Here is a 71,744-nt window from a genome sequence, read left to right on the forward strand (position 1 = left end):
TGTAGCCTATATAAGGCATTGTTGAAGACCTTGAGGGGGTTTTTTCCGTTCTGTTTTTTTTTTCAGCCGCCATTGAATGAAAACCAGAGAACTTTGTTCTGTTTTCTGAATATCAGCGTTCCTGTTTTATGCTCTGTTTTGAGTCAGCAAACAGCGATTGATTGGGATTCAAAGCTTCTTCCTCGATTGGAAGTCCTATTCTTCAGATCCAGCGCTTGTGAATCTCAAACCCACACTTCCAACCGCATCAAATTATAAATCTAGATTGTAGTAAACTTGTACTTATGTGTGAAATGTTGATCAATATCATGCCCTAGGCTGTTGCTTCTCTCTATCAAAAGAAAGAAAAACAAAAAGACGACAAAAGAGGAAATTGTTAGAAAGAAAGAAAACTTGTACTTATAGATTCAGGTTTCTCATCCCTTGGCCAGGCAAGAGTCGAGACATGGTGCAACCTGCATCACTCCTGGGGTGTGGATAGGGTGGACGATGGTGCTCATTTAGATTGTAACCATGAGTCTGGGCAATTGCTGAAAAAATTTGAGGGGCCAAACATAGCTCATTGCGCCATCATGTGGGTGAAATGGTGCAACTAATTTGAGCCGGACGTGAATGATTTGGCCAATGGGGTAGCAGCCCCATGGTAGCATCACTTCTCACATGATATATATACTTCATGGAACCTGGCCCAATTGGTTTCTTATAGGATTTTGTGGGTAATGTGATGGAATGGATTACTTTGGGTGGTTTAGCATGGTTAGGATCTACGCTTAGATAGACCAAGTGTAACAACTTAGGATTTCACGCAAAAAGACTAGTCGAATTATTTGGGCTCCTTAGTCCTGTATAAGTATCCAAGATCTTCTCTACAAATAACCGATGTGAGACTAAACACATGCCCACACAGATCCCCGCACCAAAAAAAACCATTAGTCTTATCACGAGACATATTTGCTCCTTTGTTTATTAAAAAGAAAACAAAAATCCAACTGTGGTTTGCATGGTGTAAATGAGGTATAGCTATCTTGTATAATTGGGGGAAAAAAGCAAAAAATATTAATAGAGATATTTATAGTTTATTTTACCGAACTATCCCTTAGTTAAAGAATACTTTTTCATGCTCTCTCAAGAAAAAAAAAGAGAATACTTTTATTTTCAAGACAATATTTATGGGAACAATATTTTCATCAAGGCAATTTGCAAATCATGACTGAATAAAGAAATAATTCAATTCATTAAAATATACAGATCACAAAACTTTTTTCTGATATGGCATTCTTTTACCTAAAAGGCAGATATAATAATACAACTGCAAAAACAATCTGAATCTCGAAAAGTATCCAAGCTAAAGCTCTATAAAGTAGGCCCTAATAGTCTAAAGGTCCTCTTGTCCTACCTCTTTCTTGAATTCTTCCACTCACCTTCTCTCTAAAGCCCAAGACATTCTTCAGATCAAGTGCCACGGCGATCTTAATAAGATCCTTAGAAGTAAGAATATAAGTAGAAGGGAGAATCAAAAAAGAGAGAGAGAATTTTATCTTTCCAGCCACCAGCATCCCTTGTGATCACACCGGCCCATTCTCACTCCTTAGCTAAAGCTATGACATTCAAATTTGTGCCAGCCTTCCACTTGACTCTCAAAAGTTAAAAAACAAAAAAAATGAAAAAGGGTTCATATGAACCAATAAAAATTGTAAAAAAAGAGGAGCCAAGTTTATTAAGAAACTATAGAAAGATCAGAAGTGCAAAAAAGAGTATCTTTCTATTCTTCATTTTTTAAATCCTGTAAATCCTTCATATACGGGTGCTAATGAAACAGAATTCTCCAATGTTGCTATCCCTTTTCTTGAACTCTAGAACTTGGGATGACTTATGCCTCTTTTCGGTATTTTAAAGGGTGATTAGTCCAATTCATACACATTTTAGGCCTTTGTACCAACAACTTTAACGAGAGTTTACAAGATACCATCCACTCTAAGGAAGATCCTGCAGGATCTAAGAAGAAATTCATGACATGAGGAGACAAAATCTCATAGAAGCTTAGCTTGACTTCAATGTCTATCCAAAGAGGTTGGCCAAAGAGGGATGCTAGGCTGATTATGGCGAAAGAAAGGAGGGAAGGCACGGCAAGAGATTAGGAGTTGACAATATGGCTTGGGGTTGAGTGATGGGTTAGGATTCTTTCATGGGATGAAAGAGAGACAAGGGGAAGGAAATAGTTGCCATGAAGAAAATACTGGCATGGAGTGAATACTGGCAGCGTTTCTCTCTAGTTATCCGCTACTGAGAAAAAGTGGCTAGAACCAAGAGTCGGTGTTGGAAGTCTCCTTCCTTTAATAGTTTATAATGTTGAGAGGGGTTTTAGTCCCACATTGCTTGGGTAGAGTTTTTTAGATAGCTTAATAAGCATTCATATCCTACACATGCTAAAATAACTTTTTGGTGGGAAGTTGTGGAGGGAAAGCCAATATTATATTATCAAAGATTGGCACTTGGCACTTGGCACGTGTAAAATGAAATTTATATTGGCAATTTATATCTTTTTTTGCACAAAATAACTGCACTAGCAGTTATGTTTTGAACAGGCACTATTTCAAAGGGTGTGTCACTTCAGAGTTTATTTCAGAGTTATAAATTGCCAATATCCTTCACAGATTGAAATAACTTCTTCTACATAAATTTTTCATTTTCGTTGTTCTGGGGAATCCTAGTTTTGCTGGCTAGAATTCTATTTTGGTTTTGTTGTATCCTGGAGCGAATTTGCTGGATCACCAACAGCAACATAGTGGGGCAAAATTCGCTTAAGGGCAGTGTTAATTCACGCTTCAAGACCTGTTTCATATACTAGAGTTTCTTCTGTTTCAACAGTCGGATCCCCCTTCCCCCCCCCCCCCCCCCCCCCTCCTCTTTTTTTTTTGTCAAAGCAGCATTTCATTTCCAATAAATCGGATCCTTCTCTTTAGTCATCTGCTAGTGGTAACACTTCTCTTTAGTTATCGTGCACACTACCGTTTGCGGTCCACTCCTCCCCGACTCATCACCAACGACCACCATCTCTTCTTCTCGACCACGAAGCTGGGAACGAGCATTAAGTGAGGGAAGAGAGAGTGGGGATGGGGCGAACAGAGGTGGAAGGGAGACGAGCTAGAGAGAGACGAAGCGAGTGCATGGCCCAAGAGTTTATCTATGTACCCGGTAATTTGAGACCTATATATCAGATTTTATAATTTAGAAATGGAAGCAAGAAATCAAGTATTTAGAGAGAAATATGTTTATGTGCATTTGTTTAGTTTAATTTAAGATATTATAGAAAATTATATAGAGATATTTTATTTAATTACACTAAAAGCAACCGCACTCTCGCATTATTTGTTTTTTTTTTTTTTAAGATACAGTGGCTATTCACATTACTCTAGCGTAGGTGCAACCAGCAGAATCAAAAATAAAAAGATAACTCAACATCGGAGGAACGACCCCTGATCCATTCAAAGGACCTCTTCTGTGAGTTGGGCAGCATAAGTGGCAACCTAGTCGATAACTCTATTTGCTTTTCAATAATGGTCCTACAACCTCCACCACAATGGCTATTCATATTACTCTAGGTGTAACCAACAGGACCAAAAACAAAAAGATAGCTCAACAACAGAAGAACGACCCCTAATCCGTTCAGAGGACCTTTTCTATGAGTTGGGCAGCATAAGCGACAACCTAGTCGATAACTCTGTTTGCTTTTAAGCTGCAGTCCTCCACCCTCCACGATCCGACGTGGAGCAGGGCTGCCATCCCGGAACTATTTGTTTTCAAGAGTACTGTACATCTGGCGTTGGCTATGGGATGGAAGATCCGGCGACCAATGCCCGCGACTCTTCGAAGAAGAACCCTTCCTCCTCTTTCTATCTCAGTCTCTCCTTCTCGCCTTCGAACTCTCTCCTTCCACCTCCTCTCCCACTCCTCCTCCTCCTCCTCCTCCTCCACCGTCACCGCTGAGCTAACCTCCGGACCCCCCTCCACCGCAGCTGCCCTCAACCCCGTCCTCTCCGCCCTTTCGAAAGCCCGCCGGTTCGAAGCTGCCCTCTCCCTCTACCACTCCTCGCTGCACTCGGGCCTGAAGCCCGACTTCACCACCCTTCACATCGTCCTCGACTGCTACTGTGCGACCCGCCGCACCGGCCTTGCGTTCAAGGTGTTCGACCAAATTATCTCCCTCGGTTACAATCCAAACTGTGTCACCTTCACTTCACTCATCAAGGGATTCTGCCGTGAAAGAAAGATTTCTGAAGCTTTAAGGGTTTTTCATGACATGAAGGAGAGGGGGCCGAGCCCGAATTGCTTCACCTACGCTATTCTCATTGGTTCCGTGTGCGGCGAATCGAATCCCGAACTGGGCTTGAGTTTGATTCGTGACATGTTGGTGTCAAGATTGGAACCGAATCCTTTCACTTATAATTTAGTTTTTGGAAGTCTGTGTAAGATAGGGAAAATTGAAGGAGCGAAGAATCTTTACGGCAGGATGACAAAGTTGGGAGTAGTGGGTAATGTGGTCTCGTATACTAGTTTTATAGTTGCATTGTGCCGGGAGAGGAATTTGGTGGAAGCGAAGATGGCTTTTTCTGAGATGCTGGAGAAGGACGTATCTCCGGATGTTGTGACATACAATACTCTAATTCATGGCTTCTGTGAGAACGGGCAGTTCGAAGATGCCTTAAAAATGGTAACTGAGATGATAGGGCATGGGATCGGCCCGGACATGGTCACCTACACAACGGTCATTAAAGGGCTCTGCAAGGAGAGGAGAGTGAAAGAGGCATTGGAACTTATAGATGTGATGAATCATCAAGGGCTCCATCCTGACAAGTTCACGTATGGTATTCTATTCGATGGGTTGTGTAAAGATGGGAGATTGGATGATGCGGTCCGGCTCTTCAATCATATGAAAGGGAGTGAATTTGGAGATGATGTTGTTTGTTACAATACTTTGATTGATGGGTTCTGCAAAATGGGGGATATGGAAGGAGCTTATAGGCTTTTTGAGGAGATATCTGAGAAAGGGCTAAAGCATGGAGTGGTCACATACAACACCTTGATGGATGGGTACTGTAAAATTGGAAAAAGTGAGGTTGCACGGGAGCTATTATGTGACATGGAAAGATCTGGTCTTGGACCGGATGTAGTCACTTACACTACATTGATGTGTGGTTATTGCAAGGAAGGGAATCTTGAGCAGGCTGGGCATTTGCTCGATGAGATGATCTGTAGAGGACTCGAACCTGATGCTATCACATATAGAGTACTTGCAGATGGAATTCGTAGGAAGGGGGTCTTCCAAGAGGCAGAGAGTTTGATGTGCCGTTCAAAATGAGATGAGGAAGAATTCTATAGTGCAACATACTAAATTCTTATTGGATATTTGTTGCTAATGTCCGACCACAAGAAGCCAAAGGTATCATCAAAAGGAGGATGAAATGGGGATCGTCGGAATGTACCAATCTTCCCCATGCTGGATTAATGGGGTTTTGCATCAAAGGTGGGATTAAGGACGACATCCATGTACTACATGGAACTCTTGCAAATAGCAAAGTTATATTATGCTTATGGCTTCACTTTCTCTAAATCTTTTTTCTTGGTTTGACCAGAATGACAAGAACAATGAATAACATTTGGAAGACACAGGAAAAGATGGATAATGACTTTGTCATGAGCACATGGGTGTTATGCAGTAGCATTCCCATGTATCAGCTAGTTGACTGGGATAATAATCATTTGATGCAAGAAATTTGATTGCTCATATTAATATGTTCAGGTAAATTATCTTCTTGTGGATATGCAATTCTTTTGGTATCCTATGCTTGTTTTAGAATCTTAGAATGAAGGCACCAATACTAATGAAGGATTGCATCTACTTGAGAAGAATCTATATCATAGAGCATCGTTTTTTATATAGTTTGACATAGTTATCACATGCTTTTCCAGCAACTTCTCTTCTTCGAACTGTTTGTTGGACAACGATTCCTGCTTTGGGGTTATCACTGCTGAAATCTCCAGAAGAGCAGTCTGACACTTTCAATAATCTTTTCATCTGATGAAGTGTTTATGATGCGGGTGTTTTATCAAAGCTATTAGGATTTAAGACTGCTTAAGTTACATGATCTTGAAATCAGACAGGTCATATTTTTATTATCTCAATTATGTTATGTTTTTCTGTAGTACCATCAAGATGATGTTTTCTTATGGTGCTGGAATTCTGATGTTATGATACCATCACAATTTCATTTGAATATGGAATTGCTGAGGATTAACAAGAATCATGATGTTCTGGACATAGTTCGGACAAGTTCATTTTGTCTTAGAGGTATTTGATGCAAGACAAAATATCTGAATTTTATGTATTGAATGCCATATCCTCTTAGTCATTTCTTTTCGTCCAACCTATATTGCATATGTTAATACCGCCGCATGATGTGCCAATCTTTTTCTTTTTTGAGATTGACTGTTTATTCCTCGTGTTGGATATCCGAATGAAGCTGATGGAAAAGCACTGCTTTAGTGCAGATATAAAAAACTAATCCACGTGGTTTGTTTCATTGATATTAAATGAAAACTTTACAGTACTAACACTTTATCTATGTGATCTCTAGACTGATGGACAATTACTACTAGTTGGCAACAATAACTTGCTGCCAAACTGATGTATCATTTATTGTTGTCATTCTTCGGACTCTTTTTAGCTCCCAAAAACTTGGTTATTAAGGTTTGTATTGTTGCATGCAGGATTATATGGTTCGATTCCAACGGTAGCGGAGTGTACAGGATGTAGGGCTTAATCAAGGGTCGCAGATCCATTGTTTCTAACGTCTGGGTGATAGAATATGAACTGCTGCAACTGAACCTCATGGATTCATCATGTCTAGAGTCTTCACTTTCAGATCACGATGAAGTTGTCTGAAAGCATCTCCAGTGTAACCTTTGAATATGATAAAATCAGATACTCTCAACAAGTTTTAATCGCTGTCCCGGGCACTGTTTTTATTGTAGTGAGAAATCTTGGTTTCAATGTGGCATTTTGGGATGATTTTTTTTTTTTTTTTGAATACCAAGATGCATATCTTTAAGGACAATATTTTCTATATGTTGCTATGGTCAGAAGCCACATAAAATCATTAGGTCAGTGAACAAAGCAGCCTAACCAAAGTACAGATTATACTAACAGGGAATACCCTGGCTGTTTCAAGTGGATAGAGGCCCTCAACCTAAACAGTTTCAAATGTTTCAAACTCTCTAATTGTCCAACCACAAGACAGGCAACACCCAAAAGCAATATGAGAGAAATGATCAGCACAAAACAAACGGATCCTTCAATGAACGGCCACCTGTCAGACTCCACCCTCCCATTTTTTAGCCCCTCTGTTTTGATTAAATATGGGATCATTAGGCAGACTAGCCCTGGATTTCTAACTTGCTTTCGAAGGCAGTAGATGTTTAAGAGAATTATACCCAAGGGTCAATCAATCTTATGAAGAGAACATGCAAATATGATCAATAGTTGGTGACTTAGTAATGACGATAATGAGGTGAATTTGAGCAGCAACTTTCAAAACGGGTCTAAAGTGGGGCAGGACACAGCTTGAGAAAGTTGGATTTCTATTTCATGGCGGATGTCCTCAGTTTGTGATGTTCCTTGGTTTGCATCTTCCACATGAAAGAATGATTGGTCTTCTTTCACTACCTTTCTCCTTCTTCATCCACTGCATAGATCTCCAAGCAACTATCGTGCGATCCAACGACAGGTTCATGCGAAGGAAGGTGAGTCCTTCTTTCGCACGAAAGATACAACCCCATCCCATATAGAATAGATGGATCGATTGTTGTCACAGAAGTGGAAATGTTGCTTCCAAGAGAGGGGAATTTTCTTGGGAGTTCTTTTCCTAGCTTGAGGGCAAAGAAAGAAACTAGTGCGACATTCTCCTCATCAGAGCATAAATGCTCACAGAACTTTCGTAGCTTCAGAAAGCTGCAACTAGATGGGCCGAATATTGCTGATAAATTAGCGTGAGATTTAGAAAGCTGGCAACTTCTATCTGAAAAGAGAGTAGAAAACTTTTAGTATATGAAAGTCAGCGTTATGTCCAAATTGGTAAGGACGGGCTAAGCCAAATATATTTTGCCCAACCCAATTTATACCTCTAGGCCTCAATGGGTCCCGACTTCACCAGAATTGTATAATTCCAGGAACAATAATTGCTAACTTGGGTTATCCAAGGTCACAAGGTGGCTCGTGCTTTGAAGTTCTGCATGCCAAATCTCAAGCTGACACTTTTCCATTTAAGTTTTTTTTTTTTTTTTTGCTAAAATTCCATTTAAGTTTTTAGAGAGAAAAAATTTTGAACTAATGTTCAGAAAAGAGTCTATTTTATACCATCCGGGCCTTAACTCAGCATTTGGTACCTTGCTTCGTACTCTTTGGAAGAGGTCGTGAGTTCAAGGTGTGGTATATAATACTTTTTTACTTTTTTTTTTGAGGAATAAAATTATTTGTGGTATATAAATTCAAGGTCGAGTTCAAGGTGTTCCAAGTGTATTGTGTTCGAGTCCAACACTTCAAAGCTTACTATTAGGCTAAAAGGAGAAATCCGGGCCAAACTCCAGCGCCAGTTGAACCCAACCAAGTCTAGCCCGGTGAAACTCTGGGTGCACAGTTTGTTGTATGACGCCATAACCTTAATTTACAAGACATGAATATTCTGAAGGCTGGAAGCAAAGAATCACTTCAAGGAAGCTATGCCACAGAAAAGTAGACGCAAAAGTGCTAGAACTATGGCCCTCAACAGATAAGCCCATATACTTTTCTCCAGGTGCTAAGATATCCGAACAAAGAGTTAAAGGTCAGACTTGGGGTTGCAAGGAGGGCCTATAAATACCTCGACATTACCACCTACCTTTCAGAGCTCAACCTGAAACTTAGTTGATCATAATCTCATTTTCCCATTACGTTCCCCTCGGTTTCTCCCTCATGGCAAGCTTCCACTGCTTGGTCCTTCTGTGCTTCGTTCTCCTTGCATCAATGGCTGCTGCAACACAGTTCAAGGTTGGAGGCTCAAAGGGATGGGCCGTGCCAGAGCCCAATGCTATGTCATTCAACCAATGGGCAGAAAAAAATCGGTTCCAAATTGGTGACTCACTACGTAAGTTAATAAACCAATCAGTCTCAGTTCCTTCTCAAATAGAAGAGAAGACAGTTAAAATCTTTAGCTAATGTATTTTATAGAAAAATTTTAAGCTGATGTTAACACAATATTTGCTGATGTTGCAGTTTTTGTCTACCTACCCGACCAGGACTCGGTACTTGTAGTGGATGCGAATGCATACAATAGTTGCGACACATCATCATTCATTGATCGGTTCGATGATGGAAACACGGTGTTTACGTTCGCCCGATCAGGTTCCTTCTACTTCATCAGTGGAAGCAAAGAGAACTGCCAAAAGAATGAGAAGTTAGTGGTTGTGGTCATGGCAAGCCGTAGCAACGGAACAAGCCTAGCACCTTCTCCTTCACCGGTTTCTTCATCATCTCCTCCTGCACCACCACCTTCAGGGGTGGTAGGAATTGTACCATCATCAGCTCCCGCCGGTCAGGAGTCCACTACTCCCCCTCGACCAAACAGGGCTTCTGTAAAGGCTGTGGGCTTTGTAGGCACGCTCGGTGCTCTCCTCGTGACATTATATCATGTTTTATAAGTGCCGTTTGTTGGGGGTGAAGGTTTGTGAAATTTATTTATTTGGGTTGAGTGAGAGATTGTTTTGTTGAGAGTTAAGGTGTGTGAAATTTATTTACTTTGCTTGAGTGAGAGATTGTGGAAGTCAAAAATAAGCATAGTTGGATCATCAGAGATTATTCTATTATTTTGTAAATTTTAATTGCTTGGCTTATGCTAGTCTTCACAGTTGTACTAAATAAGATGAAAGTATCGTCCTGCAGGCAGGTCACTTTAGTTTCAGCCGACGATTAAGGTCCATTGCTGCTTTTGTTCTGTTTTTGTGTCGACAAATCCAAGGAAATTCGACTAGACTTAACTAAGATGTATTATGAAACCCTTCTATTTTTAAATTTTATCTGCAAAACCTCAAGAGCAAAGATTTATTGAAGATAAAAGAAAGAAAGAAAATACTATCTCCAACACCAATCTCCCTTCGATATTTCACTAATTTAGAGTAACAAAAATCAAAAAACAACAGTATCAAAGAGGCCTAATTGGAACAAACACTTATTTCCAAACCTTCTATCTCACTTGGTTTCACTTTTTCTTGTTTTCTATTTTGAATGTCATCTCAAGCGGCATTAACTAACATAATAAGTGGTAAGAATGTATAGATCCCGAGTCTCATGGTCCCTCCATCGCAGCAGAAAGAAAATGACAGTTAACTGAAGAAAAATGTTCCAATCAGGAATCCCATTTACTTTCATTTCTACAAGGGCTGCGCCTTCAATGCAAACCTTTCAGTTCTCAACCCTTCTCTACAACATGCACGTACCTGTGCATGGGCATACACTGCATGCACGCACGCACGCACACACGGTACGCCTGCCTGCCCATCGGGGAAGCATCGCTCTTGATGCAAATAATGAACTTGTATCTGTCACCTCTGAGGAGAATTCCAGGAGCGATTCTGGGAAAGAATATTTTCTATTTATGCATTTGCTAGGTTTCGATTACAGTGGCCAATGCTTCTGTTTTTGTGACAAAAAGATTCATCTGCTGAGTAAAAACAATAAAATAGAATTGCTAGCAAGGGGAATGGGCAACATTTTGGCCCCCTCCGCAATCAAAATTGAACCTTTCCCCATCACAAATGTTTTCCTAATTCAACCTTTCTCATAAGCCGGATTGTATTGTGCAGGATAGCATCCAGTATTCCAGCAACCTGAAAGCCAAAAGATCAATTTTTCATGTGTATTCAACCGTAGAAAACCCAAGAAATCATCTAGAGAGATCTAGTGCGAACCGTAAAAACGCCTCCAATGATAGCACAAACATTTGTAATGAAGTGTGAGAAGGACTTTGGAACTTCAGTTACCAAGACCTGAAATTCAAAATAAAAAATAAGCGCACAGGTTTTGAATTTGGTAAATGGGAATGCAAGCGTCAGATACCAACCTGCATAGGAGAGGGCTCAAAATGGAATTTGGCAACAGGAATATGCAAACTGTGCACCAAACTACTGTGGGCCGTATACTCGTACTCCTCTAGCAATTTAAATTCCTGAGAAGATTTTCTTGATACTATCTCAGTCTTTACTATTTGAAGGTAATGCTCAATCTGCAAATCCAAACAGAGGGTACATTTAGATCTCCCTGCCCAGCCTTTATTCCATAATAGGTGTGCTACATTTAGATCACTCCCGTTCGTTGCTATCTGACAGGCGATCATCATCGGAAATATCAACCAGTGTAAACATATGGTAAATATTCACTTCCTGTCCAATCCCTCCTAAAATAATCTATAGCTTGGAGTTCATGCTGCTAACGCTAAACAATGTATTGACTTCTGATATCTGATGAAGCATCAAAATGTATAAAGGTAGCTGATCAACAAGAAAAATTTAAGTACTTAGAAATGGTTGGGAGACTTACAGTAACATTTGCAGTAACATCGGCATGATTAGTTATGTATGATCGACCTGTTAACCGATCATGGCTTCCACCAAGATATGGTGTTAGCCTCTTCAGTTCAGACACCATCCTTGGGGAGAGCTTCTTACCAAATGAAAATTGCGAAATGACATGCGACACGTTTATTTGGGATGGATCAAAGGAGTGTGCTCCTGAGTGAGCTGAGATGACAAGGTTGCCCGGAACCTGCATAATCAGATGGTAGAAAAAAATTATACACTACATCAAAACCAACAAGTAAATCCATGGTCTATCAACTTCATTGCTGACATGTTCAGGCCAACACCAAATGCACTAAATCTGTAATGAAACAGATGGTGATACCAAGATAAACATAAACCAACAAACTTCAGCAAAGTACTTTGAGCTGGATTTAGTCATCTCATTTCATCGCTTGGTCATTCATCCAGGTCCTATTTTGGTATTTGTCCTCTTCCAATATCCAGTGACCATAATCCAATTCCCTCTTCGGACAGGATCTGTTCGAGGGCATTTTACTCTAGGTTTGGAAATGCTAAAAGAATTGACAAATCATTTGGGCTACAGAGAACATTTATTAGTGCTTGGAAAGCATTGAAGACCAAAATCAAGATTTCCGTTACATGGAAAGGAGACACTGGTTTGGAACAAGAGGATAGCAAAACATGATGGGACAGGACGTCAAAAATTTGGGAAGATGTATATAATACAAGTGCCAGCTTATAATATGGTGAGGAGCTGACAAGAAGGAAGAAGCACATTTGCTAGAAAACAAATGCTACCAATTATGTCAATATAATGCAGCAAATATCATGAAGAGACAGATGGCTAACATCATTCTAGCTTTTTATCTCATTAAATAAAACACATAACTTCCTTGACTTGAATGAAATCTGGAGTTGTGTCGTATAAGTGAACATTAGTTTCCTTATCATTCAATGAGCATCTTGTATTTCATAGAAATTTGGGGTAGTCATCATTTTGCTCTATCCACCAGACCTAACGCCCTTCTTCCCTGTTGTGGCATCTTTAATTCTAATAACACAATAAACAGAGACTGTTTATATTAGGTACTCCACCAATCTCATTCTTTATGCATTTAACATAATCCGATATCCTGCATTCCTGCTCTTGTTCTCCCTAATTTTGTTGGTGTGTTTATATCTTTCATGTTCTCTTTAAGCTTGAGATGGCAAAAAAAAATAATAATATAATGCACCAGCTTAAGTACACCTAAGTCAAATGTACTTGGAAGAAAATAATTAATTTAACCAGGAAGAATTTCTATAATTGCCAAATCATCACACCTAGTCTTCCAGATAACAAATTAATTGTTATTCTTATCATTCCGAGAACAATTTTATTACAAAAATCAACAGTTGCATGACACCTGATGTCAATACATGACATTTTTGCACAGCACCTGTGCTGAGTTGCTGTTAATTTCAACAAAGAAAACAACATCCTACCTAGATGAGAAAAGGTTTGATGGTTCTAGTCATATTTATTATAAACAACTAAGTTAAGAAGTATCACATTACGTCATTTACAGGTCACTCTGGCACACATTATATAATTATCATTTCTGAAATTATTTCCTGAACAGCCCATGGAACAAACTTAAAATGGCAAATGAATTTAGTGCAGAAACTTATTTTACCTTTTTGACACGCACAAAACCTTCTATTCTACATCCACTAGTCAATGGTGCAGGCCGTTTTGCTGTATCAGTGGTTTGATTGGATTTATCCTCCAATGCCAGTTTATGGGACTCTCTTGGAACAGGTGCAACCAGAGATTCCATTGCCTAAAGTTGAGAACTCCAAACAAGCAGTTAAACAAGTATCAGGACTAGCCAATAAAGTGAAAATGTATATACCTAACTGTGATGATAGACTTGTACACTGTAAAACATTGATATGCAATAACAGTAATGATGGATTACTGCACATCTAATTTAAATTCAAAAAATAAGCATACCGCAACTAAACTTTCCGTGTCTCGTTCTCCATAATAAGATTCATGGTCATGGTGTCCATGATTTTCCCTGTGGTAGATGGTACAGTAATGACAATTATTGAACTAAACAGCAACTAAGATATAACCAAGTGACTCTCAATATTATAAAAGTCTATTTTTGATAGCCCAGGAAACTGGAGAACAGCAGAAATTAATAGAAAGCATTGACAAAAGCTAATTCAGCCTTGTAAAAATGCAGTGCTTGAAATTTTATAAACATGAATGACAAAGATTTAGAAATAACTGAGGCAATTTTAAGCATATCAAAACTACTAAAGATAAAAACGAGTTTGCAGGCATTTTTACTTGCAAGCTCACAGGACAAGTTGTGCATAATGTTATGTGCTTACTCATTGCTTACTTGTTTCTCCCTCCATAAATGTATAACAGGATTTTTTTAATAATTATGCTGCACTAAATGAAGGCTTAAATAGAAGAGTACTAGCACAATTGCTTCTAAAACCATAGATCTGGAAGCAGAGGTGAGGATGTTTAAGAAAGAAAAATATCATAGGCCAAAATTCCTCCATCTAAGGGATTAAAGTAGATGGTTGTTCTAAAGAAGGGTATTTGGACATGCTTAACACTGATAATTCAATGCATGAAGAAAACTAAATAATCTTCTCTTCCTGATACTTCTTTCATTGAACCCTTATTTTTTGGGAGAACTATGATGTGACTACTAACCAAACAGCAATAGGTTGGCATCTTCATTCTTTCTGAAGTCTGAACTTAAGGTAACATTAAAAGTTATCCAAAGAGTACTTCTTACATTAAACCATTATTTATTTTTGGGAGAACTATGATGTGAATAATAACAAAACAGTAATAGGATATATTGGCATCTTCATTGTTTCCGAAGTCTGACTTATAATAGGTGACATTAAAGAGTTACAGAAGTGTTACTTGGAGAGCATGATGAGACTCACATACATAATGAACTGCAATTCCTATTTAAAGGAGAATGCACGAGTAAAAAACATGTTATTAGATTAATAATCATCAAAAGAAATGGCCAGTTTTGCTTAATGTCCTGCTTACTTAATATCACTCCCTCTGCGGAAAATGCGAATAGATGGGTAGCCCTGGACATGATGCCTGCACAGATTTCAAATGGCCAAATAATGCTCAATCTTCAACAAGCAAAATTACACAAACACAAAATTTATAAAGCAACTTTGAAAGAAACTGCAATAATAACTTGCCATTGCATGATCATGTTAAATGCTTGTGTACTTGCAACTACACGACTTTATTCATACAAGATATAGAACAACTTCATTAATTAAAAAAATTCTCTTAATTCAGGAGATCAAATCAGTAATTCCAGAGTTCCATCTACAATGGGATGAAAGTAGAAGATTTTTTAAAGAATCCTTTTCCGTAATTCTTATGATACTATTTCACAGTTTCTTTTTGAACTATTGTCCTCTCTTGCTATTTGTGTTATTTCTTTTATTCTCTGCTCTTCTCCTCTTCTGTCTTCTAAAAATTTTCCTTTCCTCTTCCTCTGAATGTTCTAATTCACTTTTTTAAGGAAAAGAGCAGGGTAGTTAAACAACAATGAATAGATTAAATTTGTATTGAATATTTGCATTGGTATTGAATCGGATCTCAATAACTTCTTCAAAATGGGGTGGGCTTTCTTGTTTGCATGTCCGTGTGTGGGTGGGTGCATACGAGAAACAGATCTCTATATGGAGATGGGTACATAAAAGAAACAGACCTCTATATGAAGATTTGATTAAGAGAAGATGTTTCTAGACAATCACACTATGCAACATGAAGGACAATAAAATCAGATTATTCAAAATTGGTATGTCTCCCTTTTTTTAAAATTTTGTCCTGAATGTTTCAGCTTTTGTTCGAACAGCCTGATAATTGTTACTTCAATGTATGGTTAAACTTGTAAGCATATTTTTCTTAAGCACACTTTATGATGGTTGTCAGTCTTTTATTGGCATAAAGTGCTATGTTTCCTATCCAAACATCGAAAAAAAGTGTCACTAGATCCAAGGGTTGGCCCAATTGTATGTCATACAATGGATACCCCCTTCACGAGGATAGCAGCATGGGTCTATATCCTGTATCGGTCCTTGTCCATGACAATCAGCTTGTGTTAGCCTATACTTGTTCATATCACCTTGATGCACAAGTCAGCATGGCATGGTACCCCATTGGACAAACATTGATAAAATTTATGCATCCACTAAATACAATGGAAATCAAACATAAAACATTTCTAAAAATTATTAACTATGAAACAGTAAAAATGGGGAAACAAACTGTAAGTTCATACAAAAACATGAGTTCCTTGTCATGGTTAAGAATTTTGCCAGCCAATCATGCTAGTTTGTGGATTATATTGCATTCATTAGCAGTAGCATGTTTACATTGTATTTATCAGCAATAACGTGCGCATAATGGGAGAGCAAAAATATGTTGTTCTCAAAAATGTATGCTTCCTATTAGAAAAGCTATAAGGATTGGTCTAATTACCTAAATGCCAAGGAATAGCTTTCCTAGCATTCTTATGGTGTACCTCTTGCTATGTCGCATATAATTCTTGCTGGTGCACATGAAGTATCAGTATGGTATCATCATGCTATAATATGGAAATTGTAGACTGCCAATCCCTTATTAGCATGAGTATGGTATGTGATACTCTAACCTCTGTCAAGTGTTTAAACAACATATCAGCTCTATATCCAGGTGGAAAGGAGTTTCTAAGCCTTTTAGTACATGAAAAAAAAAAGCCTTGTTCCATGAGGTAAATGCAAGCAATGGAATATAAGGCCTGCAGAAATTCTTTTCATGCAGGATCCCTTAAGGCATCCCACAGAACATACGTTTCATCACTTCAAAAATATAGGAGAGGCATGACAGTATACCAGCAGATAAGCACAGTCACCAATGATGGTAAATCAACCATCTATGTGAACATAAGCTCTGCCAAACACCTTAGCTAGATGCAAACTTAAATCGTCAGCAACTCAAAAGCCTAGAGATCTCAAGAAAAATATTCTAAATAGGCTAGTTTATCAAAAGTAGAAGTGAAATGGATTTGACATAGCAAGGGCTTCAAATCAAAGATTGATCACCTTTCACTAGCTGCATTGCCGTGTGATTCTTTCGGATCTTTCCTTGGTCATATCCTAGACTGAATGCGACATCCAGCTGTACAACATTTATTCTCTCTAGATTTACAAGCCTCTCTTTGCTGTGGTATGAGGCCAGTAAGTAGCCTCAACAATATTGTACCTTTTCACCAGTAATCTCCAATTTATGCACATTGTAAGAGCAACAAAATCATTTTGTTTGTATTAACCACAGTGATATGGGGAAGAAGACCTCTAGTTAGGCATTAAGCATATCTGGTTTCTTGAGCAGGGTTAATGTTTCCAACAAAGCAAACCTGTTAAAAGGAGTCCTGCTCATATGCCATTTAATTACCTTCTGTTCTCAGCTTTGCTAAATCTGAATTCCCTTACATTTTTCGCTATTAAAAGTGTGCTGACAACTTTTTAGGTAACTCAAGAACATGGAGAGAAAGTAAATGAGCATCATGAGTGGATATAGTCACCTGCCGCCATGACTTTGAAGCAGCTCGATGATTGTTTTTTGGCAGAGCAAGAAATGAGGTACCGCATGCAGGCAGCATGCCAGCCTTGCAGTCGCACCAGATATACCATACTATGTGCTATTATGCCAGTGCTCATGCAAAAGCACCGCATCATGCCAAGCACAGGCATGAAGCTGCTTTTGTCCCAGTGCCGCATGCCTGAAAAGCATTGGCAATCTAGCATTGCATGTATTATCCCACACCAACCATGCTGACCAGCACTTCAATCTACAGGTCAGAATTGCATATTAAATCCTTATTTTAGGTGATTTCATTCCTCCTAATTTTATCTCCTACAATTCTAATCTCTCTCCTGCAAAGCATTTTCATTACATGGTGATCGCTAATGAGTGGCATGCCATTCGCAGTGTAAAATTTGTCAAGTTTTCAGCACTTAATGCTCCACACTGCTTGCGACATCAATTTTCAGACTAGAAACATAACATTAGCTTTAATTTTCCTGCATCTTGCATGAAGAGTTCCATTATTCCATATTCAAATCCAGATTAAATAACAAGCTATTTGTGCAGAAGGGGAATGCTCTATATCTACTGAAATAGGCAGTTATCATTCAGACATGATCATATCCACAAGATGAGAGTTCAGGAACAATCTGGCAGAGGGAAAAAGATCTATAGAGAAATTGCTAAGAATACGGAAAGAAGTTCAATAACTAAAAATTAGGGAAAGAATTACCGCAAGTAAAGAATATAAGATTGTTTGACAAGGTCTCAAATACTGTCGCAACGGTACCACCAGTACCACGCTATTTTGACGGAACAGCAGCATAGGTACCACCCTCAAGATGCCAAAATCAGTTGGAACAGTACATTCCGAAAGTACCAGTCTGTACTGGCCAATACAGATGGTACTGTACCAACCATACCAGTCAATACTGGTTGCTTTTCGATTCTCTATATCTTGGTATGCACCAACCATACTTATACCATACTGTACCAATGGAAAACCACTACAGGGGTCGGTAATAGAGTTTAAACCCATGATTCTTGAAATATTTATATATTGATTCATTTGAAGGCAAGCCAATAGAGCTTGAGTCCAATAACTAGCGCACCTCCCAGCACATAAATAAGGAGAAGTTTCAAGTTCAAACTTGAAAGGTAGTATACCAATTTATTTCTCAAAAAAAGAGAGAAAACATGAAAAAACAAGTGAGAAAGAAGCAAGAATAATAAGCAACAGCCCGGGGGAATACAATAATAATGCCAGAATAACATTTTTATATTTGTAATGCATGAACTGTTTCTGAAATTAGTCATCAAAAATTCACAAATGAAACATGAAATTCATCACTAATTGATGATTCTAGATCATGAATAACAGAATAAGAATTTTAAAGAACCATTCAAACAAGAAATAACATCATGAATAATCCCAAATTTTTCCAATGTTTTAACAATATGGGTGAAGTGGAAAACATAAGGACTGTGCAAGCAGAGTTTCCAATGTAAGAATGAATGTGTAACAATTAAACGTACTCATCTCACATTATGGGCATTAAATGTCAATAAGCACCTGTCTTGTCAGCTGGAGACTGATGACATTCAGTCAAGGACAAGGATATGCATCTAATATCACATTCCAACATGTGACACATCCTCCAAAATATACGACAGGATACAGTAAAAACTATCCAATGCAGCACATCGAGACCCTACCATACGATATGGAAAGACTGAGTAAAATGCTTTAAATTTAAATTATATATATGGAGGCAATAATGGTTTGTTGAAATATGTTTGACTTCTCAAATGCATGGACCTCATAAGAAGAGACATCTAAAGGGCGCACACACGGAGCCTTAACATCTGTATCCAGACATTAAGGTGTGTGACACATTCACATCAAGCAAGTTGAAGTTTCTAGGACAATTTCTTGACCTTTATCCAAACATATGCACCCTTACAATTTAGAGCGGGATTGTCATACTCCTCGATCACATCTTTCAATGTATCCCAAGTTGTGATTGCACTCTTCTTTAGGAATCCAAAGGTCCATCACTATCTTATTTATAACTTTTACATTATGAAACAAAACAAAAAATTTTGATGCATTGCAACATGCTGGTACAAGGATTATGTCCGTTACAAGCAGCAGGGTCATCTAGACTTGATTTCAGACAAGAATACCCAGTGTAATTTGTCTAGCTAATCCAAACACAATGAAAACCTTAAGATTATCTCCAACTAAAATCTCTCCTAGGCGAAGAATCATATTTTGATCTTCATTATCAATTTAACAAAGGTTAAACATCAAGCAGGCTTCAAGTTTCGAGTTTAATTTCACTGCTCCTGTTAATTATGATAAGTACAATACAGCATTCCAGGTTGTCTTATTGCGGATCCATCGGTTTCATATTTAAACAAAAAAAATGTAATGCTGATAAGCTTTATGGATGCATGACTAGGTATATCCGTTGCAGGTAACAGCAGAAATAGCTCCTCCCAATCAGTATGAGTTTCTAGGCACTCAAAGCCCATGGCATACTTAAAAAAGTATAACACCCTAAGCTACAGATGTAAAATATAACCTACAGACCTACTTATGCAAGGTAAATGGTAAAGAAGCTGCTGATCTCTCAATTTCTAATAAGAGAAATAATATAAGATATACCTAAGGAATGGAGGATAAAGAACTGTATGCCAATGTAAACTGATATAAGAAAGAACTACAACATGCCAACTTTGCATTCGATGCACATGGATCTAGCATCACAATGAATAAATACTGATATGGAAAATACCTCCTGCACAGTCCACCTTCTTCAGTACAATCAACCTTTCCCAAGAGAATTCGCCCATCCATTTCAAGATCATATCTGGAGATAAATAAAAACAGAAGCTAAAGACAACTTTCTTCCCCAAGAACAGGTAAAGAATATTCAATTTAAACAAGTGGGGAACAGAAGAGGAGATTGCAGAATACCTTTCTCTCATTGTTTTAGCAGTCCTCTCCCATGATGGTTTCTAGAGCAAATTGTCAAATTTTAAAAACACAAAATTGAAAGTGAATACAACTCAAAATATTTATTCACAATGATGTTTTTCTTTGATAACTATCTTGCAGTAAATGTTGGTACTTCTGAGATTGTATAACGTAAGTATGAGCAATTAATCAGGAGTCTACTATTATAAGTGATTAACATATGAGCAACAATATAGGAACTCGTCAAGGACATTAACTCCTATTTACTTATCCTATCGGAAATAGAATGAACAAGCTGCATAGAAACCCACGCATAGGAAAAGATAAGAGAAACAACTTCAAAAATGCAAATTAGCGCCAGCTTCTGGCTTTTTATGGGGGATGAATAACTACCATAATTTCATTAACCACTATTGGAGGGCTTTAACTCAACTGGATGGTGCTTGTTCCCTGAATGTACCCAAGAGGATGGAAGAAGTTCGTGAAGAAAGTGCATCCCAACTTGTAAATATATATTTGCTTCTGACTTTGTAGAAGTAAAATCTTCCCATCTCCACACAGGATAGTGATACAGATGGAAGTGTTCCATGCTTATAATACAAATATTGAGCCAGAATCTTCTACCTATAGTGCGACACCAGCTTCAAAAACTCTTTGCAATCATGAACATGTACCCCTTTCAAGGTTGTTACTCCCCCCCCCCCCCCCCCCCCCCTCTCTTCCTCTTTGAGAGCTTGTTCCTGGCTCCATCTCCCCTTCCCAATTCAGGTAACTAAGCAGTAGAGAGATGAGGTAAACAGCCGGCCTTGTCTCATAGCACAACACCTAATTTTTGTACCATATGTAGGCCATAAAGTGCTACTAAACAATTGCAGGCAGCATTGTTAGGAACCAAATGAAATGATAAGCGCAGGCATCTTTTCAAGCAATTGCATGGACAGCCTAGCTATGGGATCAAAACAGATACTTTATTTTGAAGAGATGTTTCGTGTTCTATTTCTTTATATGAGTTGCAAATCTGGCAAGTTACAAGAATTTTGAAGCTGATACCAGAACCAAGCGACCTATACAGATCATCGAGTTGCTAGTGTTACCATTGTAGCCTGATGAAGGAAGAGATCAGAAAAAATGGCTCATACATGACATTCAGAAGATGCTAGTGTCTATATATCTGCCTCACTACTAATTTATGATAAATAGCAGGATTTCACTACTGACAATAGGTAAGTAGCAAGCATGCCTTTCTCAATGTTAAAACACGTAACAACCCAAGACCTCACATAAAAAGGCTAGTTGAAAGATACTATTTGGGTTCCTTGGTCCTGTATAAGTATCCAAGATCTATCTAGTGTATAATCGATATGGAACTAAACGCACGCCCACACGGATCCTCACATACGCCCGCATTTAAGCTCTAGCATCCTCACCATGCTAAGGGTCCAAATCCATTCATATGCATAATCACCACATCCAATCACAAACAAATGGATCTGTGCTGCAATATTCCTTTAGTCCACATAGGCTATGGACCGGATCTGCTTTGATACCACTTGTGACACCACAAGAACTCACTCAAAAAGGCTAGTTAGAAGGTGTTATTTGGGTTTTGTTGTCTTGTATAAGTATCCAAAATCTACCCAATGTATAGCTAATGTGGAACTAAACACATGCCCGCATGGGTCCTAACAAAACAATTTAATTTGCATTTGTTATCTACTTTTTAGTTTGAAACAAAGTAAAGAACTCATGATTCATACATAGATAGTCAAGTTGTAAGTATTATAAAAAATTTTGGCGGTTTATGAACTATATGATCAAGGATTGGAGAGGTTAATTTGACTGCTCAGTAAGGTCAAGATAAAGATAGTTTATTTGTGACAAAACTATCATGCACATGGGTCACCCCATGGGCCACATTTTACCATGTTGAAGTTGGGTCATCAGGCCAGTCCAAATGAAAATTTGGGATATCCTTGGACCAGACTTAGATGTTTAAATAACTAGCCCAATATCTTCCAACTAGTAGATCATAAAGTGATTCAAAAAACACTAAAATGTTATTCGACCAAGATATATCAAACTATGCATTATATTAACTTAAGGAAAATGATGAGTTTTTGCAATTTTTTTTGAAGATCAAGGAATAAACCACATAAAAACTGCACAGGGACTCACTTATTCATACATATGAATCTCCTCAAAAACTTGCTCTCACCATCATTCATGATCTCACAAAGTTGGCCAAATCAATTGTTAGTAACAATTAAACCCCGTAAAAGACAGCATGGTCAGCTTGCCATTATGGATATAATACCAACGTTCGAGTCAGCTGAATCAGAAGTGAACAGGGTTTTAACAGACATGCTTGAGAATTCCAAATATTTATGGTCCAGGCTTGGTCACATCTACCATCTTGCACGCTACTTGGGTAGTAACTATTGGGATGGTCCTAGATAAGCTCTGGTCCAGCTTAAATCCAAAGCATTGTCAGGCCACTGAAGAATTTGTTCCTTGTTAAAAATGAAGCTACCATCACAATGCTGTCATTTACATTCCCCATGATAGTGTAGCATAAAGGTATATCCTGACATTTAAACCTAACATATGTACTGCAACACTAAAAATGCAAAAATTACCAGGCGATTGCTCCAATAACACCAAGGTGCATAAAAATTGACAACCAAAACGGGATACCTGTAAAAGAGATGCTTAAAGTCAGCTATAAGGAGATCACTCATGAAATACAGTAATCAATTGTAAAATGGCTATGCTCCTGTGATGCTTACTAGATGAAATGTTGTACTGCACAAATATTTTTCATATTGTAGGCTCAATAAAGTATCAAAATAGAACATAGAGAAAAACAATTTAGATGGTGCGCTAATGCAGTTTACAAATTCAGTATATCGCTCAAAAAGCAGAAGTTTCAAGATTTATGAAATGCATTAACCTAATAGCAAAGACAGAATTCTTTATATAAGGTACGCCGTACCGGCCCAAACCGGATGGTATGAAGCATACTATATTGTACCGGTTCAGTACCGGTACCCGATACAGGTAGCGTACCGATACTCCGTACGCCAAAAAAACTCTGTACCAATATTGCGCTGGTGTGGCACCGGTATAGAGTCCGATATTGAGACAACGAACCTTGTCTTTATATAATATATATATATATATATATATATATATATATATATATATATATATATAAGAGTACATGTATTATCTATTCATGTACTTATATATTCATATACGAATGTAAGAGAGGAAAATAGTTAAACTAGAACCATGCTACTGCAATTAGAGCTTGAATACTCATAATGCAAAGCAACATTTTTCTAATTAATTGAACATCTTACACTATTAATAATAATTGGCAACATCCAGAATGCCACAAAGCAAAAGGGCAATAAAGTTTAAGGTTTCTTACCTATGAAATTAGTGGGCACGAAATGGACAGTTCGCCATACAAATTAACAATCCATATCATGGATCTTGACATAGGCATCTCAGAAGAAAAGCCATAAAAACTAAAACAAAGTAGGCTTGGATGTTTTTTAGCCATAAATCAAATCAAATTAGTGTATCTCATCTCCAAATGACAACCTGATGCATTAGTTAGAATTCTCCAAAATATTTGGCTTTTATAGTTAAGCACAAGAACTTTGTGATTATCTTTTGATATGGATTTTCAAATTGAATGGATCGTCAATGATTTAATCAAATTTTATCAATCTCTCCGCACATATAGATATAAATAGAATGTGTTGGCATACGCTCATGCATGTTTTTTGAGTGTATGTTTATTCTGAGGTGAAGTTTCAAACATCAAAATATAGAGGCATATTGTCAAGATGTCAGCATGGTAAGTGTCATACTGCATATCATATCAGCACATTGTACCAGCCGACGCAGCTTGAATCGGCCCACCAACTGCTGGTATGGCCCAGGTTATGCACAAATATGGTAAATGTATTAATTTAAATGCACTAATGATCCTCTTCAGTGTGTGTTGAAGCTTTTCTATCGCTATTCTTTTCTCTTTTTTTGTTAGGTGACCTCACATGACTCATTACAAAGAATACGTTGAACAACTATATTTGTGCATTCACAATTTAAGTATACGAAGTTCACATCGAATCAGTGAACTAATTTATAATACTGAAGATTGTGAAGACGGAATTATACTACTAGCACTGCTTTGACAAACGAACAAAGAATACATGGAACATATTATTGAACAAGGACCATGTTTTTGACCATCTTCTAGCCTCTGACAATTTTCAAGCAATCCCAGCTCCAAAGGCACAAATCATCATTGCAAGGATCTCTCCACTGCCTCCCTGCAATTCCCACCTTTAAGTCATGGAAAAAGTTTTAAAAAAAAAAAAAAAGCTTTAGAGGGAATCTTGTTCGATATTAAACAAGACTGAGCAGTCCGGGCTTGATATGGCACAAACCAGGCTGTTTGGGCTTCTTTCGCCAAAATAGAGGCATGCACAGCCCCTGTGTATCAGCACCCAGCCAGCAAGGAGCTGGTATTGCCAGTATTCTAAACCATGATTTGAAGGTAAAATATCATATGACTTTTTAACCAAGATTTGAATCAATAAGGCTTAGTTGTGGTTGCATGCTGATTTAATGCATCACATAATCATTAGTCTAGGAACATTTAAAATATGGATAACAAGAACTCATGACTAGAAAGATTTGGTAATCAACTCGTAAGGTGAAAGGGCATGCTATTCTTTATTAAGCCAACATCATGATTTTGAGACAAATTCACCCAACCTTCTCGTGCACTACTTGTCAACATGTCAATGTTTAAGGCTTCTTGAAAAGTTTATTCTAGAAAGAATAATGAGGGACTCTATATGTCCTACTAAGGTTTTCTATAGCAACCTGTACTGCTCAATATCAGGTGCACCATGCTGACTTTTTTTCACCAGTATGGAATGAGGTCTTGAGACGATACTCCATTCACACATGATAAAACTGCAGTCTTGCCTCCAGCATGGGCCAACGTAGAAGTGTACCTTACCAACCCACTTACCAGACAAGGTCCATTACCGAGACTGAATACCTGTATAACTGAGCTCAAACCTTACCTTTAACTACCACAAATAGAACATCTCCACAAACACTTTCACAAAAGAATAACTAGCTTTTTCAGTCAGCAATTCAGACATTCATATGGAAATTAAATTTATGCAATTCTGACTAAATGCATAAAGAGAGATATTTTCTAGTCTAACCACAATTGGTTGACAACATGGATTCAAAAACTGCTAGAACGGAAAGGTACAACCAGTACTGTTCCATTCTGGTGTGAAACTGGCATCGGTACGAGTGCTGGGACGCTGAAACCCTGTTTTCCAGGGCGTGCAGATGGTACCATATCGGTATGTACCAGCAGTTTTTTATTTTTTTGACATTGTCAGTTTTGGTACATACCATTGATGCTGGTATACCGAAACTGTTCTGTTCTGATGGAAAAACAATATTGTGCTGGTATTTAAAACCTTGGTTGACAATATTATTGCATAGACACCAGCTTGCATTGTGTAGATGACCTACTAATAACACCACAGCATTAACTGCATTCGTGACAGATTCAGATGCTAACTAGCAAATGCAAAATCCTACTGATGGATTTGGCATTCAAAAGCAAGGATTATAAGAATGTCACTAAGACACAATAAAGAACTACAAACTACAATGCTCCAAATAAACTATGATACCACAGGAACCATAGAAGAGAAAAAACTGCCTACTTACTGATGTGCAAGTTTCTCAAAATTGTCGGCAGTTAAAGAAATTGAACCGTCACCATATTCTTCTTCAGTATCATCTCCATGTCTATTTACTTTCGGGATAGGTCCCGGGTGGAATTCGGATCCTGTTGGTATTAAATTGGGATCTATTGAAAATTTGCGAACAGTTTTTGTAATATTCAACCTGTTCTGCAAATTATTGAATGTGTAACTCAAGTTAATATTTAAACTTATAAGAAAGGATAGCCTATATAGAAGTTATCAGCATTCAATTTTGGTAACAAAAATAAATAACTGTCCAGACAAAACCATTTTACACTTGAAACTCTTGAAAGAACAAAGTGCAGATATTTACTTTAAAAGATAAAAAGCATACAATCTAGAAGCAGGATTAATGAATGTCGAAGGTAGATCTTGAGACATCAGGACTGTTTCATGCTCGTTTTGCACTAGTTCCAATGTCATCACAATAATTAGATTTTTCATGGTCTCAAACACTCTCAGCTAATTGCAATAATAATGTCTTACCTTTCAAGAAATCTTTCCTTCTAACAAAATGCAATTTTAGTAAAGCAGCATATAAAATCAAGCCAAGAATATATTAGATCATGATAGATCATTTATATGTCAGCACCATTGTACACTTATTATATCAAAACACAGCAATGAAAAAATTGCAAGAGACAGACATGCAAGCACCTCACATGCGTAATTGATCAAATCTAATACTATTGTTATATTTTCATAGTCATCATCCAATATATGCTGGCAATAGCAAGCTCATTACCTTACCTTGATAGATTTTCTATAGTAAATAATACAGGCAGGCACCCACACACAGGCATGCGACAATGCACTCCGAATGGATGAAAGACTCAGTAAATTTATTCACAACTACTATGTTAATTTGGTTGTATTCAGTTCCCGGTGACATAATAGAAGGTGCCTATTAAGTGCTGATGTTTCATATATTAATAGCCATCGGCAATTCAGCATTATGAAGTTAGGTGCAAGAAAATTCCAGATTATTTGCTTAAAATGAGTTTGAGTGCACATTAAATGACTGCTGCAACCAACAGCATTGGTTTTTGACATGCTGGATCTACCAGTGCATTAGCATATAATCCGAGAATATATGATTAAAAAGCTCGGCATGGAATTTCCTACTCCAATGATAATTAGCATCTGGTGAATAGGTAGAACTTAAATGCACATTTCTGTCCAGATATATTTGAAGCTTTAAGCAGCATAATGTATGTCCAGAACTCATTGTGGAGGGGGAGGGTATTTTGGAAGGACATTTGCTGACCTTTTTGACAGTAATGAACCAACCTAAAGCCATTTTGTATAGCATCAAAAGACAATGGAAACTATTCTTCTCTGCCGACCTCTACACTGACTTTATCACACAGAATGGATGAAATGACTTTATCCCACCAAATATGTAACTGATTGTCTATTGTACCATACCTAGATACAAAATTATACATCTGATTCCTTAGTAGCAGAAATTTTCCATTTAGGGTGGTGCATTCACTTCCAAATCTCATTGGAAACTTGTTGCTATGCTTGCTTCCTAAGTGTTTTCTTACTAAATTTTTTTAAAGAAACCCACTACCGCGTACCTGTACTGAACACACTTCTGGTAACTAAGGTAGATGTATACACTTACATGCATATATTGATATACACACTAGCAAACAAATTCTTATATACATGGATTTTTATATTTATTTACATACATATAAATGTGCATGTAAATATGCATGCATGCATGCATACATAAAAAGAGCATCTTTACCAAAGCTATATGAGCTGTGTCCAAGTAAAAGGCATTCCTGCTAAGGTATATCACCATAAGCAAGAAAAATGAAAGCAGCAGTAATATATAACAAAGAATAGCCACTTACTGTTCCCAATACATCACTGACATCAACTGATGCAAATTCGCATGAGAGTGCAGGAAAACTACAAAACAGATTTTACTAAGTAAGATATCTGCACAAAATGCTGACAACTGCAAAGAACTGGATGAGTACCTTTAGACAACACAAAACAAAGATGGTTTTACCTTATATTAAAGTCAATGCGTAAGAACTCCTCATCTGTACTTTTATCAACAATTATTGATGTAGATGTGCTCACTGTAAGGTAATCATTCAGCTCCTGGAAAAGAAGAATCCGTTCAATAATTCTAGAAATTATTAACTCTGTAAGTACCATGTAAAAGTGAAATTTTCGTTCAAAAAAAATTGAACCATGTTACATGTTTTTGATGAATATTATCAGTACATTGATCATGAAGATGGTGGTCGATCCATGAGTAATTAATATGTGAAAAGTGTGATGAAAGAGAAAAGAAGGACTTTTGCATGTAACCACCTATATGACTGCAATTAAAAATCTCACTTCCTGATAGTTAACTTGACCTCAGAAAATCCAGCCATTTGCAGAACAAGCCCTGACATTTAATCATGTCAAAAACATGAAATATTTCATGGGTGTTCTTCCAGCAGTATCTCCATTTAAACTTTTAAATAATTACTGCGCCCTTCCTTTAATGTTTTTCTTCTCCAACTTCCCACCCACTCAAGCACAGAGAGCTGCTATTTAATGATGAACCAGAGGCCTCATGGGCATTTTCACCTTAACCATCCAACTAAATTAAGAAAAACTAACAATATGTTTTTCTTTTTTCAACAGATAGTCCAACCAATAAGAGGTTGTCAGAATTTAATTATCAGAAAGTACAATACTTAGTTGTAAATTGAAATTTATATGCAACAATGCTCAAAAAAGAGGAAAGGCTAAGAACTGGAAAAAGTTTCCTTAAATCAGCAAATTAATTTATTGATGAATTTCCCTGTATTCACAAATTAATACACTATATTGATCATATTATTATCTCATAAGAAAAAGTAAGAAGAGAAGAAACGAACCCACCATTCCAAATAAAAACATCATAGAAAGTGCTGCAATGATAGATAATCCAGCACCTGAAAGTGATGCCTCCGTCAAGTCTCTAGGTATTTTCCTGTGCTCAGAAAATAGGTGTTAGATACTGTACATTCAAAAGCAGCAATCGCAGTTGCTCTTTAGGGGGAGAAAATTACTTGGAAAAGAAAAAATAATCAACTTTTCTAAATTATCATATAAAACAACGAAAACACCTAAAATTTACAATAAACAAAATTCACATAATAATTTTTTAGAAACATAATCGCAGCATTAAACATCAATTATTTCTTCATATTATACTAAATTTATCCATGCACAAAACTATAAATATATACATAATGTATTCTTTCCTAAACATATATGTGAAAATTATTACAAACATCAAAGAAAAAAATCGAAGTGTTGGTCCATATTGTACCATGCTACATGATTTGTACATTAGCACACATCTTCTAGCCAAATAACACAACAATCACCCCATAACCTTGGTATTGTTGTCAAACATCACCATGAATAAATGTTTGTTCAAAGGGATTGTTTTCCTCTTTTTCCTACACAGAAGCAGCAAGTAAGGCTTAACATGCTAATTTATGAAACCGTCTTAACACACTATCAGCATAGCATGGCCCACAACTTCATGTTGCCTATACCCCTACCTGATATCCATTTCCTCACCTTGCCTATGCACCTTGCTTGGTTAGCCCTGATATCCCATAGTCCACCAACACCACCCAATTTGCCCCTACACTTACAACCCAGTTGCTAAGCTAGCTTTCCTGCCTGATCATGCCTACCTCCAGCTTCTATCTACATTCCAACCCCCAATCTCTGTCTCTCTCTCAATGTGTGTCAGTGTGCATCAGGCCTCATCCAAGATTTGCACCTGGCCCATCAACGTTTGATATCAGACTAAGCTGGCCCCGAACCTGGTATATACTATCAGGTGGGAATTTGGTTTTCCTGTTTTTATCCGATGCAAAAAATTTCGCAGCACTGCTAGCATGCTATTAAAATCTTCGAAAGGAAAGAAAAGCTAAAAACCTAAATGCACTGCCAACAATAAATTAATACAAACAATAGGCCTCATTCCATTTCTTTGGTTTCAGCTTTATGAATCCTAATTGACCGCTCCTTACTCTAAACCCTTTTTTCCACTTCCACAACCCCTAGTAAGTGGCCCTCTTGGTGCAAGGACAAACCATCTCGAGACATCAATGGAACCCACAGCATTAGCAGCATACAGCCCTCCAAATCTCGATTACATCCTTCGGCCAAATAAATCCACCCTTTTCACTCTCAGTACCATTCAAACCCACAAAAGTTTCCAATCATCAAGAAAACAAGATTCTTTTAGAACGACTAAGAAAACAGCACCGACAACAAATTTGATGAAGGAAAAACTAAAATCTTGAAAGAAATCGCAAGATCAAGAAAAGCCCGACAAGAATCGCCTACTTCTTCACCGATTCGTCGGGAATTGATGAAGACGCGGCATTTTCGACAGAGGAAGCGGGCGATTCTTGACGAGATTCGGAGAGGGATTGTAGATCTGACCTGTAGAAATCGACCGATTTGAGCTTGCTGGCGGAGAACATGGTTTCCAGCGAGAGAATTAGAGAGAAAGAGACGATCCGCGACTTCGGCCCGAGCCGACGAGGGTTTTGAATCTAACAAGTGGAATGGCGAGGTAGAAATGTTTTCGGCTGCCCGGTACGCTGGCTTAATGCTGGATTTTGTGCCCAGGAGCATGAACCGTTCCCTTGGCAGCGAGTAGACGTAAAAATCTCACGGAGTCGGTGGGACCTTTTAAGATACGCGGCCAAGTGGCGCTGTTCCATTGGCAGCACATTCGTTTCCCACCTGTGAACATAAATTAACAATTTTTTTTTTTTTTGTCAAAACGGCAAATTATATAGCTCTAAAGTGAGTACATCCTGCCAGATCACGATAAAGTAAAGAGTACAGATCTGAAGAAATATCTCCTACAGATGTCCAAAGGAACTCCCCAGAGTGTCGTACAACGAAGGAGGCGACCCAGTCTGCTGCCCTGTTCGCCTCCCGATATACGTGGGCTACCTGGAAGCCACCAAACTTCTGAGCCAGTCTCCGAATCTCTCTAATGAGGGGATGACATTCTTAGATTACTAGTTGCAAGAACGTTGAACGGTATTCAAATTCATAACGTATTTTGGGTACTAAAAAAATCCATAATCTATTTAGAAAGCGAGAAGACGCTAAAAATCGCTTCACTATAGCAAGCAGGAAGGTCAACATAAAATAGAACCAATTGCCAACTTTCCCGTAAGATAGATGTAATGGGTTAGTTACATTTGCAAAGCAATCAAGTGATGAGCCCCCAAAATTCAAACAATAGGTTACGTATTCAACTTGCATATGTTTAATTATTATATAATGGTTTTTCAACGTTTTTATTGGACACCATGTGCAAAAGCTTAATTGCATTATGTTGATTTATTCAAAATATTTTCTTTATCTATTTTTTTTTTTTTTGAAAGGATCTCTTTATCTAATTTTTATAATTGGTGCTAGATGAATATAGCCAAATGTTTTTATGTATGGTTGTTGATTAAGCTTAGTATTTTTTTTGTCCAGAAGGATCGTCGAGTTCGATGTGGACCAATTTGGTCACTACGAGTATTCAAAAGAATCACCAAATTCGATATCGAATACTTTGGCCACTACGAGTATTCAAGAAGATCATCAGACTTGATGTGGAGTACTTTGGCCACTTCGAGTATTCAAAAAGATCACTAAACTCGATGTGGATTACTTTGGCCACTGCGAGTATCCAAAGATATTACCAAACTCGATGTGAAATACTTTGGCCACTGTGGATATGTAGGAGGATCACTAGACTCGATATGAATAATTTTGGCCACTACGAACAGGGCTGGATAGAGAAATCCGCAAAATCGGAAAGCCGAGTCGCATGCCAAACTTTCGAAGGCTATAACTTGGTCATACGATGCTCGATTGGGATTTTTTTTTAATATGAATATCTTTTTGATATCTACAACTTTGGGCCAATCTTAAAGTTGAATCGGGCTGAAATTTTATCATTAGGCTCCAACGCGAATGGGTCAAACCGAAAGTTTTCTTTTTGGGTATGATTTTGACCGGGCGTAGCTATTTATCTAAGAAGAATTAAATGAAGCGATAGAAGGTAGAATTGATGTAAAAGTTGAGATCTACTTTCTCAAAAAATTCAGTTTTTTCTAAAATATTTTTAAATTTTAGGTTTTTTTAGAATATTTTTATTAATCATACGTATTTTAGGATATCTAATTCTATTCGAACTAGGAGAGGAAACCAACCCAAATTGTGAAATGAAAGACCTCACTATTATTATAAATAGGAGCTATGTTCCTCAATTTAAGAAGTGTGAAGGAACAATAAAAGAAAAGATGACTTAAAGCCCTACTTTCGAGATCAGTCATCTTTTTTTAGTTTTTTCTGAGAGATTTGAATTGAGCGGGTTAAAAAAAAAATTTCTCCTCGATCAGATCATTTATGAAGAAATAGTTTTTAAATGAAGAGCCTGACATTAATTAAGCTCATGCTCATGAGCTAATTGAATGGAATATGTACCATTGCAATTTATAGGGCTTTCAAGAGTTTGATTTGTTAGTGTTGCCGCTGAGAATTGACTGGCCTTAAGCACCGCGGCGAAAGGCATGACGATGCTAGAGAATTCGGTGGTCGATTACTCTGGTCAAAATTGAAAAGGACGAGTGGTGCTTAGTCGCTGCAGCTAAGATTCTCGTTGGATGGCAGTACTCCAACCTGAAATAGCATAGAGCAAATAAGTCCTTGCCAGAATGCATCTGGCGAGGGACCCTTTGATACATATATCAGTGTGGTAATCAGGGAATAGAAGGAGGTTGTCTTTTTATCTGTTAAAGCATTCTCCTTTCTTACCTCTTCTACCCTCTCTTTTTGTGAGTGTCCGGTGGGCAAGCCTACCTACCACTAGAAAATTAGGGAATGTGGGTCGACTAAAAATGACTAGCTTAAGTATAGCCTGCACATCGGGCGTGGATGCTTCGCACACAGAAGATGTCCTGCCTGTCATATCGGTGAAATTTCGATGATCACTGGATACCCCGATTAGGATGCGGCCAACTGTGGGGAGCTCCTAATATGCAAGCTCGACGGTATGGTGCTGGGTGCACCTAGTGTCCGCTCTCGATCCACCATGTATTGGCATCGTGATGTATTTTAATTAGTTGAATCTTTTGGTGGGCTACAGCCAATTTAGAGACGTATCAATTAGCAAGACCCTTGGATCATAGATTAAAAAAGGTAAAAAAAAATTCAACCAGGGAACGAATGTCGAATATGTGAAGGAAAATGATTGTACCTTTTTTTATTTCGAGAAGTTGCGAGGCCTTGACAATTTTAAATAAGAAAGATGTCACTTTCTCTTCACCGCTCAATCATCCTCCATATGAGTGATTTGACGTAAGTCTAAAAGAAAATGTCCCCAAGAAAAGTAGAAGAGGGATTGCCTCAAGCAAGACAAACCAATCCAAATCAATGCCTTTCCACTTATCATGGCATAAACAAAGGAAGAGCTTCATATATCTTCTTGCTTATTATGAGATGACAAAAGGAGTACATGAATATACCACATTTGGAGCACGTGAAGGAGGAGATACAAAATCATCTAGAAATGCCTGCATGTTTGAGAACGTGAATCAGAGTCCTCTCACCATATTTTTAAAAGCACAAGCGTAGGCAGCTGAATATACCTGAGTTGAGACCACTTAGTTGATCAAGACAGCCAGAGAAAATTGGAGCTCTCGTATTGCATCGTCTGCATCTTTTAGAGTGATGTGTTTTACCTATGAGTCCTTACCTTCTTGTTTCCTCAAGATCAACTTCAACGGCAGTATTTTGGATGGTGGTGCAAAGAGAGGAGTAGGGTTCATGATCTGCAATTAGGGACCATGCTTGTTGGCAACTGGAGGGTGCCATATCTACGACATCACAATACCCATGGTAGAGTTGAGAGGAGCATAGAAAAGCCTGATCTTTGCTGTCACTATGCTTAGAGCCATCGATGTAGTGTTGGAGGGGGACACAAAGACGGTGATCAGCTAGTTACTGGAGGGTGCTGCTATTCAAGATGATCGACATCCAGTGTTGGTGGATCAAAGGAGACTAGCATCCACATTACGGTCATTTAGTGCAATGCATATTTATAGGGAGGTCAATAGTGCTATGGACTAGGTTACTACACATATAGCCAATCACACGAGGCCGGTTCTTTGGGACTCTTCCACGTTGGTCCTAGAACTACAACAGGATTTACTATACTCTGATGCATCGAGTTGTATATACAAAAGGGCTGTGTAACCTGGCCACCTCACCAAAAAAGAAAAATAGGCTTTCTGGTCCTAAAAGGAGAGAGTTTGATCCTTCAAGAAGTTTTTGGTGTTTTACTCTCTCCAAATGATCCGATGACTGGCCAACACAAATTTTTGAATTTGACCATGCTTGGCTATAAGCTTAGGAAGACTAATCGAAGTAGTTCAACAGTTTATATTTCATTTAATAAAGTCTTCTAGCTACCAATCCATTAGTCATAGTGACAAATCATAATTAACTCCATAGAGGTCTTATATATTCAAGCTTTTCTAATTACGGCTAAGAGACCATAATCATATATGTTTATCTTTTGAGAGAAAGGGAAACAAGATCCATTTATAAATATCTAGGCCCAAATACTTGGGAATGCAACTAACTGAAACTCAAACCTAAAAATCCTTGGTCACTAAGCAATGAAATATGACCACAGCCTCCGTTCACCAACCATACATATCTGTCCATGTTTATACCTAATTATTGCATGGCCAAGCATCGTAGAGCTAAACATCATGTAGCACTTAAAATTGAGGTCATTTGAGATTTACCACATTTCATTAGGTCCATGACAAATGCTTGCATTAACACAAAAGCTTGTTATCTATATATGGAGGCTAGTTTCCATGTTACGTGTATGATATGTTCAGCTGTTACTCGAAATAGGTAGCATCGATGGGTTCTTGAATTAAATTTGACAACTCCATGCAATTGTAAACACACATTGTCGCACATTAGGGGAATGAAATCAGGTCATATAATAGTAGGCTTAGCCATTCTACTTGGCTCCTGTCTATGCGCTAAAGGTGTTCCAACTAGGAGTAATAGGTTGCCAAACCATTTATTTATTAAATTTCCTTAGGATTATCATTAGGAAAATCATTTAATCATTTACTGCATAATTGTGGCATCGCTTGTTGTCATGCCTAGAATCCAACACCCGAGTCTGAACACGTAACACGATCGCACACTCTCTAGGGAGGAGCCCTAGAGAATATAGTAGGCTTAAAAAATTTATTACAACCTCAATATTTGTAAACAATAATGACCTCAATTCATAATGAATAATAAAATTGATCCAATTACAGAATTAATCATCCAACTAATATCAGTGATGCTCTATCTATTAATCCCTTCCACCTGTGATCTCAACTATAGCCAAATACTACGCAACCTACAATCCGTAAAGGCTATCCCACACATAAGCTCCTATATGCTATCCCACACGTAAGCCCATAAATGCTATTCCAATATCCTCAATCTATAGATTCAATGTTATGGTATTATACCCCCCTTCGGCCTCCGGCCTCGTCCCCCTCGGGGGGAGTTGTTTGTTCCGAAAGACAGAATTAAGACAGATGCAGATTAAACTAAAGATATTAAACATAACAAAATTTCGTTCTTGTAGATTAGATAATTTTATTCCGATTGAGTTTTTTTTATAAGGGAAAAAAAAGATAAGACCTATTGTTTGTTACCTTTCTTTCATAAGCAAAAGACGTCAAAATATACCATCAAGATAGATAACCATCTATGAGTTTTTTGGTTTCATCGCTTGTTGTTTCGTATGGTTCAATAATACCGCTTATCCTAGTACATGGACAACTGTGTGGACTGATGGACTTACCAGTCTTGATCGTTACAAAGGACGATGCTACCACATCGAAACCGTTGTAGGGGAGGAAAATCAATATATTGCTTATGTAGCTTATCCTTTAGACCTTTTTGAAGAAGGTTCTGTTACTAACATGTTTACTTCCATTGTGGGTAATGTATTTGGTTTCAAAGCCCTACGAGCTCTACGTCTGGAGGATCTGCGAATTCCCACTTCTTATTCCAAAACGTTCCAAGGCCCGCCTCGTGGTGGCTATCCTCTGCATAAACTCATAGAGGCTATCCCGTGACAAGGTTAGTCCAAATTATATCTTATTTGTCTAATTTATATGTTACTCTTATCAAACTAGTTACCATTTATACAATAATTTTTTTCTCAAATTCAATGTATCTTTGTTCACATAATCATGTTCTCAATATTTGATACGTATAATAACCATATAAATATATTTGTATTAGCAAATATATAAAATATATCATCACATGCCAAACCAAATTTATCAATATAAATCTTATAATGCAAATCCAGTGGTACAAACCAAAAAACTCTACCGAAGACTGATTAAACACAATGATCACTGACTCGCTTCACAGTCTATGAGCTGGGATGCAGAGTACCCCAATCAAAATCTTCTTGCGCAGATGACTCTGTCTCTACAAAATCAAACTCTATTATCAAAAAAAGTCATACAGTGAACTAATAACTTAGATCGCCAACCGGCGTCCGCTAGGAGTCCATCACTAGACCCCTCGAATCCCTATTACCACCTACTTGAATCAACTAGAGAGACACTAAGAGAGAGAAAGAGGAAGAAAGAAGAGAGAAAAACTAGAGAGAGAAATAGAGAGAGGAGAGAAGATAAGAGGGAAGTTGAGAGAAATCCTCTCTCTCTCTCCTCTCTTCACGATCGACCCATCTCCTTTCTCCCTTTTCACTTGTAGGTCCAACGGGGGTGGCGGGTATGGTAGCCTGGCTCCCACTCGGCGGCAGTCACGGGCGGCGCATCCCTAGCCAAACCGGCAGCTGGCGGCGACATATAAGGAAGATGAAGACTAAAACATGGGTACCTTATTTTGGATGAAATTCTAGCGATTGCCGGCTCAATCAAAGCAAACAAAGGCTAAAACATGGGTAGAAGAAAGAGAAGAAGATGAAGGACCCTTACATAAGCCCGACAAGGCATTCCAACGACCTTTTTCAGCGGAAATCAAGGGAGAAACTCAGAAACAAAACTCAAAATTGCTGGCTAGATCCTAGATTTATCGTGGATGGCTTTTAACAAAAGAGGAGGATTAAATAGAGGAAGTTCTCGAGTTCTAGCTGGTGTTGGGATAGCCTTAGGACTCACGGAGTCCGACGAAATTGAAGGAGAAAGAAGATTCTAGTTGGGAGTCTTCTCCTCCACCCTATCGTGAGGCCTAGATAAGGTTCAGAAGCAAAATCTACTACATAGAAAAATCGAGTCGCAGGCCAAACATCAGGAAACCATAACTTGGTCACACGATGCCCGATTGAAATGATTTTTTTTTAAAAAAATGGATATCTTTTCAAGATCTACAACTTTGGGCCAACCTCTTGAATCGAGTAGAAATTCCATCGTTTAGGTTCCAAAATGAGCCAGTCAAATCGAAAGTTTTCTTTTAGGGTAAGACTTTGACTAGGCGTAGCTCTCTATATGAGAAGAATCAGGCGGAGCGACAAAAGACAGTTAATATAGAAGTCGAGATATACCTTCTCGAGATTTTTAGCTTTTTCAAAAAAAATTCTACTATTGATGTCTATTTTAGAAAAAAGAGCCCTACTAGGTTTAAAAAGAGGGATCTGATCCAAATTGTGTTAGGGTAAACCTCATATCATAAATAGAGGTTATGTACCTCATTGTTTTTAATCATCAATGAAAAAAATAGGACTTAAAGCCTTACTTTCGAAATTCTTCCATCTTCTTCTCGTTTTCTTTTGAGAGATTCGAGTTGAGTGGGTTGAAGAAAATATTCTTCTTCCCAATCGGATCAACTATGAAGCTACATGATAGGCATGATGGTTAAAAAATTTCATATCTAGCCCAAAGGTTGTCGATTTTATTGCCAAGCCATTAAGAATTTTTTATGATAATTCGACTACAGTTTTCTCCTCTAAAAATAACAAAAGTGGAAGCTAAAGTAAGCACATCGATATAAAATATTTAGTTGTCAGAGAAAATATTAAAAAGTAAGAAGTGGCCATTAAGCACATAAATACCGAGTTAATGAATGCTAATCCTATCACTAAAGGTTTGCTAGCTAAGTTTTTTAGGGATCATTTATGCCATATGGGGCTTGTTGGCTCATTTTGAGTCATTGCTTTTAGTTCTCTAACTATTACGCATGTTTAAACATATTTGGTTAATTAATGGCATGATGTCTATTGTGCATATTAAACAATTTGTCATGTACAAAATCGTGATCCATTTGGATCAATAAAGTTGGACCCTAAATGATTTATAAGAAAATCATTCATAAAATATCATGAGGTACTCAATTAGAAAATATCATACATTGTAATACATGGAAGAAAGTGCTCATCTAGAGAGCATGGCCATCATGATTCGTGTATAGTTTCTATTTTGATAGCAATTACATAACTAGCTAATTAGTTAAGTTGTAATAAAGTGATTGTGACCATCCTATTATGTTAACTATCACTTACAAGGATTGTCTGACTACGTCATGTGGGCTAACTAAGAGAATGTTGGCCACATCTCTGCAAGATGTAATTGGCCCACATACGTATGGCTTAGTTGTAAGATAATTACAGGTGGTAGGTAACTACCTACTATCTCTAGTTTTGGCTAAGATAGTTTTTGTGATGGAAGGAATGCCACGCCTTGAACCCAGCACCCGTGTCTGGCATACGACACAACCATACACTCCCTAGGGCAGAGCCCTAAAGAATATGCAAGGCCTAAAAATATTATGTAACTTTAATATCCGTAATTAACAATGATCTCAATTTATATCAAACAATAAAGGTGGTCTAATTACAAAATTTAATCATTCAACCAGTATCATTCTCTCCACCTGTCATATACTATGCAACCCGCAATACTGAAAAAGAGAAAGCGGAAGCAATTGTAAGCTTTACAGCCCAGTAAGAATCTTCACACATCTACACCAATACAATAATAATATAAGTTTGAAAACTACAAGAAAATGTTGCACATATCATGAAATCACAAACTAGCTATCAATAATGCTCGAATAATCAATATAAATACGTACATCAAATATCAATAGAAATCCATCCACTCAAGAGTGATATATCATATAATATTTCATAAATCTTCATTAGTGTTTTCAATGCGTTTCATTCCATTTTTTTAAAAAACTTAACAAGATCAATTATTTTTTCGACTTTGGGCTAAATCCCGGTTACGTTTTCGACCCGTGACGGACAATCCTAGTATCATATTTTCAGTTTGTGACGGAACAACCAGTACTTTTATATTTTCAGCCTGTGATGGGGTAATCAATAGTATCACATTTTCAGCCTGTGATGGGGCAACAGTAGTTTCATATTTTCAGTCTATGATGAGGTAATAATACTATCACATTTCCAACCTGTGATGGGGCAACCAGTAGTTTCACATTTCCAACCTGTGATGGGGCAATTAATAGTATAGCCTGTAATGGGGCAATCAACAGTATCACATTTCTATCATGTGATGGGGCAATCAATAATAACGAGATAGTTGTACCAAAAAAAAAATAACGAGATAAGCCCAAAGTCCTTATTTTTTTAATCAGTTCACATCCACACATCAATTCCTTTTTAATTTTATTCCGGCTTAGACTTGTTGGGAATTGTATCCTAAATGTCAATCGTCAGCATGTTGATGATTGAATTTTGTAAATGAATTGACAAATCAATAAAGTTTTTTTTTGGCATTATTCATCATTTTACATCTTCAAATGAACTCTTATATGATGAAGTTCTTAGGACTTATTAATGATAAAGGAGGATTTATCTTCGAGTCCTTAAACTAGTTCGCGACCAAATGATATGTTGTTACAAGGATGACAGCATTATCAAGATTAGGTCATTGTGTGACACATACATTGGTTGTCCTCTTAACCAAGGAGTGTGAAGACACTGGTATGCCACACAGGTGAAGTGTAGGAGTACATTTCACTGAACGTGACCAATTTCGGAACGCTCTACTGTCAAGAGATGTTCCGAGTAGATATGGGTATAAGTTTGGCCCTCTGACCTGAGACCGCAACATGTGACTAGCAAGCAACTCATTGTACTTTGGTACCGGACTACCTGAATTTCTAATTCAGTGACGGAAGGTCACTGGGTGTAGTCAAGTACTTGCGTAGTCAGTTGTGAGTCGAGATGGAATTGACCCCTCCTGAAAATAGGAGATAATGTCTTGTGATTAATTTAGCAAAACATTGGCCAGGATAATCTTAGTGAGGAGTCACGGGATATCTAAAGTTAATCACATAATAGATGTACTAATTATAGGGTTGACAGTAAGCACTAAGTCATCCTGGCATTAGGAGTCAAAGGGATTGAATTATACAGTAACCATAGTTCAGGGTTCTAGAATATTTGCTTCGCATATATTCGGCCTATCCGGACATCAGGTACCATTGCTAAATGGTCACATCGATTAGTGTAGGAAGTCGTTCCTATACTACCGGCTTAGGTTCGAACCTATGAGGTCACACGTATAGAAGATTCCTGATTGATCAAGAAGGCTGATGAATGATTAAGAATCATTCAGGAGTAATTTGGTCAATTCGATTGGCAAATTATCTTATAAAATAATTAAAGTAATTATTGAAGGATTAATTAGTAATTAGATTGCTAATGAACTCAATTGGATTGAGTAATTAGACTAAAGATGAGCCAAATTGAATTAGATTCAATTCTGGGCTCAATCAGGGTTTTTGACCTGATTGGATTAGGTCTGAATCAAGAGGACTTAGGTTGACCAAATTAAATTAGATTAAATTTGTGCTTAATTAGATATTGACCAAATTGGATTAGGTTCAACCCATGGTAATTGGATCATTCTAATTGTTAGGATTTAATTAAATTAAATGGGTTTGATCTGAAACTGTTCGGATCTTGAAATCCACTTGTCACATATCCATGCATGGCGCCATAAATTGATTTTTAATATGATTAAAAATTAATTTAATTTATTTAATGGTGCCATGGGACACTTGGCAACATTAGTGACCTCTTTCATCATTAGATGGGTCGAAATGGAGAGATAAATTCATGAAAAAAATTGGATAAGATCAAATTCTCTCTCTTCATGGCATATGTCATCCTTATCTTTATCTCACTTCTAATTAAGGTTGAATTTCGAATTTAATCACCACAAAATCACCACATGACCCTCTAATCTGATTGGGGGCATGGGAATTTCGAAATTGAAAGAGGGAAGTGGCAACATGATGAATGGTTTAGATTAAATCAAGCTTCATCATGTAATGGCACATGAACTTGAATTTTGAATTCAAAATTCAAAACCCCACAAAATCCTCCACAAATATGGGATGGTTGGCATGAAGTTAGAGGGGATAGCAACATTAAAAGGACCTCCATCAGCTGGTGGTCGAATTCAAGGAAAAAAGAGAGAAAAAGAAGAAAAAAAGGAGAAAAGAAAAGAGAGGAACCCTAGTTCATGCATGGAAAAATTCTGCATTCAATCTAGCTGACTTCTTCCTCCTTTAAGTCCATCGTACCATTAGTGTTAGGGGTCCCTGATAAGAATCTTTAGATCAGATCTAAGTTCTCTTCAATCCCTGTAAACCTTTCCTCCAAGTTCTTCCAAGAAGGCGGATCAAAAGTTGATAGCGTTGGGAAGATCAAATTTCAGCTTCAAGAAATTCTGCGCAAGCTAGCACTTCCGCAAGATTGGATCTCTTCAGAAACTTCGCGTGTACTTCTCGTAGAGGCTATTCGTGTGTGTGGCTACGAAGTCAAGGATCAGATCCACAACTTTCATCCATTATAAAAGGTATTAATCTAGCATTAATCATTTATTATGGTGTCAAGATCTAGGTCCGATTTTTTGAGGTTTTACCCTCTTTTGGGGCTCCTCACGGAGATATCTCCAGAATCCATTTGATGGATATTCGGAGATTAATTGGAATAGAGTTCTTAAGTTTCAGATCTGATAGTTAATCATGCATGAAAGTTTTAGCATAATTGTTTAAACGATTCCGGCATAATCCTATGTGTTCTTAAGGTGTTGCTTTCTAGATTTGATCTTGTAAGCATGCATGAATTAAATTGTTTGATTCGATTTTTTCGCTGCATTTTTGAAACTTAAAAAGAACTATGTATGGCTTGATCCCCCTTATGAAGGGGTACGTAGGCAACCCGATCAGGTTCAGCCATGGTTTTCAAAAAAAAAAAAAAATCAGCATGCTAAACACCGAAGAACCTAGGATTCACTTTCAAGACTAACCACGGTCACATTTTTGGCCTGTGATAGGAAAACCAATATAACATGGTTAGTCTAGTGCCACATCTATTAGTTTGATTATGCAAGTGTAAGTTGTGCTCATATATACACCCATCATACTATCTATCATAAGCAAATAATATCAAAATATGATTTAATACCAAAACCATCATTAAAACATTCCGATCATAGCATATCATGCATATATAAATACAAAAATATTTATATTATGCAGGCTGGTGTACAAGAATTCTTACCTCTTTGCTGACAACCCAGACAAGCTAATCACCTGCCCATATCGTGATTGACCAATCGGGGTGTATAGAACTCTTCTCAACGTCCTCTTGTCTAAAGAATTGTTTTTCTACCGAACTAAATTAATATAAAAAATTATCCGAGGTATCCGACAATCTAGAATTCTTTATTGATCCACTAAAAGGCTCCACCATCACGTAGCAACTCAGGATTAACCAGCAACCCTCACAACTAATGATCTCTCTAGATCGAGCTAGAGAGAGAAAGTACCCATAGGAAGAAAGAGAAACTAGAGTATAAGATCTTGTTGGGCTTTTTTCTGTCCGGAAGACTTAGGCTCTATTTGGGGGAGCTTTTGGAGGGCCAAAAAGCACTTTCTGGCCCTCCAAAAGCTTTAAGATAAAAAAGAGTATTTGGCAAAAATTTTGAGAAGGTGTTTTAGCTTTTCCAGAAAGCTGAAAACAGTTTTTAGGAGAATCTACATTTTGAAGCTTTCTGAAAAAGTACTTTTAGGCCACGTCGGGAAGCTATTTTTTTTATCAAAATATTTCCATTTAAAAGTTCATTTTTCCTCCCAAAATACTCCAACCTGCTGCCTCTTCCTCTCCCACCCATCCCCTCCCTACCCCGCTTCAATGCCCACCCTCAAGGCCCTCTCCCCCGCCGCTGCCCCCGACGCCCTTTGCCTCTTCTCCCTCCTCTGTCGCTCCCTCTCCCCCGACCGCCTCTCCTTCGCCCTCCTCCTCAAAGCCACCTCTCTCTCTGCCGCTCTCGGCCGCTCCGTCCACTCCGTCCACTCCGTCCATGCCCTCACCCTCATCTCCGGCTTTACCGCCCACCCTCCCGTCGTTTCGCCGCCAGCTTCGATCGGCCCTCCCGAGAGCTTGATTGCCCCTTCCATGACCGCGCGGGTGAAGTGGGGCAAGGGAAGAAAAAGGAGAGAGGAAGAGAAGAAAGAAAAAAAGGAGAGAGGGGAGAAGCTTCGGGAAGGAAGAAAAAGAAAGAAGAGAAGGAAAAGAAAAGAAAAAGAAGAAAAGAAAAAAAAAAAAAAAGAAAAAGAAAGAAAAGAATAAATAAATAAATAAATAAAAATAAATATTTGTACTTGTTTAACTAATTTTATGACCTAGATAGAAAATTTGTTAGAGAGATAAATAATCATCAAAAGGGTGAAAAATAATTTATACTAATAATTATAATATTTTATACATTTATTATTGTATTATACTATCAATATAATATTATATTTATTATACCATAATTCATTGATATGCAATGTTAAATAATTTAATATTATATTAAATTATTATGCTATAGTATACAATATTATATTACTATATTATAATAATATTATATTACATTATAATAATATTATACTATATTATATATTTATGTATTAATATATATTATATTTATTATGCTCTGTTGTATAATACTATGCAATGTCCTTTATGGTCATTTTGTTGTACCGAAAGTACTTTCTCAATTTGTTTACCAAATACATGTTAAAATGGCACAACACTTTAGAAATGTAATTACTAAACAACAAACAGCTTTTTATAAAAACTCTACTTCAGAAATCTCTATTTTCAACAGCTCTACTTCCAAAAGCTCTAATGCCAATAGCTTCCCCAAACAAGGCCTTAACCCCATTCAAAACCAAGGTTGATTGTGAAAATAGATTCGTACAGAAAGTATATAAGGCCAGTTAAATGACAACACCCAATTGTTCGAGTTGGTCAGCACAACGTAATCTAATTCATCTGATCAAGAATCATATATCAAATCAAGAGAATAAATCAGGGGTTATCAATTATGGGTCCAATAGTGACTGACAACAGTCGGGTGCAGGATGGACATGGTCGACTAGGTAGCAGTGTTCGACGATCCAGGTCAGTCTGCTCTGGCCAATCAAACCAATCAAATCACGAAACATGAATCAGACTATGGTTCAAATAACATAATAGGGATTTATGATGATTGAATCCAGTCGCAACGACACTGGTCCAGGACCCTCTATTGGGGTCGACATGGGTCTACAATGAAAACATTTGGGACCCTCCTGCTAGGTCCATAGAACCATAAGAAGAGAGAGAAACAAAGAAAGAGAAATTAAGAGAGAGAAATAATCCAACTAGAGAGAAAAAAGAGAGAAGACAGAGAGAAGTTCCAAAAATTTGAGACCTCTCATACGGTCATATAACTCGAAACTCTTCCTACAACTACATAACGCTGAATAAAATCAATACTGACTCGACCTCCAGATCACAATACTGCCCGAAACCCTTCTAAGGGTCAGCCCGACTTCACAGAGTACCTAGTCCCGCCAGTAGTCCACTAAAATATATAGAGAGAGAACGAGAACAGAAAGAAAGAGTGATAAAGAGAGGAACAGGAATAGAAACCAAGAGAGAGAAACTAGAGAGAGAAATCAAGAGGGATAGGAGAGAGAAACTCTATGTTTTCTCTCTTCACGATTGGCCTTCTCCTTCTCCCTTCTCCCTCATAGGTCTAAGGGGCGGCGGCCATGGTAGCCCGGTCCCCACTCGATGGCGGCCACAGCCCCATCCAAACCGGCAGCCGGCAGTGGCAAAAAAGAAGAGGATCAAGACCGAAATAGGGGTCCTGTTTCAGCGATTTCCTGGTGATGCACTGGCTCCAAGCACGGTGAACAAGGCCGGAAACATAAGATAAGAAAGAGAAGGAGAAGGAGGAGCATTATTGCGGTCCGTCAAGGCGCTCTAGCGGCTCTCCGGCGACGAATCAAGGAAGAAGGATCTAGAATTAGAACTCAGAAAAGAAAGAAAATCCGGCGACGATTGTTTGGGATATATGAGCAAGGGCTTGAGGGAAGAGGGGAGGTGCCTTCTATAGACGGAGTCCTAGGGCTTTCACCAGAGTTCGGCGAGCCCTACGACTCCTCTTCCGCGATGAATTCGGGGAGGAAGATGACTCCAATCAGGAGTCTCCCCCATTACACGTGCCAGCGCACGTTGGGCGGCCCAAGCGGCCAGTCCAGCCCGTTCCCAGGCCGGCCCAACCCAAACAATTACGGGCTCTTACAAAAAACTAACAAGTTTTTTGTTATTTGATAAGGATCTCTAGCCTAACCTATTTTTAAATCTACAATATTCTATCTGCCTTATAGCTTTTATGGAGGCATAAGTTTGAAGACTTGTTATTTTTAAAGTATCCTTGTAAATAGACTTTGATCAATGAATAAGGAGAGGTAGGCATCACCAATATTATCGTTAAATAAAATTATTTATTTGTGATGTTTTCTCATATACACTACTTCTTTGGGGTGCTGGGAGAGAGTGTGCGCGCACGCATATGCACTCAAAAGTGATGGCACGATGTTAGACCAGGTTCATAATAGGGCAACTTGGCTCCTCGATGCTTGTTGAAGGTGATTAAATGATCATGTAGGATGCTAGTTATCCCAATATGCCTTTTTGTTAATATTAGGTTCTCTGTGTCAAGTGTCTGTCATCAACATCTATATCCCATATAGCCCTTGGTGAATTCTGTCAAAAATTGCAACCTAAGGTGCACCCTGGTGAAGCTTAAATAGGTGTTACCTTAAGTACCATGAAATATTTTGACAAGCTTGACTGATAACTGTATGTGCTGCCAATTATTTTATCCCCAGGTCACCAGAATTAGAGAATCCATCATCAACAAGACCTATATATTACAAATTAGATCCTTTGGAACTACCTAAAAGGTTCCACAAGACCCACATTAGCAAACAGGATCCTACTGTTTCCTTGTTCTGTTTGTTGTGCATCGCAGAAGAGATGTACCGCCATGCAATGAAACCACTACATGGGTTTTCCTACTTTCCTTTTTTCTTCTTCTTCTTTTTTTTTAAAAAAAAAAAAACTTGTGTGGGTGTGTGAGGTCCCATGCTAGTTGGTCTGCATGCAGTGTCAGGCTACTACGCAAAATTTTTGTTATAGAATGCCATCAGGTATCAAGGAAAACAGGACTGCCTTTGTAGAACCAACTGCATAAGTTAAGGGCAATACAGACAGAACTCTCTTTGAACTAGTGGCAATTATGAAAGTATCAGAGTTCTCTAGGTGGAAGAGTAATCCACAACTGGGGCAATACTACCTAAAACTAGAACATTTCCTACCGCTAAGTACTCGCTTGGATGGTATCAGTTCTTGCTACTCTTGCAAAAATGCAGGGTTTCAGAGTCCGATCTTGAGAGGTGGGGTGGGTACAGGGTAGAAAAGGGTAAACCAAATCCACTGTAACTCAAAATTGCATCATGGGAATATGCACCAGCATTGTAAAGCTGGGTGATCCATTGGCCTAGGTGAAGTTTATTAGGAATGCAATGCCAGGACTGGAGACTTAGAAATCATTCATAACACACCATAGACTCAGTTTTTTATATTCATGCATGAAAGGAAAGGACATGCTTTGGTAGCAAGCAGCAGTGGAGGAGTTTGCTCAACCAGACAGGACTATGAAAGGTTAGTTATGCCCATTAAAGCAGCATGACATCCCAACTAAACTTTATTGTAGCTTGGACTGGTCATGGCGATTAAACTAAATTAACCAATATCCTTCTCTTACTTCTCTGTCAAGCTTACTGATATAGCTAGTCTGATAGACATATCCCTTACATCAAATCTGTTGCAAGTTATCTTTGTTCACAATTCCATCACATTTTTGCCCATCACATAACGGTTCTTTTTTCATGCCTTTCTTCTTGAACTCATGTCGTGAAACTGGTCCAAATTTCCAATGGGTGGAAAACAAAGTCATCCTCTTATCTGCTTCAATTAATGTTAGGTGGAACCAAAATGTTGAAGGTTGAAATTTGAAGAAAGATAGTTAATTGCGGCCTTCGAGCAAGAAATTCAAATTCATGACACAAATATAGGTGTTGGAATAGGATTTTTTGATTCCCAAAACTAAAATTTGAAATCATTGGTGGTCCAATTTGCATAAATTTGATCTGCAGTATCAGGTATTTTGTGAAGGACTTGCATTCAATCACTGGCTGATACTCTAAAAAGTGGAAATTAATATTGCAGGAATGAATGGCATTAAATCATTAAGTGGGTCATCAAGCAGTAGAAAAGATAGATATTAGTAACAAGCTAACTATTGGGAAATAGACAAAATCCACATCTAATTGCTTAGGTTGGTGAATGCTTTTGAGGTTAAAAGGTTCTTCTGCATGGATTGCATAGTTTTAGGTAGCACATGGATGACAAAAAGGCTGGACAGGTTCATGGTTGCTTTCTGCCACTATAAGCAAACTTCGAAACTCTTGCATGTAGAAACCTTGAGCAAAACAATGAACATCTCCTCGCTGGCCATCATCAAAAATGAATGTTACTGCAATAATACTACGGAAATTTGTGTTTCTCAGACTTTTTTGGGAGGAAATGATCCTCAAGCATATTTAATTCCAAGAAAGATTTTTTTATTTACATAGATAATCAATGATCTCTTCGAAAGTTTTTTTCTTTTCTTTTTCTGTTTTTTTTGGTAGGGGGAGAAGGGCAGAATCCTATTCTTAAGCCACAAACATGGTCTTCACAGATCCTACATATCTATCCATCATTTTGGATGCGACAATGATTGAGATGAAGCCACTACTTGTGTGTCCTTCCTAGCTTCCATCTTCTTATCTATTTCCTTCTCCTTTCCCATCTCCTTTTTAAAAATTCATCAGTTCCCCTCCTACATCACTATATGCTTCCCTACCATCTTTTATAAATTCTCTGGTTCCCTCCTACACCACCTCATGCTTCATCAATCATTTTGAGGTTCATAATTTATATCTTATTTTATAAGTAGTACAGCTCTTCTTTTTCCCTTTCTAAATGTGTGGCCGTGAGAAGGTCTATATGATTTAGAGAATGAGAACAATGACATAAAAGATTTTGTGGGATTGTTATGTTTACACTTGTTTATGGGAACAGGATGTTGATGACATCCATATAACTCGAAGAGATGAACAAAGGACCCTACTTGAGAGATGCATCTCTGAGCTAGTCCCCGCCAAAATTGAAGGCAGAGAAGAAAGAACCAAAGACACTATGCAACATGGGAATACTCTGAGAGCTCAAATGAGCATCAAAAGCTACCAAGATCCAAGCACACGTGCTTGTCCCTGCCAAAGTCCTTTCTCCATGCTTTTCAAGCAAGGTATGCCCCATGCTAATGACCAGCCATATATAAGTTTCTGACAAGCCTGCCATTGTTAATTAGCCTTTTGCTAGAGAACAAAATATCATCGAATGAAAAACCAAAGATAGATGGAGAGCAGCCATAAAAATCCCTAAATCAAACTAAAGATTTAGCTTCAAGCAAATAAGTATGTTTACAGTGCCGAGCGATACTTAATTGTGCATGGGAAGTTTTATAGGATATAATAACCACTAGAGCTAATCATGATATTTAGATCCTCCAATATATGAAAAAATAAAATAAAATTTTAACCATACTATCTTGTGGATATATTCTGGGGGATAGATCCACATAAATAAACACAGTAGTACTTGGACATGTTAATAAGAAAGCCAGGCATGTAGCCAGTAGTACCATGTGGTGTGCCTGGAAAAGTAGATGCAGTGGGATCCTAGGTTTCCATAGTGATTGTAATTACTGCCACAATAAAAAATTGTTCAATGGTGATAATAATGAAAAGCTATTGGACCACTCCTCGATGTACATTTATCGCTACATTTTGTTCGACATTCATCTATCCTTTCTTGTTTGCATCAAAGAAACTATCAACCTGCTTTGATTTCCATTTATTAGTTTGGACCTAATGTTCTGATTACTTAAGAAACCAAGTAGATTATTATGCAAAATATTTTGTAATTGTGGGCCATGGATGGAGAATGATGAAAAGGTCTTGATACAATGCTTCCAAATGGAGTTCTAGTTGAAAAATTTAAGGAATTCCTGCCTGATATCTTTCAAAGTTTTATTTTTTTGTACTCACCTACCTTAATGAGCTGCACATGGAGGGGTCTTCTCTTTTGGACATCTCTTACGTGTAATTATATGTTGTGAGGCAAGCAAGTGGCTGACTTATTATTATTATTATTATTATTATTATTATTATTATTATTATATTTAGAGTGTAATATTGATTTAGTTATGGATAGAGAAGGTTTTAAATTCTAATTAAGATATTATAATAGAGTCAGCTTGATTAAATTCTCAACTGCAGCATGGTATATACCAACAATTGAATAATTAATTGGCTTATTGACATCAAGGGAATCTGAGCAAATCATCCTTGGATTTTTAAGAAACATATTGGTTTCATCTAAGGTTTTCCAATTGGCATGATCGATTGAATTGTACTCTAGATTCCAGAGTTTGGGATATTCTTGAAGAGTGCATTTTGCATCTTCTCTACTAGAATTAGAGCAGCTTTGGCTTAAGGACACTGAAACATGCAAGAGATTTATTCCGGTGTAAATTCTCACTGGATCTTGCATGGAGTCACAAGAAGATACTTCTTAGTATGGTCATGGGAAATGTTAAGCTGTACTGGGGGAAAAGAAATGGAGAGTGTTAGGCTTGAAACAAAATCCTGACAGAGCATAATGAAGCTGTGTGTTTGCTGAGGACTGATCTGTCTTCGATATCTGAAAATGCAGCTCATACTCGAAAAACTTCTTCATCCATGCTCATGTTAAGACAATGAAGAAGATGAATACTCTCGCCATTGGCAATATAGTTTGCAATTAGTTTGCAGTAGGCCAGGAGGACTTGGGTCTGTTGGTTGGCACCCCTCTCCTAAGTACTTGTTCTGGGGACAGGTCCCATGTCTGAATCTAATTAGTGGTCGCATTCTCAATGTATTTTCGAAAATAGAAAAAGAGAAGAAAAAGAGGTAAAGTTTTGTGGCAGCATGTATACTTTAAGCTGAAGGTGATTTCATAATGACACCTTTAATTACTGTGCCTGAATGAATGATATGGCCCTCGACATGAATGAAACAAAAGTAAAACATGATGGGATAAGGCTTGCTGTCATCACTAGCTATTCGAATGATAGAATCTCTTGTTTTGGATGCAGTCTTCATTACATCAAAAAAGATTGGTCTTCATCTCCATAGGTCTAGTATGCCAGTGACATGGAGAAGGTAAAGGGTGATGAACTATTACACTCCATGTAGGCTTGACTTAGATATCAGGCTCTCAAGGAACGCATAACATTTAGTGCAACATTTACATCAAAAGAGATACTACTGCTACAGTCCACTAGGATTACAAAGATAAAAATGTAGGAGAAGGATCGGAATTACAGTGATAAACAATGTAAGAGGAGCATGAAGAGACAACATGATGCTCATTGTCATTTCTATAGAAACTAAGCTTTCAGGCCTTTTCATTTAGGCATTTGGTTTCTTTTCTTAACTGCTTCCCAGCATGTGGCTCCCTTTTGCACCTTTTGCTTATTAAATAGGGGATTCTCAAGTTGAGGGTTCAATATCATGCCACTGGCTGCAGCCATTGATATGTGACAATATAGATTAGACTACAAAGATAAAGATATATGAGCAAACCAAGAGAGCGAGCGAGCGAGAGAGAGAGAGAGAGAGAGAGAGAGAGTTTCCATATATTTGCTGGATTTTTTTTTTAAGAAGGATATATTTGATTGGAAGATCTATCCAAGATAGTTTACTAACATGGACAAAGGAACGAGGCAAAGCCCTCTTTTCTTCAGCTCTGTACATTCATTGGTCCCCTCAACAAAACCCAAATCATTTACAATATTACTTTTGATCTCCAAGCCATTCCCACAACCAACAGCTTCTTCCTACAAAATCCAAAGAGGGAAAACTTGGTCTTAATTCGAACCAACAGAAACAAATAACGACAACAACAAGAACATCAGCTTTGTTCAAAAAAAAAAAAAAACAACAACAACAGTATGAACACCTTCTTTCTCACTCAAAAGGGGAAAAAAAGGTATCAACACAAACAAATTATGTTACCTGAGGAATCCCCTTATTATGATCATCAGCTTTTTCCCTTGGTTGCACATCCGAGTGATTCAAATAACTAACCTACACCAACATGAAACAAAAATAACCATCTAAACTAAAAAATAGAAGACTCATGGTAATTTTAGAATCAGAAAGCATCGAAACAAAATTAGAACATAGGTTCTTCTAACCTTGGGACTATTAACCGGAGAGCTGGCAGTATCTTCCAAAGGATCATCATCCAAGGTACCACCGGCCTTCCTCTTCTTAAATCTGAGCTTCTTGCAGCTCTTCGTGGCCTCGGTGCCGGCCAAAGGCTTCCATGCAGCACATGAAGCAGCATCAGATATGACGGAAGACCCTCCCCCCATGCTAAAAGAGCAACCATCTTCTTCCCTCTTCTCTGATGCCAGGAAGTCCTCAAAATACATGGTCCAACCACTTTCCTCAGAAGAGGGTGCCCCTTCCTTGGAGCTGAGAGACCTGTTCAAAGAAGAATGGATTGACTCCTCCATCATAAGGGTGAAGAGATGGTGGGCTTGCACATCAGGAAAGAGCCCTGAAGTAGTTATATACACACAGCCAAAGGAAAGAAAACAAATGCAGAAAGAGAGAGGGAGATAGAGATAGAGATAGAGGGAAGTATTATATTGGTGTGGGGTAGAGGGCGTTGGGGGTGTTAAAAATGAAACAAAAGTCTTGGTAAGGGAACGTGCAAGAAGAGCAAAGGAAGATTGTGACCTCAACAACTTTAGACAAAGTTTCACACCAAAATTTCCTTCTTTTTTACCATACTTTTATCTCCCCTTGTTGCTTTTTAATAAAGACTGCCAGCCATCTATGACTTTGGTCGTCTACGGCCGTTGTTGAACCGTTGTTACAGTTTAGAAGAGCAGGTATTGGTTGGCCCCACGACCAAATAGGGAAGGTTTTTTGGTTAGGCATTAATGGAGTGCAGAGAAAGTCTAGGGAACTATTGATAGGAACGTGATGCAAATTTTACTCAACAACATGCCTTCTGCTTTCAAGCTATCCTCAAGAATTTTATGTTTCATCCGGATTACATGGCCTTATAAGCACTTTATTACCAATTGGACAATAATTTTTTTACCCATATACTAAGTTGTATCAAGAAAACTTATATCCATCCTATCAGGGTCTGAGAGGTTCCAGCAACATGGCTAGACCTATTTAATAGATTGGTTGGATTTAGGTTCAAAGTTGTCGATTGGAAGCCAATTTGAGGCTAATGTAGATCTAGCAAATGTTTTGATGAACCTTAATACCATAATAGAATATTTGAAACAATCTAATGGCCATCGTATTGGGTACTATATATTGGTTCATTATCTGTACAATTTGTTTTATTAAGCTAAAAATTTAGAAAATTCTAGCATGTTGTTTGCCTATATTTTATCAAATAGAGATAAGCATGCAAACACCTATACGGTTTTTGTAAAGTGTAAACGGCATATATCATGACTGTAACTATTTATGAAAAAGGTTGCAGGCCAATCATGTATTCAGAGAGACAAATGGGACCGCGGATTGAGTGGCTTCGTACGTAACCAATCACTCCAGAAGCACCCTGTGGGTCCAAATGGAGAGCTACCTAGAGCGCTCTGTAATCTTTTATTTTCTAATTTTACTGAATGTATCCATACCAAAAATGTATAAATCATCCGTTTCAACAAAAAAACAAAAAAACAAAAAAAAGGCTGCATGGGTAATTCATCAACTTACGAGCTAGAAATGCATCGTAACACTACTCCTAGCTTTACATTATATCGATTGCCAGGATTATCCAAATCTCAATTATCCAATATGGGCACTAAAACAGATTCGCAAGACTCTGTTAATAAAAGAGTAACAAAAATTAACTATGATTAATTTGCTGAGGAGAGTTTGAGCACGAATTTTTGATAATGTTGGTTTTTTTTGGTAAAATAATAATATAATCTTGATTCTCAAGTGTTTAACTTGCATAATTACAGTTGGCGAAGGTCCCATCATTTCTTTCACAAAAGGAAGATTAAAATATATACATGTTGGTTAGTCATCGTTATCTACCATCAAAAATATATAATTTTTTTTCCCGTTGTGCTTAAATGAGCATTAGCTTTCAGTTGGAAAGGTCAACAACGGCCCTGGTGGTGACCGTACCCACATGGGTGTCGCTGATCTTCTGACGTGTGCGCAAGTCCACGTACATCCGTTGACATTATTCGTGCACTGGGCGATTTCACACCGTGAGTTATGGGTGCAACCCATTTGGATTGGTCTTGCTCACCATTTTATCCCGAAAATGACCCCACAGTGCCCATTTTTCGAAGTTTTCAACAAGTTGCTCCGCCCTTCATACATCCATGGCACAGTGGCCCTGGAAGCAAGAACATTCAATTCTGTGATCAAAAATTTTGATAAAGTCATTGTCTTTTGGTAATTAAATGTATTTTCTAAGACAATCTAGGGTTTGTGCACCCTCTACTTGATAACTGGTCTTGAGTTTGATCTTTAGATGGTGCATCTTATGTTGCACGCGTATCTCCCTCTTTTTTTCGCTGAAATAATAGCTATTATTTTTTCATTTGAGCTTTGACTCGGTTTTAAATTATGAAAGTGCTATGGTTTGTTGCAATAAAACCATAAATAATAAGAATAAAATATTGTTGTTATTTAATTATGTCACTGTTCACCTAACGAATATATTTTTACACTAAAAGATATTAAAATTTGAGATACAGATAATGAAAACATCAAATTGTAAATATTAGAAAAAGGTACTTATTGAACAACTACCATATGTAAATTCTCCATCTAATAAATGTATCATATAATGGCAGCCTTTCAGAACTACAATAACAGCTACTATGTAGACTCTTAGAGTGATAGTGCTCAAGGCTGCCTATAGGTTTTTTTGTTCGATCTCTTGATAGTTATAACAGGGACTTGTGGTCTAAGATATTTGCTAAGATGTAAACACTTACAAATAGAGGTCATATAATCCAAAATTTTTATGAACTTTGTCTATCCTAATATTTTTTTTTTAAAAAAAGAAAAAATTATGACAGTACTCACTCAATTATTGAAGAAATTATTAGATGGAGCAGGTCTAGCGAATCAATACAAATCCCGAAGCTATGTATGGTGGACAACATGATAAATTTTCATCCTTGATCTTGAAGGGTTTAAATACTGAAAAGGTAATATGGTGAGTGATTTTTGGATTGATTCACTGGATTTGATTCATCTAATAATTTCTTCAATCATTGGGCTGGAGGTTGTTTACCCCACTTGGATTGTTCACTGCTCCAAGACAAAGCCTCAGCCTTGGTGATGACCTCCTCCCCAAGAGGATAACCAAAGGAACGGGTGGGTGCACAAAGAGAAACGGGGTGCATTTATGGGGAACCTTCACGACAAAACTTTGGCAGCCACATCACTTGGGCTGTTCCTTAATTTCTAACCCGTTGAAGGCCATAACTGATCCCAACTTGTGTTGCATCGTGAATAGGATTATGTAGAAAGACGCTTGACTTTCTTGCCTGGCTGCCGTATTGGCAGAATGGGGCTGCGAAGTCTTTCCGTCCGTTCATGCCCACAAAACTATGAGGAAACTAAAATATTTTTCAAAGTTAGGTGAATTCATGATTATCGGGACACAGTCTCTACAACAATGTTTAAATTTATTAATACCTTTTTTGTTTAGAGCATGATGAAAGTATTACGCATTTCTAGCATACATACATTTGTGAGTGCTAAAAGTTCAAAGATCCATCAGCTAGGGTGGAGTAGCAGAAGTAGAGTTATAAGGTACAACCACTGTGACTAGCCACATAAGTGGCCATCCAGTTAGAAGTGTTAGTAGCTTTTCTGTAGATATACTTTATCTTAAAAAAGTAAAGGCTAGCCACCACCAGCCAAAAAACTAGAGGTGCGATGATTGGCATGATTGGGCACAAACGTAGATAATCACTTCACTATGATAGAGGAGTTTCTTTTTAAAAGACTGTGGAAGGCCTTCGAAGTCGTACGCTAATTCTTGCCATGTGTCGCATAATTCAATCATCGGGATGCTAGAATCAAGAACCACCTACCGCAACGAGAAGCAACTATGGTTCTTGATGATGAAACTTGCTCCATCATATGCCCCTTTATCATGCACCCTACCATCGAAATCTTGAGAAGGCAGGGAGGTGGTGGCTCTCAAGTAAAATTAATTTATGGTATCAAATTAACATTTTAATGAGTTGAGCTCATACAAAAGTCTGACAAAAAAACCCTTAAATTATAACAAAGAAGTATCATGCTCTAAGTTCAAGTTATTTTATGGATATTGTAAGTTATAATAATATATTTTTCCAATAAAAGTAATGGTACTTGGAGAAACTTCTATATCTTTAATAATTCGAGATGAAAAGGGTATAGAGTTTGGGTCCTCTCCACTTCAGATATAAAAGTTCCGGTATTTTAATAATGGCACTATCCTAATATTGTATGATAACCATGATTGACTGGGTCCAGCATAGTATGATAGGTTAATTTTTGATTCACATTCGAGTTAGAAAAGATCTTGACTCAAGATTATCGGCCCGTAAATCCCTCCTAACAACATGTTAGAGTACATGCGACAATTTGTTACACTCCTGGATGTTATTCTTTGCATAGGACATGATGTTTGGTAACCAAATTATAGTTTTGTGGAGAGCTGAAAAGTGTGATGCCAGATAGCCAGGTGGAATCCCAAGTTCTCAAACTTCCTATATTCAAAAGGACATGGTTAGTATGCAATTAAAAAAAAGTGCAGCATGGTCAGTTTTTTTAATTATCTCATAATGATTTTATTGGTTTAAATACATTCGTTTTTGCTTTTTTTTTTAGTAAAACAATTTTTGTTCTTTTCCGAAGAACATCCATGCCCCGAACTGATGAGATAATCAAAAGGTAGATTTGCATAGATCTCAAAGTACTTCAATCTTATTCTTCCATCCTTGTGCAAAGATCTCAAAGTAGTTATTGCGCGATTCAGCAGTTGATGACATGAAAGAAGGCCAATCATTCTTTTGCACGAAAGATATAGCTGGAGGCTATGACGAGTACATGCTGCCTATAGATAATCAAGTTCTTACAAAACAAGTACCAAAAGCATCAGCTGCCAACAACATCCTGTGGTAATGGGTTAGAATGATGTTCATAAAGCTCCTGCCCATTAAGCCAAAATATAGCAGTTAGAGAGTCCCCCTCCATCCACAGTTGATTAGCTTTACATTCAAGCAAAGCAAAACATAAACATTCTCATGCAGTGGTTAGTTCAGCAAATGGGACAGAGCATTTAGATAACTCACGACATCCAGCATAAATGAGACGATATATGCTGTCACAAACGACATAACCGGCAGCAGATTCATGCTCTCTCCTTAAACCACATCAAAATTCACCTTCAAAACTCCCACGGGATCTATTATGTCTCTAAATCTAGTAGTTATCTAATAATTCTACATAGCACGCAGAATTGGCAAATTACTGCAAAATATCACATATATGTAATGAATCTAAGGCAACTTTCTTATTAAAAAACTAAGATTATAGAGATAATTTCTGAGATATTCCACGTAAAGTTTTCCCAGTCACACATATATCACACCCGTGGAACCTCTCTCTCTCTTGTCTCTACGGAATAGAGAAATAAGTTAGGGTAGTATGTCAATAAGTATCTCTCGTGATCATGACCCACTTGCCTTGTTCCTCCGCAACATGGTAATTTAGTCCCTTGTGTCTCCTTTTGTCGTCTAATCTTCACACTACCCTTTTTTTTGTAGGAACATGCTCCAACCCAACATCCAATTAAATAGTCCCCCATGATTGTTCTTAATGCTTTTTAATTCATACTTGTCATGACATCTTTTGGCAAGAGCCTTTTTTTTTCACTTTTGAAGAATTGAACAAAAGGAATTTATCATTAGAATACTTTTAGGATGGGTTTGGTTTGTGATCAAAATCAGAATCGGAATGGATTGAAATAGGAATAGGAATCGGAATGGCCATATTCTCCAATATGTTTGGTTTATGATTAGAATCGTAATTGAAATTGGAATGAGATTTGAGTATTTGGAGAGAGTCAGTATTGGATTTAAGAAAATTAGAGCATTTCTATTTTCCTCTGGAATTAGAATAGAAATAAAACTCCCTCCAACCAAAGGGTCGGAATAGGAGTCATTTATTTTTATTTTCATTTTAGAATCTAATTTTCTCTAACCAAATATGCTCTTAATTATTACTGTGTCGATGAAAAACGACAAGGTGGTCCTAAATTGGTGATACGGAGACAATTGCGTGGTTTTTGGCAACGTATATGAGATTGTCAAATAATTCTCAGCAGAGCAGACAATAACTTTTCTCTAATAAAGAAACATGTGACATTGCGATTCATAGTCAAGGTAAGGGTCCACCTAATGTTCCAATTATTATCCTAGATCCTTCATTGCATTGCATCTGAGTACTGTGGCTAGGGGTGGGGATGGGGGGTTCCATACCTACGGTTTGAAGGTCACATTACCGTGAACAAAAGAGTACTTGCACTGCTACTTGACTTCTAGTTGTGGGCCTATTTGCCACATGGCTGATTGGACACTGATCTTATACTGCCGGAAAACGAACAAAAAAAATACAGCAAAATACTCTCAAATTTTCATGTTTTGCACTCAAATCCTTCCATTGTTAAAATGTCCAAATGTTGTCCGCCAAATCAATATTTCCTTTCAATCTAATCTTTCTGCCCATCTCTATTAATCAACCTTCAACAAAAAAATTTACATGACCATCATGCGAATCATAAAATTTGCTGAAATTTGGAGAAAAAACCCTTGGTATATAAACTAAAGAGGGACAATGGGAGGCAGGCAGTCTTCATCCTCGTGCCGTAGAAGTTCAAGTTGGGCCCATCTCTTGTGAACGCCACCCCCCTCGCCCAACTTTAGCATCATCATGGTCGCTGTCATCTAAACCACTGCACTCGTCATCCCCTTTACCCTCCTCGTCCACTATCCATTGCGCCGCTGGTGCCGCCGCTACCTCCTCGCCGTGATTACCGTGCACAAAAAAAAGCATTTCCACTGCTACTTGACTTCTAGCTATGGTTAGGTTTTAGTTAGATCATATTCATTGCTAAGTTGGTCGACCAGTTCAACCACGAAACAACATGCACCGAAGCATGTACCTTGCACTCACTTCCGATCTGTCATCATCATACGTGTTGAATGAATACTATAATTCGCATTTCGATCATACATGGACACGACATCTATAGAATAACTTCCATCTGGAGAGTTATTGATTCGTAATTCAATGCATAAATTAATTAGTTCACTATATATTGTGTCATGTCAACTATTTCTATGTAAGGTGGTGAGATGATATCTTGAGCAGTTACGTATCTAGGCCCCCGATGTATAGGGATGCATATACAACTCTATACATATTATTTCTTAATATATTTTTTTTTTCAAATTTAGTAAAATTTGCTCCATTGTTGGATTGGTCCACCAGTTGAGTGGTGGACCTGGTCCAACCAATAAGCACTTCTAGCTGTGGGCCTGCATGGCACGTGGCATTTTGGATTCTGAGCTGTTGCTGGAAATTGGACCCGGGGGCCGCCGCGAAGCCGGGGAAGGAGGAGCTTCGCCGCGGGGAGGGCGGACGGCGGTGCGTCGGCCGGCTGCGTCCTCCTGTGCCCTCCTGGGGGGTGTGATAGAGCGGAGAGGAGAGTGCGTCCTGTCCTGTCCCGTCCTGCAAAAAAGCCGGTGGCCGGGCTCCCCGGCGCCGGCCCTCCGATGCTTAAGTCAGAGGGGGCAAATATGTGGAGAGAGCAAGCCAGAGGGTGAAGAAGATGAAGAGGATCTTGTGCTTAATTGTGTCTGTGCTGTTTACTTGTGTTCCGGTCCTCCCTTCTTTCCTCCCAGGCTCCCTTTTATAGAAGGATTTAATGTTGCCCGGGAGGTGACAGGGAGTTCGTTCTCTTTTGTAATAATTGGGCACGATTTGGCCCATTAATGGCGTAGTGGAAAATAAGGCCGAATCAGACCGGAACCAGGGAGTTGTCACGGTCGATCGGACCTGTTGGAGTGGTTGAACCGCCTGCCGTGGTAGGCCCGGGGTCCATGGATGGTAAGTGCATTTATTACCGAGTGAACCGGCGGTCAGGGAGAGCCATACGCTTTGATGGTTCAGTGATCCGGAGATCGTCTTGAGCCGTGTTCATTAAATGACTGAGTGCATCGGAAACTTGAGGGGGTCTCATGCATTAATGGCAGGTCGTGCCAAATACCTGCGGAGATCTTATGCCTTGATGGCTTGGAGATAGCGGCAGGTTGTAGTGGAGTTGTCAGGTCCCTCAGGGGGTTAGGCAGGAGTTGAACATTTGGTCAAGGCAATCGGCTCGGCAGGGGTGCCGAGCCGAGCTGGTCGCCCAATGGGGCGCCCTGTGGCGGGGTCGCTTCTAATGCTCCTGGTCGGCGCCCTTTGGTCGAGCGCCTTCTAGCCGAGCGCCTTTATTTCGCGCTCTTTCCTCTCTGGTCAGCGCCTTCTAATCGAGCGCTTTTCTGGTCGGCGTCCTCTGGTCGGCTCTCTTGGGCCGAGCATCTTTTCGGATCGGCGCTCTCTAGCCGAGCACCCCTCTGGTTGGTGCTCTCTGGTCGGCACTCTTTGGCCGAGCGCCTTTCCGGTCGGCGCTTTTTGGCCGAACGCCTCCGTGGCGGTATGACTTGGGGTTTTTCCCCCAACACTACCCCCCGACTTCCGAGTTCCAGTTGGCTACCAGCTGGAGCGCGGGAAGTAGCTTTAGTTGGGCCGTTACGAATTCCAAAAATTTTAATTTATTGCGCATTTTGAATTATCGGACGCTTCGAGATGCCTTTAATAGGAGGCGTCTCTTCTTTCCCGAAAATACTCATTATTGGGACACCTTTTGCGAGGCGTCCTCGCGCCGTGGGCTCATGATGGGGCCGCACGATCCGATGGGGCGCTTCGGCGTTCGAAGCGTTAGCCCTAATTAAATGCGTCGTTCTGTCTTTTGGACCGACACGTGTGGTCATCTCAACGGGGTGCGGCTTTTCTTTTGCCGATCGGGGCCGTTGGGGAGGTTTATATAAACTCTCCCCTGGCCTTCTGTCCCATTCTTATCGCCTTCTTCCAGCTTTTCTTCCTTCAGCCTTCCACGGTCCGAAGTTCTATTCTCCGGCGTCTTCCCCAGGTCGTCCTTTTTTCTTTCTTAATCCCTTTCTTCCCTTACAATGGGTTCTCTCCCCAGTGAGGTCGAGTCTACCATGAGCGTCCTGGAGGTCGAAATGACCGAAGAGTGGTTTTTCCCTCTTCACGGGTTCCGCTTGGAACCCGCCAGGCGTGGGGATCGGATAACCGATCCTCCGGTAGGCCGGATTGGAGTGTACCTAGAGTCACTCTGGGCCGGTCTCCGATTTTCTCTTCACGGCTTCGTGAATGAGTTGCTGATGGTATGCCGGCTGGTTCCGGCGCAACTCGCTCCGAATGCTTGGAGGACAGTGATCGGTTTCCTGTCACTATGCTTACTGCACGGGATTCCGACCTCTGTCAACGTTTTCCGGCGGCTTTTTATTTTTAAGTCGAATCCGGGAGACGGTGAGTGGCTGTATATCGTCCTTCGGGCGGGTCGGCCACTTTTTCATGGTGCCCCCTCATCCATTCATAGCTGGAAGGAGAAATTCTTCTTCCTTGGTTCTGCACAGTCCTGGGGGTTTGACCCCGGGTGGCGACCGGCTCAGCTCAAGTCCATCAACAAACCCCCAGACTTTCTCCACGTGAGCAGGGGATCCTCGACGCCATCCGCAGCCTCGGGGACGGCATCTTGCAGAACAGCCTCATATGTGAGGACGCTTTGGTGAACGTGGGCTTGAGCTCGGCACGTCCCCATGGTAAGGATAGTTACAGTGTCTCTTTTTATTTCCTTACTGTTCTAATGTTCTAATCCTGTTCGCCTTTGCAGATATCGCAAAGATGGTGACTAAAAGCGAAGTCCTCTATGCTCGCTTCCAGAAGAGGGCAGCCGAGCTCTCGGGCGAGCCCGCCGAGCCGAGGAAGAAGCAGAAGGTCTCGGCGACCTCAGCGACCCTGGCGACAGCAGTGGCCGAGGCGGGTCCTTCTCGCCCCGCGCATTCCGATGCTGGTCAGAGGGAGGGCGCGGATTCCAGGGGCTCGGGCTCCCGGGGAGCTTCAGCAGTGCTCCCATGCCCGGTGCCCCTGGCACAAGTTCCTGGTCGGCAGGACGCTCCAGTTGCCGACCAGGGGAGGAGTCCTGCGGGTCCCGTGCTTGCGCGCCCCGCCTCAGTCGTGCGGCAGTCGGATCGGCCGCTTGTCCGACCCCAGCCCCCTAGCTCCGAGCCGGGGAGCAGTCACGGAGCCTCGGGGTCGGCTCCGCCTAGGCCAGCCGATGCTGGCCTTCCGGGCCCATCAGGCTCGGGGGAGCGAGTGCCTCTTGCACTCACTTGGTCGGTATTCGAGGGCGATTCAGCCCTCGAAAACCCTCGAGTGGCGCGCGAAGTATTTCGGGTCGCGCTGCTCCCGGCCGACCGGGCCACGATGCAGTCCATGAGCTACAATGCCTTCATGGATGCTACCCGCTACAACGCCGTCCGGGTAAGTAAAAATTTCCATCTGTGTAATTTGTAAAAAGTTTACTAGCAGCGCCTTATGTTTTTCTTTTCGTCTCTTTTACAGCACTTGCACGAGACGGAAATGCTGATGCACATAGTCCAAGACTACCGGGAGCGGACCCGGAGGTGCCAGCGCGGTTACGAGGAGGCCCAAGCGAGGTACCTGGCCGCCGAGGCGAGGGTACCAGGCCTCCGAGGCCGAACGTCAGGTGCTCCAAGAAAGAATTGGAGCATCCAAGGAAAGAATTCGAGCTCTGACCGCCGAGCTCGATGAAGAGAAGGGCGTGCACACACTAACAAGGTCCGAAGTGCGCGCCGCCGAGGCTCGTTTGGCCACGGCCGAGCTGGCGTCGGCCTCCCGCAAGCAGGAGATAGGGAATGCCCGCCTCCGACACTTAGAGCTCGAGCGGAAAATAAAAACCCTCGAGCGGAAGGCCGCATACCACGAGGCTCGGGAGCAAGCCCAGAACGCGGTAAGGCTCTTCCGCGAGTCGGAGGAGTTTCACGACCTCCTAGCAGAGGAGGGCGTGAACGGGCTAATTCAGGGCTTCCGGGACTTCCGCAACCAACTGCGGCGGCTTCTCCCGGATTTCGATGTAAACCTGCTCCAACCGGGAGCAGGGGTCGAGAGGCCGGAGGTGGAGGCAGAAACTCCGGGGGCCGACCAGGGAGGTCCAGCCGAGGCGACCGAAGCCGCCCCCGAAGCCGCCCCTGAGGCTACTCCCATTGCTGCCGAGGCTACTGAAGCCCCGACTGCTGAGCCTACCGCTCCCGATACTGCCGAAGCCGAAGTGGTCGAGCTCGAGCCTTAGTGTAATTTTTGTTATTTTGTAAAGTCGGGATGGCCCCCCATACTTGTAAGGGCCGAACCCAAATTTTTGTACTCAGCCTACGGGCTTTTTGAAATGAATATACTTTTTTGGAAACTCGTCTGTTGTAGTCCAAGTTTCTCTGCTCGGATCCATTTTAGGTTCCGAGGACATGGGCTCTAGGGCCTCAGCTTTACCCGCCACAGGGTTTGGTTTTAGGTTTGGCTAGCCGAGCTCCATTGCTCGGTCCTTCGACCAGTGGTATAGCGACGCTTATGCTTATACCAAGGGGATTCGGGCTCGGAGAATTTTTCCGAGCCTAGTCCAGAATTCGACCAAGCCCTGGGGCGGCCGCTAGGACATATTTTTTTAGCGTAGTGAACTTCGAATCCAAGCCTCGGGTTGCCGGGGCGAACCGGATTCTTTTCCAACGAATGGGTCGAATGCTCGTCAGCTCGTGACGGGATTCAACAGACTGTTTATACCAAGTTTGTTGGTATCGTGAGTGTTTCACGCCGAGGCGACTAAAATATTCTGCTCGGAGTCCACTCTTTGAGGACGTCGGCAGAGAAATCCAAAACAGATAAGATAATGTAGAAACATTAAGTAAATGGGTACCTTGTACCGTGTGCGTCCTTGCGCCGAGGCGACTGAAGACGCTCCTCTGCTCGGGGTCTGTTCTTTGAGGACGTCGGCAGAGATCCAAGAATAGATAAGATAATGTAAAAACACTAAATAAATGGGTACCTTGTACCATGTGCGTCCTTGCGCCGAGGCGACTGAAGACGCTTCCTCTGCTCGGGGTCCGCTCTTTAAGGACGTCGGCAGAGATCCAAGAATAGATAAGATAATGTAAAAACATTAAATAAATGGGTACCTTGTACCGTGTGCGTCCTTGCGCCGAGGCGACTGAAGACGCTCCTCTGCTCGGGGTCCGTTCTTTGAGGACGTCGGCAGAGATCCAAGAATAGATAAGATAATGTAAAAATATTAAATAAATGGGTACCTTGTACCGTGTGCGTCCTTGCGCCGAGGCGACTGAAGACGCTCCTCTGCTCGGGGTCCGTTTTTTGAGGACATCGGCAGAGATCCAAAAACAGACAAGATAATGTAAAAACATTAAATAAATGGGTACCTTGTACCGTGTGCGTCCTTGCGCCGAGGCGACTGAAGACGCTCCTCTGCCCGGGGTCCGTTCTTTGAGGACGTCGGCAGAGATCCAAGAACAGATAAGATAATGTAAAAATACTAAATAAATGGATACCTTGTACCGTGTGCGTCCTTGCGCCGAGGCGACTGAAGACGCTCCTCTGCTCGGGGTCCGCTCTTTGAGGACGTCGGCAGAGAAATCCGGCGATGGAGAACGAGCTGAGCTCGTTGGTTGAAGTCGGTGGAGAACGAGCCGAGCTCGTCTTGGTCAGTGAAGACCGCATCCCAACGTATCGGGGCATCCCGAAGAATCGGGGCATCTCGACGTCTCGAGGCATCCCGGCCGAGGTCGGGGTAGGAGAACGAGCCGAGCTCGTTGGCCGATGGAGCACGAGCCGAGCTCGTCGGTGGAAGTCGATGGAGGACGAGCCGAGCTCGTCGGTCACTTAAGACCGTATCTCGACGTCTCGAGCCATCCCGATGGATCGGGGCATCCCGACGTCTCGGGGCATCCTGACCGTGGTCAGGGTAGGAGAACGAGCCGAGCTCGTTGGCCGATGGAGCACGAGCCGAGCTCGTCGGTGGAAGTCGATGGAGAACGAGCCGAGCTCGTCTGGTCAGAGAGGACCGCAACTCATATCTCGACGTCTCGAGCCATCCCGACGGATCGGGGCATCCCGACGTCTCGGGGCATCCTGACCGTGGTCAGGGTAGGAGAACGAGCCAAGCTCGTTGGCCGATGGAGCACGAGCCGAGCTCGTCGGTGGAAGTCGATGGAGAACGAGCCGAGCTCGTCTGGTTAGAGAGGACCGCAACTCATATCTCGACGTCTCGAGCATCCCTATAGCCGGGGCATCCCGACGTCTCGGGGCATCCCGACGGATCGGGGCATCCCGACGTCTCGGGGCATCCTGACCGTGGTCAGGGTAGGAGAACGAGCCGAGCTCGTTGGCCGATGGAGCACGAGCCGAGCTCGTCGGTGGAAGTCGATGGAGGACGAGCCGAGCTCGTCGGTCACTTAAGACCGTATCTTGACGTCTCGAGCCATCCCGACGGATCGGGGCATCCTGTTGTGGCAAGGCATCCCAATATATTGGGGCATCCTGACGTCTCAGGGCATCCCGACGGATCGGGGCATCCCGACGTCTCGGGGCATCCTGACCGTGGTCAGGGTAGGAGAACGAGCCGAGCTCGTTGGCCGATGGAGCACGAGCCGAGCTCGTCGGTGGAAGTCGATGGAGGACGAGCCGAGCTCGTCGGTCACTTAAGACCGTATCTCGACGTCTCGAGCCATCCCGACGGATCGGGGCATCCCGTTGTGACAGGGCATCCTGACCGTGGTCAGGGTAGGAGAACGAGCCGAGCTCGTTGGCCGATGGAGAGCGCATCACGAACTCACGAACCGTCTTCAGGGAGTCCACGTGGGTACTCTATCATCCCGAGATATCGGGGCATCCCAACCGTGGTCAGGGGAGGAGAAATAAACCTCGCCATACGAACTCGGGCGGCCTCCCTCGTTTCCTCGACTAGGTCAAGGTTGCTTCTGAGCTGCAAAGAGTTGGAGCTGGCGTCGTGATGCTCGACTCTTGGAGAAGGAATCCCAATCTCCAGTGGGATGACAGCCTCCGTCCCGTATGTCAGGTTGAAGGGAGTCTCGCCGGTGGGGACGCGGAACGTGGTCCGGTAAGCCCACAGGACATTGTATAGGTCTTCGACCCATTGTCCTTTGGATTTGTCGAGCCTGGCTTTGAGACCCTGCAAAATAGTACGGTTTGTTACCTCGGTTTCTCCGTTCGTCTGAGAGTGCGCGACCGAGGTGAAGCGGTGGTCAATGCCAAGCTCGGAGCAGAATTCTCTGAAGTGAATGTTGTCAAACTGGCGACCGTTGTCAGAGATGAGGATGCGGGGAAGCCCGAATCTGCAGATTATGGACTTCCAGACGAAATCCCGCATCTTCTGCTCGGTGATCCGGGCGAGGGGCTCAGCTTCCACCCACTTTGTGAAATAGTCAATGGAGACGACCAGGAACTTCCTTTGCCCGGTGGCCAGTAGAAGTGGCCCTAGAATGTCAATTCCCCACTGGGCAAAAGGCCAAGGGGAACTGATTGAAGTCAAGGGAGCCGAAGGTCGGCGTTGAATATTGGCGTTCCTCTGGCACCGGTCACATCTTTGGACGAAGTTCATAGCGTCCTTCTGGAGTGTCGGCCAATAATATCCTTGGCGTAAAATTTTGTGGGCCAATGCTCGCCCTCTCAGATGATTTCCACAAATTCCTTCATGGACTTCGCGCATGGCGTAATCAGCCTCCGTTGGGCGGAGGCATCTGAGGAGGGGAGATGTGAAAGATCTCCGATAGAGCCTTCCTTCATATAGTATGTATCGGGTGGCGGAGCGCTTGATTCGGCGAGCCTCTCGTTCATCGGTGGGGAGGACTTCGTCTTGCAGGTAGCTGGTGAGTTCATCCATCCAGCTTGGCTCGAACTCAGTGCAGAGGGTCTGCTCAGGCTTGTCTGTACTGGGCTTTTGGAGATACTCCAGTACTACCATTTTGGGAAGCTCGCTCATGCGAGAGGACGCCAGCTTTGATAGCTGGTCGGCCCTGAGATTCTCCGACCTGGTAACATGTTGAATGTGAAAAGAATCCAGGGTCGAGGTGAGATCCCGTACCTTCTGAAGATACTTCTGCATGATCGGATCTCTGGCTTCAAAGTCGTCCATAATTTGATTGACGACGAGCTGAGAATCACTGAAGGCCTTTAAGTCCTTCACTCCTAGCTCTTTGGTTAGCTTGAGCCCGGCGACAAGCGCTTCGTACTCCGCCATATTATTGGAAGCGGGAAACTCGAGGCGCAAGGCTTGCTCGGCGACCACCCCCTCCGGGCTGGTGAGGATAAGTCCCGCTCCACTACCCCCCGAGTTTGAAGAGCCATCGACATGCAGAGTCCATATCAAACTCGGGGTCGGCTCCGTTGGTGGCTCAGGCTCGGGCTCGGCCTCGTCCGGTATGATGCACTCGACTATAAAGTCTGCGAGCGCTTGTGCTTTGATCGCCGGTCTGGATCGGTACTCGAGGTCGAATTCCCCGAGCTCGATGGCCCATTTAGTGATTCGGCCCGCACGGTCTGATCTCTGCAAGATCTGCTTGACCGGCTGATCGGTCAGTACGGCCACTGTGTGGGCTTGGACATAGGGTCGGAGCCTTCGAGCTGAGATGACCAGGGCATAGACAGTCTTCTCCAGCTTGGAGTATCGGGTCTCGGCGTCCCTCAAGACCCGGCTGGTGTAATATACTGGCTTTTGGAGTTTACCCTCCTCTCGGACCAAGACCGAGCTTACCGCTACAGGGGAGACAGCTAGATATAGATAGAGAAGCTCTCCCTATTGAGGCTTTGTGAGCAGGGGAGGGGAAGCCAGTAGATGCTTGAGCTCCTCAAAAGATTGCTGGCACTCGTCCGACCACAAAAAGTTCTTCGGCTTCTTGAGGGCTGCAAAGAATGGAAGGCAGCGCTCGGCCGAGCGGGAGATGAATCTCCCGAGGGCTGCGACTCGGCCTGTGAGCCGTTGTACCTCCTTGACCGTCCTGGGAGGCGCCATCTCTTGGAGGGCTCGGATCTTCTCTGGATTGGCCTCAATTCCTCGTTGTGTAATGATGAAGCCGAGGAATTTGCCGGAGGTGACCCCGAATGCACATTTAGCTGGATTGAGCTTCATCTGGTACTTTCAGAGTGTGGAGAATGCTTCATTGAGGTCGGCTATGTGGTCTTGCGCCACCTTGCTTTTCACTAGCATGTCATCCACGTAGACCTCTATGTTTCGGCCTATTTGGTCTTTGAAGATTCGGCTGACGAGCCTTTGATAAGTTGCCCCAGCATTTTTCAAGCCGAATGGCATTACCTTGTAGCAGTAAGTTCCCCCGTCGGTGATGAAGGCTGTCTTTTCCTCATCTTCTGGTGCCATGCGGATCTGGTTGTATCCGGAAAAGGCGTCCATGAATGCCAGCAGCTCGTGACCCGAGGTGGAGTCCATGAGCTGGTCGATGCTGGGGAGTGGAAAGCTGTCCTTTGGGCAGGCTTTATTCAGGTCGGTGTAGTCCACGCACATACGCCACTTCCCGCTGGCTTTCTTGATGAGGACCACGTTGGCGAGCCATTCCGGGTAGGATATCTCCCGGATGAAGCCGGCTTCAAGGAGCTTGCCGACCTCCTCGGCTGCTGCTCGTTGTCGTTCAGGGGCGGCGCCTCGCTTCTTTTGTCGCACGGGCTTGTAGGTCGGCTTCACCTGAAGCCGGTGGACCGTGACCTCCGGATCTATCCCCGGCATGTCTGCAGGCGACCATGCGAAGACATCCATATTGTCCCGTAGGAAGTTGACGAGGCGACTCCTGTCGTGTTCGCCAAGGCCAGAGCCGACCTGCACGGTTAGCTCGGGAAAGTTCTCTCGTAAGGAAACTTGAATTAACAACTCACCAGGCTCTACCCGCTCTTTCTGGGGGTTGACCCGTGCCTCCATAACTTCAGTTGAGGGCTGGTCAGTTGTTGGGGCAGGTACCTCGGCTGGTCGTCTTGCCTCGTGGGTCGCTAGGTAGCATCGCCTTGCCACCATTTGGTCCCCTCGAACTTCACCGATTTTCTGGCTGGTGGAGAATCGCATCAGCAAGTGGTGAGTCGAGACCACTGCTCGGAGGGCGTTGAGTCCTGGCCTTCCGAGGATGGCGTTGTAAACCGAGGGCAGGCGTATTACAAGGAAGCTCATACCCACGGTACTTTCACGAGGGGCGAGCCCGGCTGTGACCAGAAGGTCGATCTCGCCCTCTACTGGGACTGAATCTCCAGTGAATCCAACCAACGGAGCATTCATCCTCCGTAGTTGCTCTTTTGTCATCCCCATTTTACAATAAGCACCAAAATACAAAACATTCGCCGAGCTTCCATTATCAACCAGGATGCGTTTTACATCGAATTTATTTATGATCATGGAGATGACCACGGCATCATTATGGGGAGTTTCGACTCCCTCTAGATCATCATCTGAGAAGGAGACGGCTTCAGAGGTGCGCGGGCGCTTCGAGGAGGCTTCTTCCCCTGAGGCCTCCCCAGCCGAGGTCCCGCCTCGGATAGTGTTGATGACGCCGGTGATGGGCTTGTTGGCATTTGAACCTTCAGGCTGTGCTGCTCCTTCGGCGGGCTTCTTCCCTTCACGCCGGCCTTGCACAAACCGATCGAGCACCCCTCGGCGGATGAGTGCTTCGATCTCATTTCGGAGCTGGTAACACTCCTCGGTATCATGGCCGTGATCCCGGTGGAAACGGCAATACTTCCGGAGATCACGCCGGATTCTGGTGTCTGGCTTCGGAGGTGGGAGCCGGATGCAATCCCGACTCTCAATCTCCATGAGGATTTCAGCCCGAGGAGCGTTAAGGGGTGTGTATTTTTCATACCTCTCGGGTGCACGGGCCCGTAGTGGGAACCTTGGGCGGAGTGGTGACCTCTGCTGTGGCGGTCCCCTCAGTCGGGGTGGACTCTTCGGGCGGGGCGGATTTTTAGCTTGTCGCGGAGACGGGCTTCTAGGCTGGCCGCGCTCCTCGCGGCGTCTCTTCTTGGGGTTCTGCTCGGTCCCGCCCCGCCTAACTGCCACGGCCTCTTCCGCCTTGGCGTACTTCCGCGCCCGAGCGAACATTTCGGTGAGGTCCGAGGGGAAACTCTTCTCGATTGAGAAGAGGAACCTGTAAGACCGGGATCCAGTCTTTAGCGCTGACATTGACTGGTCAAGCTCCCGGACCTCCCATGTTGCGGCGGTAAACCGGTCCAAATACTCCCTGAAGGACTCTCCCTCCTTTTGCTTAATGTCTAGGAGGGAGTCGGACGTCCGTCGCTGGGGCTGGCTGGCGGCAAAGTTGCCGGCAAACTGTCTGCCGAGCTGCTCAAAGGAGGAGACAGTACTCGGCTTCAGCCCGGTAAACCACAGCCGGGCTGGTCCTCGGAGTGTCGCCGGAAAAGCCTTGCACATCATGGCCTCCGAGGCTCCTTGTAGGGCCATTAAGACCCGGTAGCTTTCCAGGTGGTCAAGGGGATCAGCCTTGCCGTTGTAGGGCTCCACCTAGGGCATCTTGAACCGTAGCGGAACCGGTTCATCTTCGATCTCCGGGGAGAAGGGAGACTTCGTAGTGAACTCGAAGTCGCCGCCACGTCCTGATTTTCTCCCGTGGAGTGCCTGGATTTGGCGCTCCAGCTTCTCGACCTTCTTGTCGAGTTCGTCATTCTGGAAGATCGCTGCAGCGGTTCGTTCGAGCGCAGGTTGCCCCGGAACCGACTCAGTTTCTGAAGGCTGTGGCCAGCCTCCGTAGCCCCTGGCTGGGTGCTCTCTCCAGAGGGAAGCCTGGACTTGGGAGTCCTGACCTCGAAGGGGAAGTCCGCTTGTAGGGGGCTCCGGTTGAACTGGAGCCGGAGGAGGCGCTGCCGTTGGGATGCCCCTGGGCTGCAGGCTTTGGACAGCGGTAGCCAGGGCCTGCACCTGTTGCACCAGGGCATCAAACTGCTCCGGCCGAACTTGATGAACTGGCTCAGCCGGAGGTGGTGAGTTTCGGACGGAATGCTCAGGGCTGGGTGGAGGACGTCGAGAGGCGTTGGAAGCCCCTTTGCTTCTTAGCTTCATGGCAGCGAACTCGGGCCCTTCCTCTAGCGCCAACTGTTGCTGGAAATTGGACCCGGGGGCCGCCGCGAAGCCGGGGAAGGAGGAGCTCCGCCGCGGGGAGGGCGGACGGCGGTGCGCCGGCCGGCTGCGTCCTCCTGTGCCCTCCTGGGGGGTGTGAGAGAGCGGAGAGGAGAGTGCGTCCTGTCCTGTCCCGTCCTGCAAAAAAGCCGGTGGCCGGGCTCCCCGGCGCCGGCCCTCCGATGCTTAAGTTAGAGGGGGCAAATATGTGGAGAGAGCAAGCCAGAGGGTGAAGAAGATGAAGAGGATCTTGTGCTTAATTGTGTCTGTGCTGTTTACTTGTGTTCCGGTCCTCCCTTCTTTCCTCCCAGGCTCCCTTTTATAGAAGGATTTAATGTTGCCCGGGAGGTGACAGGGAGTTCGTTCTCTTTTGTAATAATTGGGCACGATTTGGCCCATTAATGGCGTAGTGGAAAATAAGGCCGAATCAGACCGGAACCAGGGAGTTGTCACGGTCGATCGGACCTGTTGGAGTGGTTGAACCGCCAGCCGTGGTAGGCCCGGGGTCCATGGATGGTAAGTGCATTTATTACCGAGTGAACCGGCGGTCAGGGAGAGCCATACGCTTTGATGGTTCAGTGATCCGGAGATCGTCTTGAGCCGTGTTCATTAAATGACTGAGTGCATCGGAGACTTGAGGGGGTCTCATGCATTAATGGCAGGTCGTGCCAAATACCTGCGGAGATCTTATGCTTTGATGGCTTGGAGATAGCGGCAGGTTGTAGTGGA

The 71,744-nt window shown here is 41.1% G+C and overlaps 4 protein-coding genes across 6 annotated transcripts; 2 read left to right on the forward strand and 2 right to left on the reverse strand.

Annotated features, from left to right (window-relative positions):
• The first annotated feature begins 3,584 nt into the window (after window positions 1-3,584).
• LOC120112447 (pentatricopeptide repeat-containing protein At3g22470, mitochondrial-like) lies at window positions 3,585-6,995 on the forward strand. Of its 2 annotated transcripts, none has more exons than XM_039131898.1 (3): window positions 3,585-5,524; window positions 5,634-5,800; window positions 5,971-6,995. In XM_039131898.1, exon 1 carries the CDS (start codon window positions 3,830-3,832, stop codon window positions 5,357-5,359), a length of 1,530 nt encoding a protein of 509 aa, XP_038987826.1. In that variant the 5' UTR covers window positions 3,585-3,829; the 3' UTR covers window positions 5,360-5,524; window positions 5,634-5,800; window positions 5,971-6,995. The 2 variants fall into 2 exon arrangements, with proteins under 2 accessions (XP_038987826.1, XP_038987825.1); XM_039131897.1 differs by having other exon boundaries at window positions 6,769-6,995.
• A 1,944-nt stretch (window positions 6,996-8,939) lies between these two features.
• LOC120112448 (early nodulin-like protein 1) lies at window positions 8,940-9,992 on the forward strand. The gene is made up of 2 exons (XM_039131900.1): window positions 8,940-9,179; window positions 9,308-9,992. The coding sequence occupies exons 1-2, from the start codon at window positions 9,008-9,010 to the stop codon at window positions 9,730-9,732; spliced, it is 597 nt and encodes a 198-aa protein (XP_038987828.1). The 5' UTR covers window positions 8,940-9,007; the 3' UTR covers window positions 9,733-9,992.
• Window positions 9,993-10,660: 668 nt separating this feature from the next.
• On the reverse strand, window positions 10,661-30,724 carry LOC103722447 (protein disulfide isomerase-like 5-4). Of its 2 annotated transcripts, XM_008813005.3 has the most exons (15): window positions 30,521-30,724; window positions 28,952-29,042; window positions 28,080-28,174; window positions 27,919-27,976; window positions 26,013-26,197; window positions 22,868-22,925; window positions 20,232-20,272; window positions 20,050-20,124; window positions 14,705-14,761; window positions 13,625-13,691; window positions 13,305-13,451; window positions 11,627-11,851; window positions 11,151-11,312; window positions 10,999-11,076; window positions 10,661-10,917 (listed from the first exon to the last, which is right to left on the reverse strand). In XM_008813005.3, the coding sequence occupies exons 1-15, from the start codon at window positions 30,559-30,561 to the stop codon at window positions 10,840-10,842; spliced, it is 1,458 nt and encodes a 485-aa protein (XP_008811227.2). In that variant the 5' UTR covers window positions 30,562-30,724; the 3' UTR covers window positions 10,661-10,839. The 2 variants fall into 2 exon arrangements, with proteins under 2 accessions (XP_008811227.2, XP_038987827.1); XM_039131899.1 differs by lacking the exons at window positions 10,661-10,917; window positions 10,999-11,076; window positions 11,151-11,312 and adding an exon at window positions 11,319-11,547.
• A 20,142-nt stretch (window positions 30,725-50,866) lies between these two features.
• LOC103722446 (vascular-related unknown protein 1-like) lies at window positions 50,867-52,262 on the reverse strand. The gene is made up of 4 exons (XM_039132183.1): window positions 51,859-52,262; window positions 51,677-51,748; window positions 51,368-51,498; window positions 50,867-51,182 (listed from the first exon to the last, which is right to left on the reverse strand). Exons 1-4 carry the CDS (start codon window positions 52,183-52,185, stop codon window positions 51,152-51,154), a joined length of 561 nt encoding a protein of 186 aa, XP_038988111.1. The 5' UTR covers window positions 52,186-52,262; the 3' UTR covers window positions 50,867-51,151.
• Window positions 52,263-71,744: the final 19,482 nt, after the last annotated feature.

This window comes from Phoenix dactylifera, chromosome 11 (assembly GCF_009389715.1).
Source record: "Phoenix dactylifera cultivar Barhee BC4 chromosome 11, palm_55x_up_171113_PBpolish2nd_filt_p, whole genome shotgun sequence".
NCBI lineage: Eukaryota > Viridiplantae > Streptophyta > Magnoliopsida > Arecales > Arecaceae > Phoenix > Phoenix dactylifera.

Excerpts from the sequence above, each read along its gene's own strand:
- LOC120112447 (XM_039131898.1), top strand. The coding sequence starts at position 3,830 with ATGGGATGGAAGATCCGGCGACCAATGCCCGCGACTCTTCGAAGAAGA.
- LOC120112448 (XM_039131900.1), top strand. The coding sequence starts at position 9,008 with ATGGCAAGCTTCCACTGCTTGGTCCTTCTGTGCTTCGTTCTCCTTGCA. Across the intron at positions 9,180-9,307 it reads CCAAATTGGTGACTCACTAC|TTTTTGTCTACCTACCCGAC; the intron begins GTAAGTTAATAA and ends CTGATGTTGCAG.
- LOC103722447 (XM_008813005.3), bottom strand. The coding sequence starts at position 30,561 with ATGTTCTCCGCCAGCAAGCTCAAATCGGTCGATTTCTACAG. Across the intron at positions 29,043-30,520 it reads AAATCGGTCGATTTCTACAG|GAAAATACCTAGAGACTTGA; the intron begins GTCAGATCTACA and ends TTCTGAGCACAG. Across the intron at positions 13,452-13,624 it reads ACACGGAAAGTTTAGTTGCG|GCAATGGAATCTCTGGTTGC; the intron begins GTATGCTTATTT and ends TCTCAACTTTAG.
- LOC103722446 (XM_039132183.1), bottom strand. The coding sequence starts at position 52,185 with ATGATGGAGGAGTCAATCCATTCTTCTTTGAACAGGTCTCTCAGCTCC. Across the intron at positions 51,499-51,676 it reads ATAATAAGGGGATTCCTCAG|GAAGAAGCTGTTGGTTGTGG; the intron begins GTAACATAATTT and ends TGGATTTTGTAG. Across the intron at positions 51,183-51,367 it reads TGCCTCGTTCCTTTGTCCAT|CCAGTGGCATGATATTGAAC; the intron begins GTTAGTAAACTA and ends CAATGGCTGCAG.